This window comes from Hemicordylus capensis, chromosome 5 (assembly GCF_027244095.1).
Source record: "Hemicordylus capensis ecotype Gifberg chromosome 5, rHemCap1.1.pri, whole genome shotgun sequence".
Classification (NCBI taxonomy): Eukaryota; Metazoa; Chordata; class Lepidosauria; order Squamata; family Cordylidae; genus Hemicordylus; species Hemicordylus capensis.
Genome location: NC_069661.1, coordinates 21,818,823 through 21,881,061, shown reverse-complemented (window position 1 = coordinate 21,881,061; position 62,239 = coordinate 21,818,823). Strand labels below are relative to the sequence as shown.

At 44.9% G+C, this 62,239-nt stretch overlaps 2 protein-coding genes across 6 annotated transcripts; both read right to left on the bottom strand.

The window, feature by feature from the left end:
- Positions 1-13,088: 13,088 nt before the first annotated feature.
- Positions 13,089-37,446, bottom strand: DMP1 (dentin matrix acidic phosphoprotein 1). 5 transcript variants are annotated; one of them, XM_053252271.1, is made up of 6 exons: positions 35,811-37,446; positions 28,852-29,107; positions 25,117-25,187; positions 24,857-24,904; positions 20,321-20,686; positions 13,089-17,553 (listed from the first exon to the last, which is right to left on the bottom strand). In XM_053252271.1, the coding sequence occupies exons 3-6, from the start codon at positions 25,171-25,173 to the stop codon at positions 15,838-15,840; spliced, it is 2,187 nt and encodes a 728-aa protein (XP_053108246.1). In that variant the 5' UTR covers positions 25,174-25,187; positions 28,852-29,107; positions 35,811-37,446; the 3' UTR covers positions 13,089-15,837. The 5 variants fall into 5 exon arrangements, with proteins under 5 accessions (XP_053108246.1, XP_053108244.1, XP_053108248.1 ...); XM_053252269.1 differs by lacking the exon at positions 28,852-29,107 and adding an exon at positions 28,678-28,767; XM_053252273.1 differs by lacking the exon at positions 35,811-37,446 and adding an exon at positions 29,817-34,091.
- Positions 37,447-42,355: 4,909 nt separating this feature from the next.
- LOC128326112 (clumping factor A-like) lies at positions 42,356-61,899 on the bottom strand. The gene is made up of 5 exons (XM_053252277.1): positions 61,890-61,899; positions 60,515-60,562; positions 56,702-56,771; positions 48,947-49,831; positions 42,356-44,737 (listed from the first exon to the last, which is right to left on the bottom strand). The coding sequence occupies exons 4-5, from the start codon at positions 49,226-49,228 to the stop codon at positions 43,406-43,408; spliced, it is 1,614 nt and encodes a 537-aa protein (XP_053108252.1). The 5' UTR covers positions 49,229-49,831; positions 56,702-56,771; positions 60,515-60,562; positions 61,890-61,899; the 3' UTR covers positions 42,356-43,405.
- Positions 61,900-62,239: the final 340 nt, after the last annotated feature.

The window sequence follows — 62,239 nt, the reverse complement described above, 5'->3', positions numbered from 1 at the left end:
GTGAGAGGGAGAAGAATTTCTATCTATCCACTTTCTCCACACTATACATGATTTTATAAAGCTCTATCATGTCTCCCTGCAGTCATCTTTTTTCTAAACTAAATAGCCCCAGGTGTTTAAGAAAGGTGCTCTAGGCCCCTGATCATCTTGGTTGCCCTCTTTTGCACCTTTTCCAGTTCTACAATGTCTTTTTTTAGATGTGGTGACCAGAATTGTACGCAGTACTCCAAGTGTGGCCGCACCATAGCTTTGTATAAGGGCATTATAATATTAGCAGTTTTATTTTCAATCCCCTTGCTAATGATCCCTAGCATGGAATTGGACTTTTTCACAGCTGCCGCACAATTGAGTCAACACTTTCGACGAGCTGTCCACCATGACCCCAAGATCCCTCTCCTGGTCAGTCACTGACAGCTCAGATCCCATCAGTGTATACTTGGTTGGGGTTTTTCATCCCAATGTGCATCACTTTACGCTCACCAACACTGAACCACATTTGCCACTTTATCACCCACCCACCCCAGTTTGGAGAGATCGTTTTGGAGCTCCTCACAATCCGTTTTGGATTTCACTACCCGAAAGAGTTTGGTATCATCTGCAAATTTGGCCACCTTGCTGCTTACCCCCGCTTCTAGATCATTTATGAACAAGTTAAAGAATACTGGTCCCAGTACAGATCCCTGGGGGACCCCATTTCTTACTTCCCTCCATTGTGAAAACTCTCCATTTATCCCTCTGTTTCCCATCCTTCAACCAGTTGTTGTTGTTGTTGTTGTTGTTGTTGTTGTTAGATTTAAATTACCACCCAATCCACAGACTCAGGGCGGTGTACAAGGCAGGAACATCATCTGAGATTTTTATTTTTTATTTTTTAAGGAGAGAGAAAGATGTAAAGGGCGAACGCCTGGCAGAAAAGAAACGTCTTCAATAAGATCTTAAAGTCTGAAAGGGAGGAGGCAGACCAAATCTGGAGAGGAAGAGAATTCCAAAGTGAAGGGGCGGCAACAGAGAAAGCCCTACCATGGGCCCTAGTACTACGGACCTCTCTGCGACCAGGGACCGAAGGAAGGGCAACCTGAGAAGATCTCACAGGATGGGACAGAACTGGCTGGGAGAGGCGGTCCTGAAGGTAAGCAGGTGCTAAGCCCTGAAGGGTCTGAGTTAGCAATCCACTCGTGTACTTGTCTCCTTATCCCATGACTGCTACATTTTCTCAAGAGTCTTTGATGAGGAACTTTATCGAAAGCTTTTTGGAAGTCCACTCGGAAGTCAAGGGACTCTCAGGCAGTCAGGCACAGGGATGGTCCTCTGGCAAGTCCATGCAGAAAGTGAACCAAGGACTCTAGTTTCCAAGAGTGTTGAAGGCAGGCCAAGGCAGAGCTCCCTGCAGCAATCCCGCACAAGGAATGTACAAGGAGGCCAGTGATTTCAGCTCAGTAGTCCAATGTTCCATCTTAGCACTCAGTACGGTAGCCCAGTGATTCAGCTTAGAAGGGAAATGATTCTATTATACAGCGGGCACTTGGCCAGGTAGGCTTATGGGGCAGTCACAGGTTGCTGGGCCACCTGATTTACTCCACAGCAATGAAGCTTCCCAGGAACCTTCTATACACATATATCTGGGGGACAGGATCTTTTATAAGGTTCTGTGCTCTCTCTGCAGAGTCCCAGCGGTGGGAGAACGCTAAGTTTCAAGGTGGTCTAAGAGACCAGACTTGAGGAGGGTATAGATGTGGTAGGAACTACTTCACAGGAAGTGCAGGTCAAAAGGGCTCTATTATGCCAAATCTGCATAACTGACGTGAAATTTTATTTTGATTACATTCTGGGATTTGTTGACAGCTTAAAGGCTCTCCAACCTCACATGCTCTTTAATGTCCAAGATCTTTTTTGCTGCGTCAAGAACTCTGGCTTCACTAAGAATGCACAGGATTCAGTGAGGGTGTGTCACTCTTCTCCCCAGGAATGATAGGGGATGTTACAGAGGCACTTATCTAAAGCTTTGGATGTGAGTTATGGCATGCTTGGCTACTGCAGATTGAGACAAACAGTGGCTATATACACGCAAGGTGTAGCAGCAAGGAGCATACTTGGGGGAAAAACTTTTAAAAGACAGAGACAGCATTCCTGTGGTGTTCCAAAAATATAGTTTGCTCTAAAAAGCAAAATGAGAGAGTGATCTTGTGCAAAGAACACTTTGAATTTGAAATCCTTTTCCTTATTTTTCCCCCCGTTGGTGGTGTATTATTATACTGGGGGGGGGGGAATAGCTCTAGGCAATGGTATACATTTGTGCACAGAAATAGTTTGAAGGGTTGAAAGTTTAATATTATCACGGCTTGCTCTTGTGTCCTAAAAATACAGGAATGGCAAAAAATGGCAGAGAGAGATGTAACCATGTATAATAAAATTGCTTGAAAACTTTTTTAAACTGACCACAGCTCTGTGGCAAAAAACTAGGAACATATTTAGAACTTTGAAAGCCTTGAAGGGTAGACACATCAACAAGACTCTGTTGCACTTTCCACGGCAAACAGTCCAGGGTTGTTGTTGGGTTCCCCCCCTTCCCTCAAGCATTTTGTTATTGTGCTGTGAAAACAGGGAGCCATGTTGGGAGAAATTTCATTTGAATTAGAGGGGAAATTACATTTTGCAGAAATTTGAAATTCAGTATGAGATTTCTCAAAATTCAGATATCAAACATCAATGTTTTATTATATTTAGTTTTAAACAATCATTTTGCAAGGCTCTGTTATAATAACTAATTTTTACATCTTGTTAAAGCAATCATCCTAAGGACAGTTGTGCCAAACTAACATTTCATAGGAATGTTGGGATGCTAAAATTATTGTTGCCCCTGCCCCTTCCCCAATGCAAATGCCATCATATACTTTGTCAACAGCTGATGTCACCGCCCCCCCCCCCATCAAAACAGAGGAAGAATATGACATTTGCTGCAAGGTTAAATATATATGTTGTGCTTTAATTGGTGCCCAGTAAGGTACAGGCTTTCTCCTCATCTGTTAATGGATTCCCTCTGTCCCTGCCTCCAATTTAAGCATGGAAAATAGATACTTCAGGTGTGTTCAGACAGCCACCAGAACTTAAGCTGGAGAGAACTGGAGGTTCCCGGGAAGCACACACTATCAATGCAAGCCACATGTTCAGCTCATTCTGTGATGTGTCAACCCACCAGTGTTGGATGGACAAAGTTGGGTACCCTCTGCTGCCTGGCATTTGCCTAATATTTGTAACTAAGACATGAAGTTGGGCAGAGAATGTCAGGTGCTTCAATTGTCTTTGTCTTGTGAATGTAAAACCTGCATTGACCAAAGTGCCAATTTGCATTACACATTCCCCCTTCGCTTTCCATTCTGAACAATTATAATACCCTGACACAATAAGAGGCAGTGAAATTTCTGTGCTTCCCTTTTCCCTCATTTCACCGTAGCATGCAAAACTGGTCTAATGGCAGAATGATAGATCTTTTGGTCTCCTTTCTTTCCCCATACAAACAAAAAACATGAGCTAATTTGCATGTGCATTGCGTTTATTTTTTACACTTGATTACTGTACGCTTGACAATTGGCAGTTATATATGTGAACTGCCTCCACTGAAAACCAATGTGTTGGACGTGATATGGAAATTTTATCTGTGGGGTTATAAAACGATACAACGGCAATGAAATGTGCATAACACTTCACAAAAATTACAAAATGGCTGTAATGATAGTCAAGCTTGAGGGAAAGCTAGGCCTCATTTAGAATAACTGCTTGGAAGGTGCACATACCTCCAAATAAGGAAGAAAGCCCAGGAGAATCAAATCCCTGTGGCCCAGTCCAGAGTGAGGGGCAGGGTTTACTAGGTAACAGCCTACAGAAGAGTTGGGGAGGAATATGTGAGTTCAGTTCTTCCCTGGAGGCCTCGGAGTGAGATCTGATCAGCAACTATTGTAGGGGAAAGACGGACTAATAGCCTTGGGCTGGGAATCAACTGGGAGTTCCTTACCTGGAATTAAGTAGGAAGGATGGGGACCCGTTTAGCTAGATGCAGCAGGAAATTTATCTTTGTTTAAGTGCTTGGATCTGACTGCATGCTTCTTGTAGTTCCTGGGGAAGGATTTTACTTGAATAGAAGCAGTGATTGTTGATGCCTCTATAGTTTTCTTTATCATTCAATTATTAATAAATCCTTGTTATAGAGTGTCACTCCTTATTGAGTCCTGCCCTAGTCACATGCTCTTGAAGGCCTAAGACTGCTCAAGCCTTTCTTGTAGGGGATTTTTTTCCACTTTATTCTCCCAGAATATTCCCTTGGAAGGGTCAATCTGCTCCTATAAAGGGGGGGGGGGGGTGGCAGCCTAGCAGCCTACCCAGGACTCCTCACAGCTAGAGGAGGCGTTTTGTATCCCTCCTGCCTTGATAATTACAATGACCTCTTTAATGCACAAAAACTTACAAACTTACAGACATAAGCAAAGCAAACATTTTGGTGTAAAATATAATCATCAATGCTCTTTTTGGCATGAAAATTAGAACAACTGCTTTACCGTCTTGGTGTTTCTAGGTGGAGAAATAACCTTTTTTTAAATGTAAGTTCTTACCACTTTTCTGATCAGCATCTTGGCCACTGTACAATTTCACAGCACCATCCACTGGCCATTTGCTGCCAATCCATGATTATAATTGAGGTTTTGAGATTACTTATAAGATATTCTCAAAAACCTTGATTGTTATTATCGATTGGCAGCAAATGTCCAGTTGATGGTACTGCAAAATAGCACAACGGCAGTGAGGTCATCTAGATGCTGAGCAGAAAAGCCATACGGACTTCCATTTAAAAATGGAGTATTTCTGTTGGAGATGGAGTTCCAGTGCATCGACTTTTTGCACCAACTATCCTAATGACCACTAGGTGCATTGGGAGCAGACGTAGCTAGTGAGGGTCTCCTTACTTGTCCCTGCTTTCCTCTGCTCTATGACCCCTGCTTTGACTCCTCAGGTATTTCCTGTAGTGAGTCAGTTCTCTTCCTTTCCTCCTAGAGAGAAGGTGGAAACAGCTCTTGCTCTCTCTCCCTACCTATTCATTATGTAGCTGATAGATAGGATAGGTCTTTCCTATCCCAAATGTATTTCACTAATAAAGATATTTAATTTATACTCCGCAGTAATCTCCATGTGTGTTACTTAAATAACTGCAACAACTAAATTCTGCACTCTGTAACTGGAGTGGTAGCTGCTTTGGTGCTTTGCTAAATAATCACAAACCCCAACAATTTCTCCATCTGGAAATACTTTCTGTCTGAATCTAGGGATTGTCTTCCCAGAAATGTCCCCCAGCTTGGTATCTCTCAGTTCTCCTTGATTCCAGTAATTTCAGGACAGTGTTGAGATCAGATCTTTGCTATCTTCTTCTGCAGCCTGAAATAATTAGTGCATAGACTTATCAGCAGGAGCGCACCTAGCTGATTTGGTTGCCTGGACCTCCCCGCCATGAGCGCCCGCCCCCCGCATGAGGCCCCCCGAAGCCTACTTTGGGGGGGCCTCACCAAATCCCTGTTTTTCTTTCATCCCCCCCCCCTTTTATTACAGCCGTATGGCCGATGGGTGGCTGCTGGGGGTGAGCGGAGCAGTTCTTCTTCTTTCTCCCCCCTCCAGTGGCGGCGGCTGGAATGATGCTGGGCCCATCCGCTTGGGCCAGAGTCTTCTACCAACTGCAAAGCGTGCCTGCGCATTTGAAAGATCATCACGAGCCCATGATGTCATGGGCTTATCTGCTCATCAATACTCCCTGCCTGTGCTCTTGCGTCCTCCTGAAGTGGACCTCCTGCCTCAGGTCCAGTGAATCCCCAAAGTTCTTAGATTTCCAACCTGTAAAGAAATGGCAGTTACACAAGTGTCTCTTTTGTGTCTCTGTGTGTTTAGATTTTTGCAGACAGGGGCATATTGTATTGTGGTGGTATTTTGTTTTATTCTGTTTTCCCTTTTCTTTTGCAATGTAGGCTGCTTTGAGAACTTTTGTTGTTTGAAAAGCGATAAATAAATATTTTTCATAATATATGTTGATATCTAGAGATACACATATCAGGCAGTATATAAATACGATAAATAAATAAGTAAATAGAAATGTTTAATAATAGTAACCATTTCCAGATTTACATATCAGTGCTACAAATTCAGGTAAATATTTGAAGCAGTTCTAGAAGAAGCCAAAATATACTGGAGTTCTCAAGGGACTTTAGAACACCCCTAATGAAAACAGCTGGGGGGGGTCAGCGGGGAGAGAAAATGTGCCTTGAAAACAGGTTGAAAGGCATACTTTCCAGAAACGACAATGGAGCTCTTCTTCTGGCTTTATTGATCTATTTAAATTGCCAGGGCAGGCAGGCAAACCACCCTAACCTCAGTCGTCAGGAAGGATGCCTGAAGGTATAAATACTCCAGCACACAGCATCCAGATGTATTTCACCTTCTGTGATCCCCAAGACAGGTGGAAAACAAAGCTGGCTTTTAAAGTGCCTCCTTAAAAGCTTCTTTGACTTCTCAAAGAAGCATTGCAATAGTAATCTTCTGGCTGCGTTTCTGCTACACAAACTTGAGGTTTCTTTCCCCCACGACCCCAGATAAAGTGCTACCTTCGCTTCCCAAAAACCTTGGGAGTGCAAATTGCTTGTGTAACTCCAGTACCTGGCTCACAGGAGATCTTCAAATCGACCTGAAGTACGTGGCTTGTTTTCATACTTGATAAGCACTAGCGCCACTTACTGGCTGTTTTAAAAATTACATGGATTTTCTCAGCTACTAGAATAACTTGTGTGGCACACTGGAAAAAATGAAAGCAAGCTACATAACAGTGGTTGAGCTGTTGTTGCAATTATGATAAAACGGACAGAGTTTATTGCCAGAGTGTTTACTGCTAAGATTTACAGCATACGGTTTACTGCTTGGAGCCTTAAATTATTGAGATCACTAAATATATGTTTCTGTTTTTGGAAAACACAACATTGATGTTAATAGTAGCATGTCTACGTTGAAATCTTTCTTCTGATTTCAAACCTAAATTTGTTCATGTCCAATTTGGAGGTGTTGGTTATTTTCCCCTCTAATACCTATAGAATCTCATCCTAAATTTAGAGAAATATTTGGTGGAATAAATAGATCCAAGAATAATATAGTGAGACTGAGAGATTTTATACCATATGGGTAAACTTAAGACATCCGATCAAATAAAACAGCTAGTTGTTGAGCTAAATTGTTCATGGTTTCAACTGTTACAACTGAAATCATTTCTTTCTTCATGCCAGGTATTATTGCCCATGGCCAGTAGAGACCTGACCAAATTTGAGACGGTGGTGTTAGAAAGTGGTTATGAAGTAAAAGCATCCCCTGCTAACTGGGCAAAGAGGCACCTTTTAACGTGGTGATTCTCTTTATTTAGCAGGGGGAGAGTAACTGGCCCTATCCATCCCCAGCACAGTACCTCCAGTGACTGTTGCTGGTGTCTATCTGATGTTTCTTTTTAGATTGTGAACCCTTTGGGGGCAGGGATCCATCTTATTTATTTATTATTTCTCTGTGTAAACTGCCTTGAGCCATTTTTGGAAGGGCAGAATAGAAATCGAATAATAATAATAATTATTATTATTATTATTATTATTATTATTATTATTATTAGGATTAATTTTTAAGCTCTGTTCAATTTTGTTAGGACACGAGTTAAAACCTTTGACCAGATTAAAATCAGTTTGGGAGATGGACTTACCAAAGGTTTTCAATGAAGAAGAAAAATCTGGTCTAGTAGGTCTTTACATTCAATTTCAGCTCAAATTAAAGAAAATTATATTAAGATAATCCATAGATGACCTTGTTGAGACTCACTCATATTGCTAAGAATTGATTGATTGATTGATTGATTGATTGATTGATTAAGTGCCATCAAGTCGGTGTCGACTCTTAGTGACCAAATAGGTAGATTCTCTCCAGGATGATCTGTCTTCAGCTTGGCTTTAAGGTCTCTCAGTGGTGCATTCATTGCTGCCATAATAGAGTCCATCCACCTTGCTGCTGGTCGTCTTCTTCTCTTTCCTTCAATTTCCCCAGCATTATGGACTTCTCAAGGGAGCTGGGTCTTCGCATTATGTGTCCCAAGTATGATAGTTTGAGCCTGGTCATTTGTGCCTCGAGTGAAAATTCTGGATTGATTTGTTCTAAGATCCATTTGTTTCTTTTCCTGGCTGTCCATGGTATCCTCAAAGGTTTTCTCCAGCACCAAAGTTCAAAGGTGTCAATGCTTTACTAAGGTGATGTATTATTTATTAGGTGATGTATTACTAAGAATACATCACTTAATTGTTGGAATAATAATTGTAAGGAGAAGGGGACTTTTTACCATCTATGGTGGATGTGCCCAAGAATTAGGATTTTCTCGGAAATGTGTTTTTTTAGAGATGGCAAAAATTACCACCTAAGAGATCCGGGCAGATCAATTTTTGGCTTTGTTAGGTTTTTGGGTTTTTTATTCAGGAGAACAAGAGTTTTTGAAATCTAAAGACGTTATCTTATATATTAATACCAGCCAGACTGATTATAGCCAAAAACTGGAAAGAAGGAATGTTATCTTCAGAGGACTGATATAATAAACTAGCATACAGTACAGCAACAGCTGAAAAACTAACTTATTCTTTAAATATTCAAAAAGGTATACATCCGTATCCTTTTTCACAATTTGGCATGATCTATTATTATTCTTGAATTATAAAGATTATGGGAGTAAGGGATCAATTCAATTTATTCAGGTTTGGAAAAATGTATTTGTTTAAGAATGATTTTGATGTAGATTGTCATCTATCAAACATTTTGTTTTCATTTGTTTGGGATTTTTAAAAAATGTAATATTGTATGGTGTTTTTAAAATAAAGTTTTGAGAGAGAGAGAGAGAGAGAGAGGGAGGGAGGGAGGGAGACTTAACATTGATGTCAATAGTAGCAGGTTTACTTTGAAATCTTCTTCTGATCTCAAACCTAAATTTGTTCATGTCTGATTTGTAGAAGTTGGTTCTTTTCCCTTCTCCACATAAATATTAGGGATGTGCGAAACGTTTCGGATACAAAACGTTTTGTACCCAAATCAGCCTGTTTCAGGTGTTTTGTAGACAAAACAAAACACCCATTTTCCAGATCCAAAAGTTTTGTATACAAAACAAAACGTCCCTGTTTCGGCTACAAAACGTTTTGTTGTTTCGGACCTCCATTTTGTAGTGATCTCTGAGTCAGTCTCCATTTTGTGTTTGACATCTCTTTGAATTTCCCACCCTTCCAGCCTTCTGATTGGTGACCTAAATCATGGGCTGACCTGCTGACAATTCCCTCCTTGTTCCGCATTGGCTCTTTTGCTTCTTGCCACTCTTTACTGACCCCACATTGGCCAGGGGAAGGGTTGCTAGCCCATGGGGTGCTGGGTTCTGTTGTTTCTGCGGTGTTCTGAATATAGATTCTCTGGTAGCATATGAGAGTGGATTCTTGTTTTTCACTGAAAATCTCATATGCTACCAGAGAATCTACAATGAACACCTCAGAAACACAAAACCCAGTACCCCAAGGGCTTGTGAGTATGGAGGTGGTTGGCACCCTATGTGCACTACACAACCCCTCACTCTGGGAAACCCCAGTGCCCCCCAAGTGGAATTATGGGGCTGCTGAAACCTCCATTATTCCCTATGGGAGAAATCTTAAAAGACATGTAAACTTCAACAATTAACAAAAGATCAGCCCTTTGCCCAATGGAGAGGAGAACTGGTCTTGTGGCTGAGCATGACTTGTCTCCATAGCTAAGCAGGATCTGCCCTGGTTGCATATGAATGGGAGACTTGATGTGTGAGAACTGCAAGATATTCCCCTCAGGGGATGAAGCCGCTCTGGGAAGAGCAGAAGGTTTCAAGTTCCCTCCCTGGCTTCTCCAAGATAGGGCTGAGAGAGATTCCTGCCTGCAACCTTGGAGAAGCCGCTGCCAGTCTGTGAAGACAATACTGAGCAAGATAGACCAATGGTCTGACTCAGTATATGGCAGTTTCCTATGTTCCTAATTCTTTTGAGATAATTCTGGAAGTTTCCTTGCCCCCATTGGGCACTACCAACCACCACACTCCGATCTGGGTCATCCCTTTCCCCTTGATTTGAAGCGATATATTTGCTGGAATCCCCATCATTACCTATGGGAAAATTCTTAAAGATGTGTAAACTTAAAAAATTCACAAAAAATCAGCCCTTTGACTAATTCCTTTGAGATTTGGGTGGTGGCTTCCACCCAGTGGACACTACCACCACCACCCTGGGACCCTTTTTAAAAATCCAAATAGATTCGGATTCGGAAAATTCGGCTACAAAACAAAATAGGGCTGATTTGGATTCAGAAAATTTGGGTACAAAACAAAATGGGGGTGTTTTGATTCAGATACAAATCGAAACAAGAAAATTCCAAAATGCACACCCCTACTAAATATCTCATCAGTCACCCTCTGCTCTATATTATGCCTGCCATATATTTGTAGAGCATTGTGTTACCCTTTGTGTCGATATCTATTTAAGAGGCTGAACTGGGGGCAGCAAGGCCAGAGAAGGCGTAAAAGGATCTCAGCACTGATCATTTTTTAGACCAGATGTTCCTGACCTTCAGTCCCCAGATGCTGTTGGATTACAAATCCCTTCATCCCCAGCCACAATGACCAAAGGACCTACTCAATGGAAATAGTATATACAATTAAGTTCTGTTATATTAAGAACTCTGGCATCTTTGCTTTCTAGTGACTGACTGAACACCACATCATTCTCAATCTTTTCTGTTGAAATGTTGTGAGGCTTCAAATACACAGCAGTTAGGAAAAGAAGTCAGAATATGAAATAAATATTTTAAAGCACTGGTCATCCTGAAGACAGGGAAATACAAAATGTCTCAATGATTTTGTTTTCAACCGGTTAAAATTTAGGGACATGCAAAATTTGGAACAATAGCAAAGTGGGCCACTTCAATTCGACCCAAATTGTAACACTGGCTGATACAGGTTCATTTGGGCTGAATTGGGCCCTCTTTGCTTCAGGTCGCTTTGGGCTGCTTTGCCAGTCCTCCCACCAATGTCCATCCCTCCAACTCCTTCATGTACAGGTTGAAGACAGGCACAGCTATGTCCTCTTCTCTCCAGCCAGTGTTTCATCGAAATGCTGGCTGTGCGGGGGGGGGGGGGAGTGATGCGTGCGGGGAGCCCAGGCATCCAGCACTTCAATGAAACACTGACTGGGGATGGATGGGAAAGGGTCCGGGAGAGGGTCTGCCTTCTCGAGAGGCTCTGCCTTCTCAAGGGCCATCTTCAAGAGAGCAGGGAAAGGAGCTCCCCGTTATTGGAGTTCTAGTGCATCGATCTTTTGCACCAACTCTCCTAATGACCACTAGGGTCATTGGGAGGAGAAATAGTGAGTAAGGGTCTCCCTAACTGTTCTACCTGTCTCTACTCTATGACCCCTGATATGACTCTTCGGGTATTTCCTGTGCTGAGCCAGAATCCCTTCCTTTCCTCTTAGAGAGCAGATGGGAACCTCTCTCTCCCTACCTATTCATTACGTAGTTCTATAGATTATGATGAGGTCTTTCCTATCCAAAGTGTACTGCATAAATAAATACTTAGCATTTAGTTCTACCAGAATCGCCATGTGTCTTCTTGAAACAGCTGCAACAACTAAACTCTGCATTCTGCTCTATAACTGGAGTGGGTAGCTGCTTTAGTGCTCTGCTAATTAACTGGAAGGTTAAAAGTAGAACCCTCAACATCAGTCAGCAATTCCACAAACTGCTGACTGGAGAAGGGAAGCTCTGCAGGGGCTGACAGGCCCTGACCTGGGCATTGGCCCTGCCCTCTTGTGTCAGATGCTAGATGCAGAGGGCGTGGCTTGGGATGTGTATGGACTTATAGCATCCAGTTGTAGAGCCTGGGGAGCAGGGGAGCCATTGGAGGACTCTGTTCTCTGGCCGCAGCCAAGCTCTCTATGCCCCTGGTGTCAGCCTACAGCCATGATTCCAAAGGGGAACATATAGGATGGACACATCGTTCTCCCAGCAAATTGCAAGATAATTGTGCCACACAAGGGCTCGGTTTTGTTTGGGATCTCCCTCAGTAGCATGTCGTGCAGGTGGTGATTTGTAGTTCAGGGTCAGACCCTGTACCTCGGGCCTGGTGGTGTTTCCATCCAGAGAAAGATGTCACCAACCCTTTGCTTGAATGTTTAAGAGTTCTTAGGCATGCAAACTGAGTGGGTGCATATGGCCTCCATATTACCCCTCCCTGCATATAACACCCCTGCTTTTCATCACTCAAATTTGAAACCTGGTAGCAATGCGTTCCCTGCTTACTGGGCAAAGAGTAATGGCAGCATTGTCTACACTGACTGTCAGTCACTCTCCAGGGTTTCAGGCAGGAATCTACCTGGAGTCACCAGGGATTGAACCCAGAGCTTTCTGCATGCATAGCATGCAAAGCAGATGCCATTCCACTGAGCATTCCCCTTTTTTTGCTTAAAAGTGGTAGAAAATAACAACAACAACAACATCTGCCACACAATACACCAGATATAACTGTAGTCGAGAAGAAAGAAGAACAAGTTAAAATAATCGACATAGCAATACCAGGGGACAGCAGAATAGAAGAAAAAGAAATAGAAAAATAACAAAATACAAAGATCTACAAATTGAAATTGAAAGGCTGTGGCAGAAAAAGACCAAAATAATCCTAGTAGTAATTGGCGCCCTGGGTGCAATTCCAAAACAACTTGAAGAGCACCTCAACACCAAAGGGGCCACAGAAATCACCATCAGCCAATTACAAAAAGCAACTTTACTGGGAACAGCCTATATTCTGCGACGATATCTATAACAACAGCAACAACATTGATAATAAAATTCAGCCATCCCAGGTCCTTGGGAAGGACTCGATGTCTGGATAAAACAAACCAGTCAATAACACCTGTCTGACTGTGTAAACAAGAAATAATAATACCAAACATTTAAATGAATTCAGGCAACTAACTTTTGTTTATCATTTCAAAACCTTTATTAGGAAATACAAACAAGATTTATTCATTTTAAATTAAAACCACTTGTATAAAATGGGCTTTAAAAACCCCCACAATATTTTCCCAATACAGCTATACATGTATTACAAAATATTACATATATCCCATTTTAATTATACCTCCAAGGCTGCATAACCACCTTAAGTTCACATGCATTTATCATATGGCAACTGTTTCTTTGCATTCCATACATGCAGTAGCTACAGTTAATGGACTGGTTTGGCTTCTCACACATGTGCGTAAGAGAGCTGGCTACCGTGTATCAGGAACCCGTGCCTGCCCTCAGCTATACACAGATGCTTAAAAAAAAAAAAAGTAATGGGAGTCAGTCCCCTATTAGACCTCCCATTGCTTCAAGCACCAGCCCTGCACCTGCAGCACACTAATTATTGGATGGGTGGCCAGAAGTATTGTTGTGGGAGAAACTTTGCTACTTGCTCCCTCTTTGCTCCCTTTAAAAATGTGTGGTGTATGAAGCATAGATCTGGCCATGATTTATTAATTTTTTTTAAAAAAACCTTTAGTGGTGGGTAAGATGATAATGGTGGTAAGATGAGAAGCAGTTTAACATTCATGAGATTTAAAGAGCTAAAGGAGAAATTGTGCTAAACAGTAGAGAATCATTCATCCTGGAAAGCATTTTAAAAACATTTAAAGCAGCCTCTCTCTCAAAATACCAAAAAAATGCACAGATATGGAGGGCAGGAAGTGTGTTACTTGTCATCAGTAATGTCACAGGCACTGGCCAGTAGATGCCTGTGATTGTTGCACAAGCAGCTTACAGACAGAAAGCTTAAGGTGGAGCATTCCACAGTGATGGCTGGGAAAGCTCTGTTATCGCTACTAACCCAGTTTCTTGACTGGAGAATTATTAAGGAAACATAATTAAAGGTAGTCAGGGCTTGCAAATGTTCCCGTTAAGTACTATGTTTTTAAAGCCCTTCCTTCAAACGGGAGACATGCCAGCCTCAACAAGATGAACCCTGGACTTATTGGGAATGCTTTCTTTTTCTGGCACACTGCAGCTCAAGTGAGGAGAGGAAGTGCCTCTTGGTTCTTTGCCCAACATTCTCTTCCGAGTGTATAGTCAAATATGGGCCTGGCTCTCCCATTGGCTGGCTGGGAGCTTCTGGCCTGCCGAGGTCGGTTGAAAGCAGGGCATGGAGAGAACCAGAGGAAGACCTTCAGGCCTACCTTGCATTGCCAGCCAGTTTGATCCTTCTGGCTTGAAAACCTACTTGTCCCTGCTCTTTTTTGTTAACAGAATGTTGGCCGACATCCAGACTAATGCAGCACTTCTGCAACAAATCTGTGTACCGGCAAGACTATCACACAGATGTGCATAATACCAAAGGTCCGTTGGGGCTGGGGCTCAAGGACAGAGCATCTGCTTTGCATGCAGAAGGTCCCAGGTTCAATCCTTGGCTTCTCCAGGTAGAGCTGGGAGAGACTCTTGCCTGAAACCTTGGAGTTTCAGGCAAGAGTCAGTCAGTGTGGACAATCCTGACTGTCAGTCAGTGTGGACAATCCTGAGCTGGATGGGTCTGACTTGGTATAAGGCAGCATGCAGAGGTGTAACTATAATTGAGTGAATGGAACTCGGGGGGACCAGCTCCACCACCACCCCTATTTTCTTCATTATCTCCCTCACTGCCTCCACAGAGAGGGGTGAAACCGGACCTGCTCTCCCCTAGCTACACCCCAGGCAGCATCTTATGTTCCTGTGTTATTGTGCTCTTGCGTAAATGTTCCCTGCAATGTAAACAGACCAAAGAACTGGTTTCCCAACCGGAGGTGCTCCATGGGTTGTGCACTTTGTTGTGCTAGCACAGCACTATTCTGCAACGCAGACTCCCAAATGCAAATTCCCAAAGCAGAACTAGCTAGTGAAACATCCTTGCACATGTGCAACATCCTTGCACATGTGCAACATGTCTGCACAAGCACAGCATTAGCCTCGATGTCAACTCCCCCCCACCCAGTGCAGCACATACAAACTACCCCTGAGAAATTCCACTAGTCGTCCAAATTCTTTCCTTGTTGCCTGAGGAGAAACCCCCAAATTTGCCTCAATTTTCTATTGAGGTAAAATTTAGTGGAACCTAATAGTGTGTGGAAACCCTCTGGATAGATCCCGTTAATCATACGGAAACTGTTTTCAAAGTTCCTCAGGTGTATTTTGCCTGCGGAGGGCTCTCCAAATTGACCTTGATTGACACTATTAGTGAAATTCAGTGGCCACTCTAATTGCCAAGAGTCAATATTCACATTGCTAAAATGCTAAAATAAATTAAAAGAAGAGATCACTTCCTGACCCTTCAAATATGACACATAGTTGCTTAGCCCTATACAGGCATTAGGTTTGTTTGTTTAAATTTTTAAAGTGCCCTACACACTTACAAGCACCAAAGTGGGCCAGAAGTCCCACCCCAGCACTGACTGTTGTTCACCCCCTTGTTCTTGCCACTCACAATAAAAGTGGTGTTTTGTATGAAGAGGGAAGCGCTGTAACCAGTAGGGCAAGTGCTTCCATGATCTGCAACCTGGATTGCTCACCGCTATAGCGCTTCCCTCTTCACACCAACACCACTGTAACCATGAGCAGCGAGGGGCTGAGTGACAGTTCTGGGGCGGGACTTACAACCTACTTCAAGGCCTGTAAGGCCTGTAAGTGTATAGGGCATTTTTTAAAAAAACTAACATCCGTACAGTTAATACCCATTTAATACCCATCCTGGCAATCATTATCATCGTAATCACTAAGGGGTTTATTATGATAGATGTCAAGCATTAGCTTTTGGCTTTTCAGCTCCATGCTTCTTGACCAGCTATCCTCTATACTGTCAGACTTGCTTGCTGTGTCCTCTCGGGACTGACTGTCTGTTTCTGTAGAAGGGCTGCTTTCTTTGGATTCGCTGGTTTCTGATGATTGACTTGGCTGGCTTTGTTCCGAGCTGAGGTCATGTTCACTGGAATCACTCTCATTGCTGTCTTCACTACCCGCACTTTCTTGGGACACTTTGTGGCTCTCAGATGATGCACTCTGAGACATCTTGCTGTCGTCATGGCTGGATCTGTCTGTGTCCTCTTCTGATTCTTCACTCTCTTCTGTAGACTTGCTCTTCTCACTTGAACTGCTGTCTTGTCCCTTAGACTCTCTGGATGCACTTTGCTGCTCTTCAGATTTGTTAGCACTGTGTTCATCTGAGTTGTCATCTATCTCTTTAGACTTTTTCACAGTTTTTTTATGGAAAGTCCTGCTGTATTCAGTGGATTCACTCTTTATGCCTTCTACAGACTCTGTGTCATCATCCTCTCCAGAGTGGCTGTTTTCATCCTCTCTAGACTGGCTTGCCAAGAGTTCTCTAGACTGGCTATGCACGTCTTCCCTGGACTGGCTGTGAACGTCTTCCCTGGACTGGCTGTGCAAGTCTTCCCTGGACTGGCTGTGCAAGTCTTCCCTGGACTGGCTGTGCAAGTCTTCCCTGGACTGGCTGTGAACGTCTTCCCTGGACCGGCTGTGAACGTCTTCCCTGGACCGGCTGTGCACGTCTTCCCTGGACTGGCTGTGCACGTCTTCCCTGGACTGGCTGTGACTGTGTTTTCTGGATGAACTCTCTGCAGACTCTTTGGAATGGCTGTTTGCATGCTCCCTAGATCTACTGAGAACATTTTCTGTTGACTGACTGATGTCTTCTACAGATTGGCTGTCCTCTTTCGACTCAGCATCATCTTCTTGCAGGGATTTGCTTTCATCATGCTCAGGACTGTGATCTTCATCTGAGCCATCATCAACGTAGTGGTATACTTTCCTGGCAAAATGTTCCACTGACTTGCTGTGGTGTTTGACTTTCTTCCCCGCTATTTCTCTGCTGGCTTCCTGGCTGCTTTCTTTCAAGTGGCCATCCCCATGGATCATACTAGAGTCACTGTCATCGTTCTTTGAGATGTGGGGGTCATCACCTTGCATCCCTTCATCATCAAAATCATATCTGTCCTCTTGACTACTGCTATAGCTGTCTCCTCCATGTCTTTTGCCATGATCAATAATGTGGTTATCCTCTTTATCCATGTTGCTGCTCTCACTGCTGCTGCTACTGCTGCTGCTACTGTCCCTCTGGTGTCTGCCTATAGCATTGCCACCACCTTGTTCTCCATTGGTAACAGAGGGCAGCAGCGTGTCTCCTTTGTTTGGAGGTACAGTGTGTCCTGGATCTTTCCCATTAATACCACCCTCATGATTTCCATCACCGCTGACGTCTTCATCATTTGCCAGCTCATTCCCTCCTGTTCCCGTGAAGGTGTACAAGACTTGCTCAGGTATATAAAGCATGCCATCATTTTCAACATCCAGCTGGTCTTTGGATTGTTTGATATCACCATGAGCGTGCTTTTCGTTGTCTGTGCTGTCAGTGCCATGAATCTCATTTTGATCCTCCTATGGAAGAAGACAAATGAAAAACAAAACACTTAAAAGTTGCATAGGCCAAGCACGCTTCTGTTCATCCTACACTACAGATTGAATGGCATGAGTCTTGCTACATCTGTCAAACCTCTTATTTTGACAGTATTCCATTGGATTCCATTGTTTGGGGATACTCTTTAATTAAATACTAATGCCACCTTAAGTGTCGCAGTGGGGAAATGCTTGACTAACAAGCAGAAGGTTGCTGGTTCGAATCTCCTGCTGGTATGTTTCTCAGACTATGGGAAATACCTATATCAGGCAGCAGCAATATAGGAAGATGCTGAAAGGCATCATCATTTCATACTGTGTGGGAGATGGCAATGGTAAACCCCTCCTGTATTCTACTGAAAGAAAACCACAGGACTCTGTGGGCGCCAGGAGTCAAAATCGACTTGATGGCACACTTTACCTTCACCTTACCCATTAATTAAAATCTCTTTGTCACCTTTGCTCTATTCAGACATTGTGCTGTACCCATATTTGGATGTCTGTATGCATGTACCTGTTTTTGTGTGAATGATAGTATTTGTGTTAATTTTAAAACTGAGCCTGGATACAGATTCCGTCAAATGCATGGTACAGATAGGAAGTGTATACTGCTGTACCTGCATTCAGCACATCTGGTGAATAACTGTACCTGTGTACGCTGTGCACACAGACTGTACTAGTGCTGAGCTTAACATCTGAATAGGGCTCTTAAAGCATCCAGAACTTTTTATATATTTTTATCCCACTCCTCAGCATGCAAGCGACCCCCAAAGCAGTGCTAACAACCACAGAGAATACTTACAATTATAAAACATCTTTTAAAGAAGTCAATACACATTAAAAATTCTAAAAATCATCATCATCATCATCATCATCATCAAGCAACAGCAGAATGATAAGAGCTGCCCACAATCATGCCATCACATAGTAAGAAAGCAAGTTGTTGCTTAAACGCAGGGAATAGATAAGGTGTTTGTGAATAATGATTATTTGTTTGTTCATTTGTTTATTATATTTGGACACCACCCCAAACTTCAATCTCTGGGCAGTTTACAACAACATAAAACCAATTAAAACCTTAAAACAATTTAAAACAAGTCTAGTTTAAAAGCTTGGGTGAATAAATGCGTCTTCAGAGACTTTTAAAAAGTTGTCAGAGATGGGGAGGCTCTTATTTCAGTAGGGAGCACGTTCTAGAGTCTTGGGGCAGCAATAGAGTTTCTCTGTCGCCACCGGACAAGCTAGTGGCACTGCAGACAAACCTCTGGAAGATCTCAATGGGTGATGGGGCTCATAGTGAGGAAGACACCCTCTTAAATACCCAGGGCCTAAGCTGTTTAGCGCTTTCTAGGTTATAACCAGCACCTTGTATTTTGCCCAGAAACCTATTGGTAGCCAGTGTAGTTCTTTTAATATAGGAGTAATATGGTCTCACCAGGATGACCTGGAGGCCAACCTGGCTGCCGCATTCTGTACCAACTACAGTTTCCGGACTATGTACAAAGGCAGCCCTACATAGAGCGCATTGCAGTAATCAAGTCTGGAGGTGACCAGCAGATGTACCACTGTTCTGAAGTTATCTCAAGAAACAGACACAGCTGGTGTATCAACCAAAGAGGATAGAAAACACCTCTGGCCACTGCCTTTTAAAAAATAGTAAAATTATTCTAAGCTTATTCAAATCCAAATGCATTTTACAAACCTCAACAGCCTCTGCAAAGCTGTGATCTCCTGCAACACCTTTAGATAGCCCAGTTATACACTGCTGTGTAACTTGACCTATTAATTTCGAAAGCGACAACTCCTTCTTGGGGCGAGGAAGGAACAGTTTCATAGTTGGAGGAAAGGTGTCAATTCAGCAAGGCACAATAGGGCAAACTAGATGCATTGCAGGCGATCTGTGATTGGGCTGCCACATGGATTTTGTTCTGTACTCATCAGCAGCCCCATGCAGTTGCTTTGAAGCATGGGGAAGTGGTGTTCTCAGGGAGAATGTTTAACCCTTTCCTCCTGGCTTAAATCACTCCCCCTTTAAGCTACTATTAGTCACAAAGCAGAAAAAAGACGGGTGCATCTCTCTTTCTTCCCCTATGGAGGCAATAGTCATTTTGTGGGGGGTGGGGTAGAGAGGTGAGATTTAAATTAGAGAAAGGGAAAAGAAAGAAAGCGCTGAACAGCCTCTTCCAGAGTGACATTTCTCTAGTCTTCAAAGCAGTCACATGGGGCTAATGGATTAAAAAAATGAATGCCTGGGTGATGCTAAGCATGGATCCAGATGTGGTCCTTTCATGAGGCAAGGTGAAGTGGTCACCTCAGTTGGCAGGTACTTAGGGTGCCAGCAGGGCAGGGAGATGTACTGCTGGGAGATGTCAGCGTGCCTCTTTAGGACTGAAATGATCTTTGCAAGCTCTGAGAAGAGAGCCTCTCCTCACACTGCATGCAAAGCTTGCAAGAAGCATGAGAAGAGAAGAGGAAGAGGTTGGTAATTTTCCCTCTCCCTGCACCACTTTCAAAACTTGCACAGGTCAGTCTTAAATGGGAAATGACACCCCCACTCCCATCATTAAACTAGTTAAACTCCACCTCTTTTCATTTTTGATGAAAAATGCTAGTAGACACTGAATTAACTGAGGCCTTGTATGTTATTTTCAATGGACACTTTAATTGCTTGCAGTTGCAGATGGTGGAGAAAGTTCCATTGAGTTGACTACAGTTCCAAAGTTTGTACAGGAATGCTTTGAATACCTACCAGAGGCACTCTCTCAAGAGACTGGTCATCAGAACCATCCCCATGAGCTTCTTTTGCGCCATAATAGTCATGGAAATCCTTGTCATCGGCCCATTTTCCATGGACCACTTGGTGGATTCTGAAATAACCAGCATCATCATTGTCTCGAGTGATCCATTCATCTGCTGAGTGGCTCTCCAGGCTACTGCTGGAAAGCTTTCTGATAAAACGATTTTCTTCACTATTCTCGTGGCTGCTGCTGTCATGTTCGCTGACACCAGAGTCTTCTCTGCTTTCTGTGCTTATGCTGAGCCTGCTCCCCGTGTCTTCATTGCTAAGGTCAGTAGAATCAGCTACCTCATTCAAGCTTTCTTTATTTGCAGTAGCCTGTACAAAAGGCAGAATGATGAGAATATATTACATATCTTACTGAGAATATATTGCATATGAATATACTACACTAAGTGTCAGAAATTGTATCATGTGGAGGTATGGCTAGAATAATAGAAATATAGAATGTTAGAACTGGAAAGGATCTTGGAAGTCATCTAGTTCAACTCAAAGTGTTGAAGTGTGTGGTGGCATCTCAGTTCCAAAAGATTCTGGGGGGAAATGATTACTTTCTAGGCTGGCTTCCATTGTAGCAATATTTTTTCTTATCTGTAAGGTTTTCTTTTCCGGTACTGTCTTCTCATGTATTATGGCTTGATTTTCTCTTACTCCATCTCTTACTCTGTTTGCTCACAGACAAGAACACATTTTATCTTATCTGTGAGATTTTCTTACCCTTACTGTCTTCTGAAGGACTAGCATGTAATTTTTCAGTACTCTGTCAGAATTCCATCCAAGTACTAACCTAGTCCAACCCTGCTTAGTTTCCGAGATCAGATGGGATTGGGCGTGTTCAGGGTGGTATGGCCATAGGCATGTCAAAATTCAGCACTGAGGTAAGCTTTTTTCATGGATGCTGTTTTCTGATGGACTAGACTGTAACTTTTCAGTATGCTGTCAGATTTTAGAGACAAGGTAAGTTTTCAGTACCTGCTCAGTTTTCAAGACCACCAGCAGCTCCCTTGGTAGTACTGGCCATGTTCTAGTTGCATGGCTAAGGAGTTTGAATAAGTAATTAAAAATTATAGTCTAGTTCATCAGAAAACAGCACCCATGCGAAAGGTTTAGCTCAGTAGCTTGGTATTGAATTCTGACATAATAATGAAAAATTATGGTCTAGTCCATCAGAAAATTTCTTCTGAAAGGTTCATCATCAAAGGCTCTTGAGCAAACTTGGCAGTCATGGAATAAGGGGACAGGTTCATGTGTGGATTGGTAACTGGTTGAAGAACAGGAAACAGAGAGTAGAAATAAATTGACAGTTTTCTCAAAGGAGGGTAGTAAGAAGTAGGGTCCCACAGCGATCTGTATTGGGAGTGGACCAGTGCTTTTTCATTTATTCATAAATGATTTAGATGAATCAGCAAGCTGGCCAGATTTGCATGCCTTCATCTCTTGCCTGTGGGCTTCCCAGAGGAATCTGGTGGGCCACAGTGTGAAACAGGGTGCTGGACTAGATAGGCCTTGGGCCCAGAGGTGCACCTAAGTAATTTTGGAGCCTGGACCTAAAGGTCTTTGGAGCCCACCCCCCAACTTGCATCATCATCAGGCATGATGATCATCATGCTCGGCTAGGTGACCACACCACCCGGGACAGACTAAAGAGGATTTGGGGGGCCCTAGGGGCTGTGGAGGCCCTGGACTTCGGCCCAGAAGTCGGGATAAGAGTGCCTCTGCTTGGGCCTGATCTAGCAGAGCTGTTCTTATGTGCTTGTGTTATGTTCTTAAAACAGCACCCATGAGAAATGCTTACCTCCGTACTGAATTCTGACAGAGTACTGCAAGCTTGGGAGTAGCTTGGGAGTGCTCTTAGATCAAAAACTTTCTCTGGTTTCTCAGGCTGAGGCAGTAGCCAGGAGAACTTTTTATCAGCTTCAGCTGATACGTCAGCTACGCCCATTTCTGGACATAAGTGACCTTAAAACTGTAGTATATGTGCTGGTAAACCCCAGGCTTGACGGCTGTAATGCACTCTATGTGGGGATGCCTCTGTATGTGGCCTGGAAACTACAACTGGTACAGAATGCATCAGCCTGGTTGGTCTCTGGGTCAACCCAAATGGACCATATAACACCAATTCTAAAAGAATTGCACTGGCTGCCAAATGTTTCTGAGCAAAATACGAAGTCCCGGTCATTACTTATAAAGCCCGGAATGGCTTAGGTCCAGGGCATTTAAGAGACTGCCTTCTTTGTCATGAACCCTGCCGCCTATTAAGATCATCTGGGCAAGATTTGGTAATGGTTGTTGCCGGCTCCTCTGGTGCCAACTCAGGGCCAGACCTTCTCTGTGGCTGGCCCAGGGCTTTGGAATGCACTCCCTGTCAAAATAAGAGCTTCTCCAGCTCTGACTACTTTTTAAAAAATACCCTTAAGACACACCTTTCCCACCCCCAGGCTTTTAATTAAAATTAATTTTAAACTGTTTTATTGTTTTATTCTGTGAAATTGTTTTAATTTTTTTACTCTGTGAATTGTTTTTAATCTGTGAAACTGTTTTGTTTGTTATTATTTTATATTGTAATTTGGACTGTGAGATATATAGAGATGTATATATCAGGTGATATATAAATATTATTTGTTTGTTTGTTCGATTTCCAAAAATGGCTCAGAGTAGTTTACATCAAAACAAAAGAATTAAAATCAAAACTAAATCAATTAAACAGTTACAATCATTTAAACATTAAAATCATTAATATTAAAACCATTTAAAACCAACACTGAAAATTTAAAACTATAAATCTAATTAATTTAAATTAAATTAAATTAGATTAAATTTAATTAATATATTAATTTAAAATCACAAATCTAATTAAAATATGACAAACAAAACAAACAAATAATGGTCTAGTCCATCAGAAAACAGCACCCAAGAAAGCAGCAAGAGTACAGCCTAGCAGAAGTTCTGAACTAACTGCACCAGTGCAGCAGGGAAGCAGCAATTTTTGACACCCTCCCAGGAAGCCCTCTGTGTATGCACCACTGAGAGCTATGTAGCCCTTGGGGACATGCTTTTGGGTGGCACTGAAAACACACAGTTTAACACACAATGAGAGAAATTACTTAAGGTACTCCTAGGTAAAATTAAAGGACCAGTTAGGCCAATTAATTTTCATTAATGAATTAATTAATCATTAATTAAAGAATATTTTTCCTTATCTTGTTAGCCATTAATATTAACATTAGCACTTCCTCCCTTTTAATAGGCATTGGCTTCTGACTCAATAGTTAGGGCACGCCTATACAGGTTCTGACCCATCAAACTAAATGAAGCCCACCAGCCATATATTGAGGCCTTCTGGGTGCTTAACACACATCTGTTCTTGTACTCCAAGACAGACAGCAAAGACAGGACATTTATCAAGCCCCAGTAAACTACTGTACGTTGCCGATGAGCTGTGTTCAACCTAGTAGACTGCTGGTTATAGACCTGGACTATGGAAAGGTTCTTGGGTTGCCCTGCAAGGATACAGCAGGCATCATATATAAAAATATCCCATTGACACATAATCTGATAGGAGCATAGGAAGCTGCCATATACTGAGTCAGACCATTAATCCATCTAGCTCAGTATTGTCTTCACAGACTGGCAGCAGCTCCTCCAAGGTTGCAGGCAGGAATCTCAGCCCTATCTTTGAGAAGCCAAGGAGGGAACTGGGAACCTTCTGCTCTTCCCAGAGCAGCTCCATCCCCTGAGGGGAATATCTTACAGTGCTCACTCATCAAGTCTCCCATTCAAATGCAACCAGGGTGGACCCTGCGTAGCTAAGGGGACAAGTCATGCTTGCTACTAGGCATGTGCCCGAAACGTTTCAGAGGCCATTGTAAAGGCCTCCGAAACGTTTCGGCGCTGGGGTGGTTTTCGGTGTTTCGGCACCAGCGGGGGTAGTACTTTAAGGGCACGGGAGGGTGTACTCTCCCCCCACCGCGTTTCCCCCGCCGGCGCTCTGTAAATTTCAAGCCCCTCGGGGCGGCAGCGTTCCTACCTGCCGCCCCGTTCCCCCCGTCGGCCGGAAGTGGCCGGAAGTTGCGAGCGCACGTGCGCCCAACGTGCGTGCGTGCGCGCATGCACGACGGGCGCATGCATGCTCGCAACTTCCGGCCACTTCCGGCCAACGGGGGGAATGGGGCGGCAGGGAGGAACGCTGCCGCCCCGAGGGGCTTGAAATTTACAGAGCGCCGGTGGGGAAAACACGGCAGGGGGGTGAGTACACCCTACCCCACCCTTAAAGTACTACCCCCGCCGGTGCCGAAGACCATTCATGCACATCCCTACTTGCTATCACAAGACCAGCTCTCCTCTCCTGATAGTTTTCTTTGTCGTGTGACATTAGGAGAGACTAGATGATCTAGAAAAGCAGGGAATGGTCTTGCCCATCCTTGACATTCAAGGTATTTTGGTAAAGCAATTCTACATTTGATGAAAAAGAATTAAGGGTCTGCTCACCCAGTGCTCTTCAGAGGTCCTGTGATGTGCACTGTGGTGCCTGTATGCCTGAGTATATTAAAAAGAAAAGAAAAGAAATAATGAATGGATGGATGGATGGATTCTATACATAAACTCTTGAGAAATAAGTGAGCACAATGGGCACAATCCAGACAAAGCTAAGCACTTTTAAGTCTCATTGATTTCACCAGGAGAACTGAGCATGTGCAAATGCTTAACATGTAATGGTTCTACAAACGCTACTTCTTAAAAGTACTTACAGGTCGAGCACAGGTTAGAGCCCACAGGGAGATAAGCAAGAATGCACTCCTCTTCATCTTCGGTCTAGTATCTATAACAACATCAAAATAAATGTGTGAACAGAAAATGCACACTAGTGGTTAACAACTACATTGTCCAGCAGATGACAGATGAGGCAGAAGGCCTTTCTCCACTGAGCCCCTGGCATCATGTAGCATCCTAAACAATGGCCTGGTTCACACAATCATTTGAATATAGGTTTAAAGTTGATATCCAACATTAGTGTGATTGTGTGAACCCATCCAAGATTACCGATGTTGATTTGTGTCCTGAGATGAATCTGAGATTCCTGCCCTGGAGTGGCTTCACACAATCACAATAATGGTTGTGTGAGCCAGGCCTCTGTGTACATGACTGGCTAAATCTGAAAGGTCTAGGCTGGGCTGGCTAGTAGGGACAAAGGATTCTTTCTTTATATGGGGGTATAGGTGAGTGGAACTCCCAGTCGTAGGCTGTGGGCCAGATTTGGCTCATGATCTGTCACCTGATGATTTGCTAAAGCGTTTGAGGCTCTTTAAGGGGGAAAGTGACTAAAGGGGACATGGCAGAGATGTAAAAATCTGGGTTTTGTGAATGCATAACTTCCAAAGTGTGAAGGAAATGGACAGAGTGGTTTTTCTCTTGCTCTCTCATAACACTAGAACTTGGGCTTGTCCAATGGAATTCATTGGCAGTAGTTTCAGGACAGACAGGAAAGTATTTCTTTGCACAATGCATCTTCTTCTTCATCATCATCATCATCACTACTACTATTATTATAGATATTTCTCCAGTACACTACTGTTCAGGGTGGTTCACAACATCAACAAAACACATACATGTAAAATAAAACATCAATAAAGTTAAACAAGTTAAAATACCAGACTAAAACCACATTTAAAATTAAAAAATTTAAAACTTTAAAATTGAAAATTATTAATAGAAAGCTAGAAATTGAGAACTAAAAAAATGCATATTATACTTATGGAAGTTGTTGCCACTGGATGTGGTGATGGTCATTAGTTAGGTGGCTTTAAAAGAGGATTAGTCAAGTTCATGGAGAACAAGTCCAAGGGCTACTAGCCATGGTGGCTATTTGGAGCCTCCATGTTTAGAGGCAGTATACCTCTAAATACCAGTCGCTGGAAATGGAGCACAAGCACGGGAGGGCTACTGATTTCACACCCCACTTCTGGGCTTCCCAGAAACATCTGGTTAGCCACTGTAAGGAACAGAATGCTTAAACTTCATGAACCATAGTTTGATCCATCAGGGCTCAAAGTTACTTCAGATTAACATTGTATATTTATGCATTATTATGACAACTAGACATCCTAAAGCTGTATGATAATATGTTTTATTCTGTATATTTATATACGAATATATGTGAAGAACTTACAAACCACAAAAAAATGTCTGTAAATTTGATTTTCATCTGATTTTTCAGATAACTATTTACCAATGTGTTTTGGGTATGCTAGCTGTAGCTTAAAATGAAAACTTCATTCTGTAGAGGGAACATGCTTGGAATTGCTATCTATTGTTTGCAAAATTTATCCCCTTGTGGAAGAACTAGTGGTTGTGTACAGAAAATGCTGATATTTCAGAGCCTTGGATATGATATTTCAGAGTGATGGGCCGCCACCAGTACTTGCAATATAAAGTAAAGTTGTGCTATCGAGTCGGTGTCGACTCCTGGCGACCACAGAGCTCTGTGGTTGTCTTTCGTAGAATACAGGAGGGGTTTACCATTGCCTCCTCCTGCACAGTATGAGATAATGCCTTTCAGCATCTTCCTATATCACTGGGCTATATCCTATAGCCCATACCTGTTTATTTTTAGTGCCCCACTGTGCTTCCTGGTCAAACTAGTTTTGCAGGCCTTTACAACATTTCAACCTGTACCCTAAAAGCTGGAGGAAGCCCCAGATGCCTGACTGTCACCACTGCAATAGACGTCCGTACATGTTGGCAATTGTTACAGTTGCTTATTGAATGCCAGAAATTGCTTTGGGATTGGTTAATGCCAGAAATTGCTTTGGAGTTGGTTAACTTCACTAGTGAGTTGTGTCAGGGGAAGCAGAACAAAACAAACCATTAGCCCTCCCATCGTAGTCAATTTCCTCTCTTTCCATCACATTACTTCTGTACAGTTATCAAACTATTGATGCTGGACCAGGGCTATTGGTCTAGGCATCTAGTAGTAGATACCTCTGAGTACCAGAGTACTCAGTAGTACTCTGGGTACTTCTAGTACTCAGTAGATGCTAGTACTAGTAGATGCCTCTGAGTACCAGTTGCAGGGGAGCAACATCAGGAGAGAGGGCATGCCCTCAACTCCTGCTTGTAGGCTTCCAGTGGCATCTGGTGGGCCACTGTGTGAAACAGAATGCTGGACTAGATGGGCCTTGGGCCTGATCCAGCAGGGCTGTTCTTACATTCTTATGTTCTTAGTGGTAATGGAGAAGTCACTGTCATTGCTCCCAATTAATGACTGCCTATACATAGTGGACAGGTTCCAGACGAAGTTAGTCACAACTAATCACAACTGAAATAAATTAGACAAGTTAGTCATGGTGCTTAGTTATGGCTGGATTTGTCTGAATTCTGCCCAAAGTTCTCAAAACACATTGAGACTTGATTGTCTCAACAATAAGACCAGGATCCAAACAAGATAGTCATGACTCAGCATCATTGAAATAAACTAGACAGGTTAGTCATAACTCCCATTAATTTCCATGGGACTTAGAAATGATTAATTTAGCCTGAATGGTGCCCTAGGTTTACATGCAAGCTGTCCTCTTGGACCTGCCCTCTCAATACACACATAGTCTGTAACTATAGTTTCTTCCTTCAGTGCTTTGTCCAATCAAAGACTACTGAACAGTGTAGAGAACCAACCAATCAACATATCCCTCTCAGCTCCACAAATCCAGACCCTGCTATTACATTTATAGTAAATTCCAAACAGCTAAATGGAAATTGCAGTGCTTATAGAATAAGGTGCTACCTAATGAGGAGCGCCTGCTATATGAATGGCTTGTCCACATGTGTATGGTTATCATTTGTTGACTGTTGACTTGCATGTGTGAACCTGCCATCAGATATTAATTGCCACATTCACACCTGCTGATGACAACTGAAATACAATACACATATTTGGCTGAGAGTAACTTTTTTGGTTGAAAAGTGGTATCTAAATATTTAATTAGTCCATCAATCAATTAATTAATAATCAAATACTGTAATACATTCACAAGCAATGAGATATCAAGAGATGAAAATATGGGAATCAGCCATAAGTCTATCAGTCTGTTCAACTAGAGGAACACACATCAGTCAACAAGAAACAAAAAAAACCAGGACGAAGGTTGCAAGCAGAGCTGCAATTCATGTGGGGGAAATATCTTAATTTGTTTTCTTCTTTGTATAATTCAGTTATGTTTTCTTAACCCCCCCCCCCCAACATTGCCAGCGTGAAGGCTTTAAAATGAGCAAATCTCATTTTGCAGAAACCTCCTTTTAGGGCTCTAATATTTTACCTGTAAGGATTTCACGGATCAAAGAACAAAAGCTGGAATTTGACATTTTCCTTCTTCATCCTATGCCTCCTTCTTAATTTCTCTTGTTCTCTAAATTTCTCATTAACAAAATATCAACAGGTATCACTCATGTTAGCTATCATTCTTAACATCAGAACAATGAAAAGAATTTACCTTTTATCTCTCTGCCTGCTTTAATGCTGTTGCTCCAGGAATTTGTTTAAATTGCTCCAACACAACAGGAGAAAAAAACCCTATTTGAGTCTCAGTACCAGTTTTTGATAGCTGCTATGACCATGCATGAATTTAAACTCTGCTTCAGTTCTGAAGGGACCAATCAGCAGCCTCACGGAAGAGTATGATGTCATAAGGTACCATCAGGAATCCAGTCCTCCCACGCTTCCTTTCTGCCTCCAGATGGATATTTTCCCTAAAAATAAGCTGTGGTTCTCAAAATGACTAGACTAGTTTACATTTAATGAGAGATCTTGCTAAGGGTTCATTTGGATTTCTAAATTTATGCCATTTCACATGCATGCAGGTTTATGAGTATAAACAATGGCAGTGTCACCCACTTATATAGCCAGACTGTTGTTTCCTGCTAATATATGCATTTCCAGATGACACAAGCAAACAGTTTGTTCTGAATTGCTCCCAAGAACTGTGTCTTCAGCAACATTCTTTGTGGGCTACCATATCTTCTTGCCTTTATAGCCAGCATGTGGGAGCATGCCTGGCTTCCAGATTAAAATGGAACTGCTGAATTTGTCTTATGTGACTGTGATCAAACAAAACTGTGTGCAAAAATGGGGGGAAAGAGAACACATAGATAGGGGCTTGTTGGACAGTTTTTCCAGTGTGGCCACTTGCCCTGCTGAAGAGGCAAACCGCTGAAGAGGCAAACTGCTATTCAGTTTCAGCTTTAAAGGCCTGAAAGGCTAAAAATGGTTTTTATTTTATAATTTTATTTACACATATTCTAAATGAATTAAGTGAAGTCATGAACTTGAGGTGTTATATTTATTTGCTCCTGAGCTGAGTTTTATCTGTTGTTTTTTGTAATGTGTTGTCTTTTGTACATTTCTCAAAAATAAAAATTAAAAGTGTGTGTAGATAGAGATAGAGAAAGAGATAGATACCTGGGAGGTGGGTTGCCTCTTCAGCATGCAGTGGAAACTTGAAAGAAACCTGTGGCTCTTCAACATTTTCCTTTATTATTTTCATTTGGGACTGAGGGAACACCTCTTAAATGGACCTGGACAATGACTGTACAACCAGGCCTCTAACTAGTAAACTACACACTGTATTACTTGTGGCATTGTGAGATGTTGTTTGAATGACTTTCTGTCCCATTCGTCTCCCAAGCCCTGAAAGGTTTGGCCCTGCACTAATCAATGCGCTATGAAGAGGTGCTAGGAACATTTACTCAGCCTGCTGCACCCAGTTTGGGACTGAAATAAAACCTTGCCACATCCTGTTAGTGAGACATGAGGAACTGGAGGCAGAGAAAGCTTATCCAAGCAGAAGAAGATCCATGACAGCAACAGTAGCTTCCCCACACACCACTCAGCCACTTCCTCTTAACACCCACAAGGAATGTTAGGAATAGCTGCCAGGAAGGGCTTCTCCAAGCTGGTTTGGAAAACCAAGGTTTATGAAGTGCTAAGAAAAGAAGTGTTCTTCAGAAATAAGCCCTCAAAAAGACCTCCTGCATCAAGAGAGCACATGTGTTAGGAGTTCCACCTTAGCCCCCGGAAGTGGCTTCTCTTGAGGGGGCTAGGTCACTTGAGAGCTGACAGGTTGAAACCAGGAGATTCCGCCTTTCCCTTTAAATCCTCTGCAAATGCTCACACCCATTCTTCCTGTAGTATGGCCACCACCACTAACCCCCACGCCAACCCCAACCGTTTCACATCAGCTGCAATAAGCAGGACTTTGGGTGTGCCACACAGCAGGTGGGGACAGAAAGCAGGACCAGGGAGGAAGAAGTGGGAGAAACCACAGCTACCTGCTCTCCTGCTGTGAAGCATGAAAGTACGAGTGAAATCTCCCAGTTGTAGCCTGGCAACCCTAGAAGGCAATAAGGTCCCCCAAAGTCTGGCCCCCAAAACTTGCTCTTTGCCCTCTCCCTCTCTGAAGAAGGCAGGGAGCAGGGATCCATCTTCAATTTTTGTAACCTTGCTACACTGGATCAGCAAGATATGAATACAGCCCCCCCCAAAATTAATTAATTAAATTTAATTTCTGTATGTAAACCGCTTTGGGAACGTTGGTTGAAAAGCGGTATATAAATATTTGTCGTATTCGTATATTTATATACCACTTTTTTAAAAAGGTTCCCAACATGGTTTACATAGATATAATAAATAAACAAAATGGCTCCCTGTCCCCAAAGGGCTCACAATCTAAAAAAGAAACATGATAGACACCAGCAACAGTCACTGGAGGGGTATTGTGCTGGGGATGGATAGGGCCAGTTGCTCTCTCCTTGCTAAATAAAGCGAATCACCACTTTTTAAAGGTGCCTCTTTGCTCAGTTAGCAGGGGTCTGAATCCCAGGTGTTTGAAAATGGCAACAACAAAAAAGCTTCTATCCCCACCCCCCGTCCTTTATTAATTAAGTTGCTGAAACAAAACAAAGAGTTTAGTGGGAAATCCAGGGTGGATTTTTGTGTGGACTGTGAGCTGTGCGCAAGAATTCTTGGGTTCTCTTCTATCCCCCACCCTTTATTAATTAAGTTGCTGAAACAAAACAAACAAAGAGTTTAGTGGGAAATCCAGGGTGGATTTTTGTGTGGTCTGTGAGCTGTGCGCAAGAATTCTTGGGTTGCTTGGCCCCCCGAGACACTATCGCCCTATTTGGAGATTATAAGAAAGAACCTATACACAAGTACAAGCCTCCCAAAGTGCACTGGAAGTCCCTCACCCACCCACCTGGTGCATCACTCACAAAGATGGAGGTACTTATTGTGCTGGGTTGGAACTCAGGAGATGATTTTGATTTTGATTTTGATCTGCCAGTTCTGGATGGGGTCACACTTCCCCAGTTATATAGGTACGGGGATTTTAGTGGCATCCTTGACTGCTGCAGGCAATCCCAACAGATTCTGATCAGCCCAGCAGGAAACTCCTTTTGGCAGGGATTCTCAGACTGGGGTTGCCAAAGATTGTTGGACTATGATGGCCAAAGGCTAGGGGTGATGGGAGTAATGGTGTTGGATATGGAGTTCCAGTGCATTGACCTTTTGCACCAATGGCCACTAGGGGCATTGGGAGTAGAGACAGTGAGTAAGGGTCTCCCTATCTGTCCCTACTCTATGACCTTTGATCTGACTTTTCAGCACTTTGCTTGCTGTGTCACAATCCTTCCATTCCACTTAGAGAATAGATGGAAACATCTCTATCTCTCTCTCTCTCTCTCTCCTTACCTATTCATTATGTAGTCCTTTAGATTAGGATTAAGTCTTTCCTATCAAAGTGTACTTAACCAATAAATACTTAGTATTTCATTCTACAAGAATCTCCATGTGTATTCTCTAAATAGCTGCAACAACTAAACCATCCTCTGCTACCTACTCTGTAACTGGAGTGTGTGCTCTCTTCCTTAGTGCTCTGCTATTTACCGTCGAGATGGTGTCGACTCCTGGAGACCACAGTGCCATGTGATTTTCTTGGTAGAATACAGGAGGGGTTTACCATTGCCATCTTCCATGCAGTATGAGATGATGATGCCTTTCAGCACCTCTCTATATCACTGCTGCCCAATATAGGAGTTCCTCATATTCTGGGAAACACACCAGCGGGGATTCAAACCCTAACCCTAACCCTAACCAGCCCAGCCGCCAGGATAAGCAGGCGGCGGCAGGCCAGCCCGGCTGCCAGGATGAGGAGGGGACGTGTTGGGTTGAAAGCCGGCCAGAAACTGCGGCCAGGCCGGTGGGCGGGGGGAGAAGTGGGCCGGGCCGGCCAGCAGAGGTGCAGATGCTCTGCGCCCGGCCCAGCTACTATAAACTAAATTGGGTACAATTGTAGGACACATAGGGACACCTTAATGGCATAGTTTGTGATGATGTCATCCACCATGATTCAAGATAGCAGATGTGTAAACCTTTGAGCTGCAAATGGACTAACTTGTGAACCACCTAACCGAATTGAACCAAATTTGCTACAGCTATAGGGACACATAGGGATGCCCCAATGGCATAGTTTCTGATGATGTCATCTACTCTGTCCAAGATGGCAGACACATGAACGTCTGAAGTGCAAATGGGCTAACCTGTGGATGGTCCAACCATTTTTGAACCAAATTTGGTACAGTTGTAGGGACTGACACACAGGGACACATCAATGGTGTAATTTGTGATGATGTAATCTACCCCAATTCAAGCTGGCAGATGCATAAATGTTTGAGGTGCAAGTGGGCCAAATTATGGACCATCTAACTGATTTGAACCAAATTTGGTACAGTTATAGTGACACATAGGGATAACTTAATGGTATAATTTGGTGGTAAATCTCACCGCCTGGAGATTTCTATATTAGGCGGTATAGAAATGCAATAGATAGATAGATAGATGTCATCCACTCCACTCCAAGAATGTTTGAGGCTCAAGAGGTCTAACTTGAGGACCTCCTAACTAATCTAGTCCAGTTGTAGGGATAGTGAAAGGAACGAAGGCAGATTAGTTTTTACTAGAACAACTTGCCTATTATTTATGCATGCATTTTTGAAATAGGCAGGCAGAGCTGCCCTTGTGACTTCAGGATGCATTTGCCCTCCACTAGTCTCTGCTTTACTTGTGGCTTCTCTAGATTTATTTACTTTCACATGTATAGCCTGTGCTTCCTCCAAGAAGCCCAGAGTGGTGCACATGGTTACATTTATTTTTCCAACAGCCCTATGAGGAAGGTTATGCTAAGAGTCACCCAGTGAGTTTCATGGCTGAATGGGGATTTGAACTTGGATTTCCCCCGTCACTCTTCATACTACACTTGATCTTAGCCAAAGGCCGAGAAGCAATTGATTTCCCCAGTCTAGTCCAGCATACTAACCACTGTATCACTCTGTCTCAGAGTTCTTTCTTCTTGTTGTTGTTTATTAGTAGTATTCATTTTTTAAATAATCAGGCAGGTAGAGCTGTCCTGGTGACTTCAGAATGCATTCACTCTCCACAGAAGCAGCCTTTTGTAGCTGGTCTGTGCTTTACTAGTGGCTTGTACAGTTCTTCTCCTGTGTCTCTGTATGTGTGTGCGCTTGTGTTTGATCCTGCCATGTTAGATACAAATCTATATACTATAGAAGCCCTGTTAAGCACTATAAAGCAAATGATGTGGTTAGAGTGCTGGACTAGGACCGGGGAGACCCGAGTTCAAATCCCCATTCAGCCATGATACTTGCTGGGTGACTCTGGGCCAGTCACTTCTCTCTCAGCCTAACCTACTTTACAGAGTTGTTGTGAGGAGAAACTTAAGTATGTAGTACACCGCTCTGGGCTCCTTGGAGGAAGAGTGGGATATAAAATGTAAATAAATACATAAATACATAAATACATATTTCTCTGTATCTCTGCTGATGACCAATTGGTATTTCTGTGCTTGTGTGTGTGTATTGTATTTTGATCCCACTCGTTAGCTGCAAATCTACACTTTGCCAACTATTGCTAAGGCAGCCACCTAGTTCTGGCTTCACCTCCACAACTGCCCACAATTGACTCCACCTCTCACTACCTGTGTCTCCACCCATCACCTGCCCTGCCTAGCGCCTAGTGGGCTGTTCACACAAGCAGCCCTTTCCGGGCTTGAACAGCCCTACCTGAATAGGGCTGCTCATGTGGAGCAACAAGATTCGATTCCAGTGCTCCCCCATTGGGTAGCCGAGGTTTTTTTACCTGGGCTAAACGTTCGGTAAGAGGGCACATGCATGCACTCTTACCCCACTCCCCGGTCATGTGGCAACACTGACTACCTGCACCCCCATTAGGGCTGCCAGCAGCCCGTCCTACCATAGAGTCTGGGGGAAAGAGCATCCAGGCCTCTAGAATGCCTTCAATGCACCACGCAATCAACATGGTGAATTGTAGGCTTTCTGGAGGCAGGGAATCCTCTCACCCCCGGCCTCTCTCTCGCTGTGCTGCTCACTGTAGCTACGACCATGTGGCTGTGTGGCATGGTGAGAGGAAAACCAGTGACTGGTCACGTGGGGGAAAGTAAGAATGCTCCTGCCTCTCCCCCCCCCCAACCGACCCCAGGATTAATGGTTGTGTGAACGACCTTAATGTGTAGTTTGTCCCTCAGAAGATGTATCTGTGAAGAAATGTACGTGCAAAGTGCTGGAGAGAGAGAAAGAGAGAGGGCAAGAGAGAGGGCAAGAGCTGCCATAGCAACCACAAATGGCATGTTGGGAGGAGGGTTTGGCTAGGAGTCAGTTGGTGGCCGTTGAGAGTGAGTGAGGAGTTGATGAGGTACTGAGTAAGACTGCGGAGCAGACAACTCTAGCTCATACCTAAGAGATATACATTTAGAAAGAAGGTCAAGGTACATGGTGTTGAGTCTAGAGACTTATTTGGCAACGTTGTACTGAAGTTCATGTGCCCTGCTTTGCAGAGATCCTTATTTCCATTCTTTTGTAAATAATACATTTGTTCTTATTTGTTTTTACACTTTAAGCTTTGTTTCTTTTTTGATGCACTGAACATATAAGCCTATCCTGCCCTCACGAGGCTATGTGGCCAAGCGGCTATTTATTGAGAGCAGGGTAATATTTATTTATTTATGTATTTATTTATTTGTTTGTTTGTTTATATTATTATTTTTTATATCCCGCTCTTCCTCCAAGGAGCCCAGAGCGGTGTACTACATTCTTGTTTCTCCTCACAACAACCCTGTGAAGTAGGTTAGGCTGAGAGAGAAGTGACTGGCCCAGAGTCACCCAGCAAATATATGTTGTTGTTTATTTGCGATCTTAGATCAAACATCAATATACACAGAATATACACAGTAAAAAGAGAAAACAATAATGGAACACTGGCTCATATACATACAATCATATATGGTTGCAGCAGAAGAAAATAATAACTTATTAAGTTCCATGAACCTGGTGACACAACTGATATAAAAATCATTAAACAAATCACCTCGCTGGACTTGGGGCATCAGAGTGGGTTCCTTCCTGACAGTGTCTCTAAAATTTTCCACTGTGTCATTTATGAGCAAGGTGACCTGTCATCCTCTGCATCCCCACCAACTTTTCACAGATGGAAATGACACTTCTGGGGATGTGCAGAGGGTAGAGCCTGCTCACCCAGAGCATGGGTTCCACATAATCCAGACACATGCAAAATGCAGAAAATTGTGATGCAGATGTAGCAGATAACTCCAGACAACTAAAGCCTCAGATGAGGCAAGCCACACCTATAGAGCAAGTCACACAGAGAGATGTGTGTGTACAGTATTGTAGCCTCCAAGAAGAATTTGGGGAGACTTTTGTGTACTCAAAACACCCCTGTTTTCACACCCAGGACTGTTTTCACACCCAGGATCCCCACCCTTAGACATCAGTTAGTACCTCTTGCTAAAGGCGTCTCTAGGTCTGCTGTTGATTTATTCTGCAACTAGTATGTTTAAGCCCGTTATAATAACGGGCGCTAGCTTTTACCCTCCCTTTATTTATTTTTCCTTTTTTTGGTTTAATCTTTCTGTCTGTTTCTTTATCTCTCTGTCTCTTACTCTCTTTACTGTTTTCCTGTATCCCCCCCCCTTTTTTGTGTTTTGCTATTTCTTCTCCCTTGCGGCGTTCTAACATATTCATGAATTTTTATTTTTATTTTTGGTTTAAGTAATTTTGTGTATTTCTCCCCCCTCTGCCCTCATAGTATTTATTTATACACCACTGTGAGTGGAAAAGGAACTGTGAGTGGAAAGGAACTCTCTCTGCTTGTGAGGGCTCCCCTGTCGGCTGGTGTGCTGTCTCCCCTCAGGGAGTTGTGACTGCAGCCTGATATCATGGTTCTCGTTAGTAAATTTTGACAATGTGGTGACAGTCATCATCAACGTGCTGTGCTCTGTTAAGCTTGCTAAATAAAAGATCAAAGTTTGCTCCACTGTGAGTGGAGAAGCACTTTCTCTGGTTCTGAGGGCTTCCCTGCCGGTTGGTGTGCTGACTCCCTTCAGGGAGTTTAGACTCCTGGCAGTATTTGGTTGTAAATCACTAATAGAAAGCCACTCCTGGATGTTATGAGCTAATTTTGGCAATGAAGAGCCAGAAATAAGCGTCCTGTTTTGCTCTCGGAATAATCTCCTCTAACGGTGAAGTGGAGACTGTTAGTGAACTCGGCTGCTGCGTGCGGCCATTATTTCTGCAGGCTGTTTTCCCGCCCTTAGTTGGAAGGGGTGGGGGGGAATTTCGCAATATGTGATTGGTTGGCCGGGGAAAGGGTGACGAAATGGCGGCTGCACTCCACTCCATGAGCTGGGCTTACTGTGTACTTTTGTTTGTGCTTGTGCAACTGTGTGTTATGGCAGCCCGCCCTCCCAAGTCCTCCTTTCCACCACCCCCTGACACGGACGGCCATTTTCTTTTAAATATTATCAAGAATGACTAAAAGGGCTAAAATGCCCCATTAAAATGCCCCCGCGGCTGCCGCCGCCAACCAGCCACCCCCCCTCCAAGCAAAAACCCACACTCCCACGTTTTAGGGCCAAAACGGCCCATGAGCATTCCCCCGGGGCTCCCGCTGCCGAACTACCGCCAGCCCTCCCAGCTGCCCAGACCTCTCCTCCCCGGGAGCACGTCCTAAAATCGCTTGCATGACCAATGTAGAGAAGGAGAGAGGAGCGCTCGTGCAGAGCTCCTCACTCCTTAAAGCCTCTTCCTGCACTGCCGCTTTGGCCGAAAAGGACGCCTATTGCGTCCTTTTCGGCCAAAGCGGCAGTGCAGGAAGAGGCTTTAAGGAGGGAGCTGCTCTGCACGCGAGCTCCTCTCTCCTTCTCTACGTTGGTCATGCAAGCGATTTTAGGACGTGCTCCCGGGGAGGAGAGTTGTGTTGGTAAGCAGGTTTTGGCAGCTGGGAGGGCAGGCGGGCGGTTGGCGGCGATAGCCACGTGGGCATTCGGGGGCATTTTCAAGGGCCGTTTTGGTCCTTAAACGTGGGGGTGGGGGTTTAAAGCTTGGAGAGGGGGGGCGGACGGTTGGCGGCGACAGCCGCGGGGGCATTTTAATGGGGCATTTTAGGCCTTTTAGTCGTCCTTCGCAATATTTAAAAGAAGATGGCCGGCCGTGTCTGGGCGGCCGTGTCTTTTTGGGCCGTTCTGAGCATGCGCTCCGCGCATGCTCAGAACAGCCCAAAAAGACACGGGCAGCACGGCCGCACGCCCAAGCATTTTATGGTATAGGATAGCCAGTCCTAGACTGGGCTTCTGAAGTTAGAATCTGTCTCTATGGACAGGAGGTTATGCCTCTGTGATGCTACCTCCTCTCTTATTTCTTTCAAATCCCTCCTGATTTAAAAGGAATTCAAAATTATTTCACCTTTTCTGGGAGCAGAACCCTCTAGTCCAGGGCTGGGCAAACTTCGCCCTCCAGATGCTATTGAACCACAACCCCCATCACCCACAACCCCCGTCACCCACAGCCACAATAAATTGCCCAGTTCTGCTCATCCCTACAGAAACTTAATCATAAGCTCATGCAACTGAAGTAATCATATGCTTTCTCCCTGCTTAATAATATTTCCATTCCCCCCTCTTCCCCCATTGTCTCCCTTTTGTCTATGTCTAGATGGAACATAGGAACATAGGAAGCTGCCTTATACTGAGTCAGACCATAGGTCCATCATCTAGCTCAGTATTGTCTACACAGACTGGCAGCAGCTTCTCCAAGGTTGAAGGCAGGAAACTCTTTCAGCCCTATCTTGGAGATGATGCCAGCAAGGGAACTTGGAACCTTCTGCTCTTCCCAGGGTGACTCTGGGGCGTAGCAAGGTTGGAGTGGGCCCAGGGACAAGATTTTAAAATGCGCCCCCCTCCCCGAAGCTCAGCTCATGAAGTAAAGAAATCTTAAATGAGGCTGAATAGTGGTAACAAAAAGCATAGTAAAGTAAGTGTGTGTGTGTGTGTGTGTGTGTGTGTGTGTGTGTGTGTGTGTGTCTCCATATATTTAATTCTCATAGACATGCCTCAGCCTCTGTGGGGATGCGTCCCGGCAACCCAACTGATTGGCTGGGCAGCGGAGGGATGCACCTGATTGGCTGAGGCGCGTCTCAGTGGTGGAGGACAGAGGCGCCGGCGGACCCGGCCCGGCCATGGAGGCCAGTGGCGGCGGCGGGTCTGGCCATGGAGGCCAGTGGCGGCGGCGTGTCTGGCCATGGAGGCCAGTGGCGGCGGCGGGCCTGGCCGCGGAGGCCAGTGGTGCTGGGCCCGGCCAGCCGCAGAGACCAGCGGTGGCGGGGGGCCCTGGCCCATCTGCGGAGGCCGGCGGTGGCGGCGGCGACAGGCCCACCCCGAACGCGGAGGCTGGCGGCGGCGGGCCCGGCCCAAACGCGGAGGCCAGCGGCAGGCCCGACTGTCACGCCCTCGAGCTCCGACAGCGAGGAGGAAGGGAAAGCTGTCAACCGATTCAACAGTGTCTGAGGGGCAGAGCCCGGCTGTCAGCATTCATGAAATGGCTGTGGTAGATCCAACTAATGATTTAGAGCAGGCACGGCAACCTGAGTCAGCAGAAGGCGTGGGGGACCAATGCGAAGAAGAGCTATGTAATGAAACACCAATGACTCCACAACAGCGCAGGATCACGAGACATAAAACGCAATTAGAGGCTGTTAGGAGGAGCAAACACCTCTTGCTGAGGGCTGACAAGCCGTGAATTCCTACCAGCTGGGAGCTCTCGGCTTGCTCTATAAATCACATCTCCAGCCTCCTACTCATTGCTGAGAATCAACGTTCGTCAACATTCCTTGCCGACAGCGTTCAGCCAAGCCATATCCGATTTCAGCAGCTCCGCTTGCTTCGTGAACTTCCCTAGCAGCTGGCCAGACCTTGACACCAGCCGCGAAGGCTGGCAGCAGCAGCAGGCCCAGCCTGACCCAGCTGTGGAGGCCAGAGGCAGCGGTGGGCCCGGCCGCGGAGGACAGAGGCTTTGGCGGGCCCGCCTGACTGTGGAGGCAAGGGGCCGGAGAGAAAGACCGGGGGGGGGGGAGGTGACGGTGGGGAGGAAAGGCAGCTGGGCCCAGAAGCAGAGACTGGGGCAGAAGGGGTGTGTGTGTGTGTGTGTGTGTGTGTGTGTGTGTGTGTGTGTGTAGATGTAACTGCCAGCCCCAAAGAACGCACAGATGTCCTCTCATTCTCTGTAAAGTGCTGGGATCATATGACACAGGGGCTCCCCTACCTCCCAGCAATCCGTAGGTCTGAGGGAGAGGTGCACATTTTGCTTGTGAGGTGCTCTGCGGCCTGCCGGCATTTCTTCTGAAGGCGGGACTGCTCCATTCCTGCTGAGGAGTGTGTCATCAGCTATGGCTAATAATATTTATAGAGGCAAGTCACATGACTGACTCCCCCAGCCGCGCGCCCGCCCGGGCTTACTTCAGTTGTATACATCCTCCGAAATTGATGTGAGTGTTAAGACCTGGAGCTACCCAAACAGCATGTCTTTCTCTAGTACCATTAAATGACTTGCATTGTCCATAATTTACAAAACCATTTAAGATTTCTTTACTTCATGAGCTGAGCTTCAGTGAAGGGGGGGGGCATTTTAAAATCTTGTCTCTGGGCCCACTCCAACCTTGCTACGCCCCTGGGGCCAGTTGCTTCTCCCCAGGGGCGTAGCTATCATTGTGCAAAAGGGTTCAAAGAACATGGGCCCCCAGCTCCTGAGGGCCCTCCAGATCCCTCCCTCCCTATTTTCTTCATTATCTCCCTCCCTCTAGGGGGCCTCCAGAGAGAGGGATGAACACGGGCCCCCTCTCCCCTAGCTACGCCCCTGCTCCCCCCCAACCCCTGCTAAATATAATAGAATCACCACTTTAAGATGCTATGAGGCACTCCTTAGGAACACAGGAAGCTGCCTTATACCGAGTCAAACCATTTGGTCCATTTGGCTCTGTAATGTCTACACTGATTGGCAGTGGCTCTCCAAGGTCACAGGTAGGAGTCTCTCCCACTCCCAGCCCTACCTGGAGAGGCCAGGGAGTGAACCTGGTTCCTTCTGCATGGAAACAGATGCTCTGTTAATGAGCTACAACTCCACCTCCTAAGGGGAATATCTTGCAGCAGGCAGTGCTTACATGTAGTCACCCATCCAACTGCAAGCCAGGCAGATGCTGCCTAGCAAAGGGGGCAATTCATGCTCATGCCCACAAGACCAACTCCTCCTCCTCCTCCTCAATCGGCACAGAGCAGCCCAGAAGCAGCATGGGTGGGCTGTGAGGTGGCTCACAAGCAGCGTGCACACTTCTCTCTTGGATCAGTGGTTCCCTGCACAGAATGGGAGCCAATATAAATAATATATAACTGTAATTTCCCCCGTTAAGTGGCCTAGGAAGGGGCTTAAACTGGAAGAGCTTTAATGAATATGTGTGCACACTAACACATAAAAGGCATCCCCTGAAAAGACAACAATAGGGACTGTTTTACGAGGACAAGGTCCAAAACATAGGGGCTGTGCCCAGTTAACAGAGACCATTGGAGGGCCTGCGTCTGTGTCGCTGAAGCAGCTGAGACCGGGTCCTTCCCTTTCATGACCAAGAGAAAGGGGTCTCTGTACCTTTAGCAGAGGCAGCAAGGCGGCAGCAGAGACATTGGAAGCGGGGGCTCCTCCAAGCCCCCCATCGGCCTCCTGAATGATAGCCCAAACCGGGCTGCAGCCAGCCCAGGCTGTCATTCAGGAGCCCCATCGGGCTGCCCCCCGATGGGGGGGGGGCTTGGAGGAGCCGCTGTCCCCCGCCACCTCAGATGTCCCTGCCGCCCCATCACCTCCACTAAAGGTATGGAGGGCCCCATTTCTCTTGCCTCCACCCCCCGCCCCACTGGCACCTTTAGGATAGGGTTAGAACCTTTACTTATAAAGGGGAATCCTCAAGGATTCGCCTTTAAAAGTATCCCTGAACTGGCCCGTGAACCAGTTCAGCCTGGTTCGATGGCTGAACCAAACCGGACCCTGTTCGGCTGAACCTGAAACCAGACCAGGCCAGGTCAGTTTGCATCCAGATTGCACATCCCTCCTAGAGAACTGCATTGGTTGTGCATTACTTGTGACCGAGTGCCCTTTATATCAAACATACTCACAAGCAATTGTGTTTAGAATCCCAACCACTGGATTCAGGATTGCTTCCACCTAGTGATAAATGTCTGTTGCTCAACACTATCCCTTTTGGTGATTTAATTTTGAAGCAAATAGTAAAAACTATATACTTTTAAACTATTTTTCAACATAGTTTTATCATATCTTTTATCAGTGAAGTTTTGGGTTTTTGGAATTGCTGCTTTTAATTGCTATAACGCCTTCAGTAAGTCATCTCATTTGTGTGCGTGTTTTAATTATAGTTCTAATGTGATTGTTAGCTACTGTGTGCTCGTCTTTCACTGTCCACTCAAGTTTTCTACTCAGGAAAGGCAGGATAAAAACATTTTAAAAATAACTAAATTAAATAAAACTGGGCAGACCATTTCCAAGAAAAATACACTGGACAACATGAAAAATAATTTATTTTACAGTTTACACACAGGTCATATATAATCTTTGACGAACGTCATTTTGGATCCATAGGACTGAATTAGTAAGCAAAGAAAACCAAACTAGTGTGTATTTACCAGGAATTCTGTCATTCACAAATGCAAGTCATCACTTAGTGTTGCAATCAAGTAATGAATACACACTCTGAATCAGTCCTAAATTATCTGATGAATGGACATTTATACAAGAACATGGATTTTAATTATTGGGCGGGTTCGCACATAGTGTAGAACCTGTTTGCAGTCTTGATCACACAGCTGTCTGCAAACATGTGAACTCACCCTATGGCAGGAACCACATCTTCCCTTGGGGCAGGAAACCTAGATGGGTAACCTAAGAATTGAAGTTGACTTGTCACCCCTAGCAGTGCTCCACCTTAGATCTGTGCAACATCTGAACCCACACTCTTCATTAATCCCCGGTTCATTTCAGGCAAGACAGTCCCCTTTGCAATAGGGACCAATGGTTGCGAAGCAGATCATAGGAAAAGCTTGCTAGTTGAAAGTAGGCACAAGGTAGGCTGGGATAGCAGCCAGGGCCTCACTAGGAGGTATAGACAGGGGGCATATCTCTGGCTCAACTCAGCTACTTACAACAAACCAAGATATGTGACCGTCTGTGGTGTCAACTTCAGATTCCCACCATAACATGGGCTGTGGAAACCACAGGTTCCCCACTATGTGTGAACCCGCTCATCGTGTCTGAAGATGTCATTTATTGAAACAATATGATAACCTTTTAAAACACATGAACACCATGTTTTGTTGCCTCAAGGCTGTTAATTTGAATAGCAGTTTTTCTCCAAATATATCCCCAGTTTGACTTGCATCCTGTTCCTATTCACCCCTATTTGGAAGTCCCATGGACTTCAAAGGCTGTTATTTCCAAATAAGCATGATTTGGACTGCTGTCCTTGGTTCTGTAACTTTGTTCATTCTGTCATTGCCATACCGATAGTTGCCATTTGCTAGAAGGTGTATCAATTTGGTTCCTTCTCACTTTAGATTAATAATCACTGGTTGAATAATTGCTCTCACTACCTTCACTCACGGATTCACTATCAGTGTCTGCAACTTCAGACTGGACCTCACTGTCACTCTCCTGGCTATATACAGATTCATAGTCATTCGTAGCTTCCATTGTCTCTGCAGTGCTGTTACTGTCAGAATCACCCCCAGCACTTGCAGATGCATTCTCACTGTTGCTGTTGGACTGATTTGCTGATTCACTCTCACTTTCATAGCTTGTTGGTTCATCACCTCCTTCACTGTCAGTGTCTGGGTGGCTGTCGTTTTCACTGGTACCTGCTTGACTGTTGCTTTCACTGGTGTCTGATGGAGCATGGCTGTCATGATCACTGTTGCTGCTCTCACTTTCACTAGTATCACTCTCACGGCTGCTATCAGATTCACTGCCACTCTCACTGCTGCTAGCAGATCCAGCATCACTCTCACTGTTGCTATCTGATTCACTGTCACTTTCACTACTGCTATTGGATTCGCTGTTGGAGCTATTGGATTCGCTGTCACTCTCACTGCTACTCTTGGATTCGCTGTCGCTCTCACCGCTGCTCTCGGATTCGCTGTTGCTCTCGCTGCTGCTCTCGGATTTGCTGTCGCTCTCGCCGCTGCTCTCGGATTCACTGTCGCTCTCACTGCTGCTCTCGGATTCGCTGTCGCTCTCGCCGCTGCTCTCGGATTCGCTGTTGCTCTCGCTGCTGCTACTAGATTCATTGTCACTCTCGCTGCTGCTACTAGATTCGCTGTCACTCACACTGCTGCTGCCCTTCTCACTGCTGCTGCTTTCACTCTCACTGCTGCTGCTCTCACTACTGCTGCTCTCAGACTGGCTGTCACTGCTAACTGATTGACTGTCACCCTCCCTGCTCTGTGGTTGGCTGCCACTATCCTCACCATTGCTCTCAGACTGCTCTTTCTCAGTATTACTTTCTTCTTCATCCCCCTGAGAAGTGCCTTCAGAGTTCTCCCCACTTCTTGGCTCACTAGAGGGATCTCCTTGACTACTGTTCTCACCCTCCTCACCCTGCTCAGAGCCTGCAGACTCACGGCTTGGGTTGGGGTCATCCCCTTGCATGTGCTCATCACTAAAACTATAGCTATTGCTACTCCGACTGTTGTCACTGATGGCACTGGCATTCTCACAGTGTCCTCTAGGCTCACTTCTGGGCCTACTTGCATTCTGAGAGTTGTTCACATTATCAAGTCCACCTGTGGCATTCTCATTTTCAGGGAACACATTCTTGCCTTCACCATTCATGTTGCTGTCATCTGTAGTGCCATTGCTCACAGTTGTTCCATTCAAGTTTCCATTTGTGCCCTGGAGACCAAGAGCATAAATACAAGCAAATCAAGGAGTTGGGGGGGGGGATCCCACAATGGGTTTTTCAAAAAACAAAGCCTAATGGTCAATATCTATTAATGCAACTTACAACAGCCAATGAATGACTGTTGCTGCATTTAGATGTAAATTGATTTGGTGCCACTGTAGAGTATGGCACAGAGTCTAGCTATAGATTAGACCAGCAAACCCATGGCTTAGAAAATGTCACTCTAAAATGTCACAGAACTGTGAGGTTTGGTAGACTGAGATTTGCAATCTCCATGAATCTGCCTGATTGTTAAGACTTTCTGAGACCCTTCTCCTCAGAGTAAGATGGATGGTGACCAGAGAAAGGACATTTCAGTTATGGCATCCTGTCTTAAATGTTGTCATTACTGTTAAATAATCTCCACAAGGAGTTGGGGAGTGCAGAACCAGTTCGAATCAAACCGAGTTTGATTCAAACCAGCCCAGTTTGACTGGTTCAAACTCGAACCAGACCGCCCTCCCCCAACGGCAGCTGGTCTGAGTTTGAACCAGACCAGGCCCAGTCCGATCCAGCTGATTCTACTTGGTTTGACCCAGTTCAGGGCTATGCTTGTAAGGAGAAATCCAATGAGGAGTCCCCTTTACAAGGAAAGGGGTGAGGGAATATTGTGTATATAAGTGTATTGTGTATATAAGTGTATATTAAGTGCGGCGGGGGGGGCAAGATGGCACCTTACCCACTTCTATGGTGGCGGCAGCTCCTCTAAGCCCTGCCCGTGCTACCACCACCATAGCAGCATGGGCCGGCGGTGGCCCAGTTCTGGCCTCCATGAGTGCCCAGAGCCATTTGAGTGACCTCTGTGCATGCAGAGATCACCAAATGGTTTACCCTGTTTAACCAAACAGACCAGACTGCCAGCTGATTTGATCAAACTGGCTTGCAGACCAGAGATTCGATTCGAATTCAGTTTGTATTCAAACTGAACTGCCTTAACCGGCTCCATGCACACCCTTACCAAGGAGGTTCACCTAGCACCAAGTTGTCTTTTTGGTGTTGGGCAAAGATCTTTTTTTATTTGCCCAAGCATTTTAGATCTCTTTTATTTTTAGCAGTAGTCTGAATGCTGCTGATAATGTTACCAGGCTCCTGTATTAAAGGGAAAGCTCCCCTCCTCCACTCCCTGCTCAGTTTGGTGCCTGCTCTGTTGGTGTCTGTTTTGGCACTCTGGATCCCATGCCCAAAATATCTCATCATGCAAATATTCCAAAATCTGAAATCTGGAACACTTCTGGTCCCAAGCAGTCCAGATAAGGAATACTCAACCTGTAGATATCATAAGCCACACTAAATATAAGAACATAACACAAGAACATTAGAAGAGCCCTGCTGGATCAGGCCCAAGGCCTATTTAGTCTAGCATCCTGTTTCCCACACTGGCTCACCAGATGCCTCTGGGAACCCCACAAGAAGAAGATGAAGGCATGCCCTTTCTCCTGCTTTTACTCCCCTGGCAAATGGCATTCAGAGGCAGACCTACAGCTGGCATCTAGCCATCAAGACTAGTAGCCTTTGGCTTATGCTCCACTCTAGGAGTTCTTTGGAACTGAAGGGTGGGGGACTGCATTTATTTATGAATATACATACATAAATCCCAAGTGGAGAAATAAAAGTGCTGAACCCCTTCCCTGCCTACTCCTTTGCTCCTGCAACCCCTCCCTCAAACTGATTTTTCTCCTCATAAGGCTTATTTCTGGTCTCAGAACCAGGAGGAAAGAGGAGTTACAGGGGGAAAGTGGCAAGTGGAGGAAGTCTTCAGCATCCACTGCTTCTCTAACTCACCTTGTCCCAGTGCTTTACAGAAGTGGTCTTGACCTTTTGTCCCCAGATGTTGTGGTGGTGGATGGGAGTCTGAGGATTCAGCATCTGGGGATACAGCTGGGGACCTAAGGTTGGGAACCTCTGCTTTTGGTGTGAGATGTTTTCTAACGCATGGGTCTTCCACCATAAGAGGTGGTCAGATCCCCTCTGTTCATAAGCTCACTATGCTGGTACTTCAATCTGCATAGTAGGAAAGGAGCATGTCCATTTCTCCACCATGCACACAGCATGCACATACATCATGCCATGTCTGAGAATAGGCTTTTAGACATGATGGCCCTGATTTATATGGTTCATCTCCCTCCAGAAAGTAGGAGAAAGATTGCACCAATCAGGTCACAAGGCATACCCCGCCCCCCCAAGATGTGGCATGGTGTGCATGAAAGAGGGGAGGAGCTTGTGCTCCATACATTTTAATGAGACTCAGTTCCACAGCATTTGCTGAGGACTAGGATGGTATTCAAATGACAGTGTTTATGCTGAATAGGGGTTTTTTAAAGTCCTACTTTTGAAGCACTGCTTTGAAATAAGCTCCACTGAAATAAGTGGAAATTACTTCCAATAATGGCTGACATGTTGTGAGGTAATGCCAGCATTTTTGACCTGCTGGGGCTTTTGCACATGTGAAAACTGGCCCGGGAGGTATTGTGCAACTCCTTAAAACAACATAAGCACTTGCCCAGTTCTAGTTCCACAATAGAAGCAGAGCTGTACAAGTGCCCATGTGCGGTTTTAAGTGGTTACACAAGTATGTTTTGCGCAACACTGCTGGGGCTAGCTTTCACAGGTGCAGCAGCTCCAGTGGGTCAGAAATGTGGGTTTGCCTTGCCCAACATGTCGGCCATTGTGTTTAGGCTCAGCTTATTAATTACTGGGTTTCCACAGTCATGGTGGATAACATGGCTGTGATTTCCACATGTACAATTTGTACATGTGGAAATCACATCCTCTATAATAAAAGCCCTGGGTGTGCGCCCGTGTCTCTGCGCCTGTGTCTTCCTCGGCCATTCTGGGCATGCGCGGAGCACATGCCCAGAACGTCCGAGGAAGATACGGCCGCAGGCACCAGGCGGCCATGTTGGCTGGATGGCCGGCCCGGACATGGGAAGGCCGGAAGCGGCGGCCGCGGGAACGGAGGGGCTGCAGGGAGGGCAGATGCGGCAGCGGCGGGCAGCACTCTTTGCGGCGGCGGCGGAACTCTCCACCCGGCCGCCCACAGCGATGGCGGCACTCTTGGCCCGGCCACCCAGCCGCCCGCGGCGCCGGTGGCACTCTCGTGCCCGCCCGCCCATGGCGGCGGCGGCACTCTTCGCGGCGGAACTCACCAACTGGCCACCCACAGTGACGGCGGCACTCTCAGCCCGGCCACCCAGCCGCCTGTGGCGCTCGCGGCACTCTCGGGCCCGGCCGCCCGCCCGTCAGCGGCGGCGGCACTCTTCTTGCACCCGTGAAGGCAACGGGCGTAATGACAATGTAGGAGGGAACCGGGCAGCAGGACTTTCCTGATCACCGGACTGGAGCAGGACGCTGAGAGGGAGGGGAGGGTGAGAGAGAGGGGTGGGAGGGGGAGGAAGGGCAAGAGAGTGGAGTGGGAGGGAGGGGAAGAGAGGCAAGAGTGCGGGGCAGAAGGGAGGGAGGGAGAATGGGGCAGGAGAGAGAAGGGAACAGCCAGCCCCAAAGAGTGAGCCGCAATAGCGGTCTACTAGCGCCCGTTAATTTAACGGGTTTAAATTCACTAGTGTACATATATATTTGTACAAAATAGTCATCACAGATCATACAGTTGTCCAAAATAGTCATCACAAAATTTTGCCTTCCTGGCAGATGATCTGCCTGCTGGGACTGGGAGGGTCATGTGATCCCATGCGCCCAGACATTCCGCTGCTTCCCCAGGCAGGGCGGGGGTGCAGGGGTCAGGATGCATCATCTCCTACTATGAATGCATGGTGCATTGTGGAAATACCCCCAGCAATGGGCAGGCACCTGTCCGTGTTGCGGCTGAAAGCAGCCAGTGCTGCACACAATCCGGAAAATGGGGCTAAGAGAGTGCTCGCTCCCTTAACTTCATTTAGGAGGTGAGCTCCCTAGGTGGGTTTTGCAGCTGGAGCACAGTGGGGATTGGGCATGATCCCGTTGGTTTTCACATGCAGCCAAGACCGGCTTGGCTTTCTTAGCCCAGTCTTGGCTGCGTGTGAGAACAGCCTCTTTATGTCACATAAAGATGATACAATTTCTGGGCACTACAGTCATGTGAGAATCACAAAGCTGCATCACCCTCCAAATCTGGTTTTGTGGAGCATGAATTAGAGGGGCATCTTTCTTCTCGAAGGAAAACTCACCATTTCAGGAATCGTGCTAGCATGATCTTCGGAACTGTCTTGCTCGCTGGGGCTGAGAGTAGCATTTATGCTGCCTCCATCACCATCACCTCCCCTACTGGGATTGATTATTCCTGTGCCTTCATCATGCGTAACATCATCATGACTTCTGTTCTGGCCGTCAGACCTTCCATTTTCCCAGCCTTCACCAGAGCCCTCTTCAAATGGATCTCTGCCATTACCACTGCCTCCTTCATTAATGTCTGCCCAATTTATACTTGCTCCATGGACTATCCGTTCCATAGATATATTCCTTGTGGCACCTTCAGGCTCATTCCTTTCAAGTTCATCTCCACCTGTGTCCCTTTGGCTTTCAGCTTGGTTGCTCTGGTCTTCTGTGGTGTTATCATGCACTTCTTCAACCTGATTTCTAGTGCAGGCTCTCTCTCCATCACTATACTGCTCATCGTTTTGACCAATCGTGGAGATGTCTGTTTCACTTGTAGAATTAACATTACTTTCTTCAACCCCATTAGTGGCATCAGCAAAATCCCCACCTTCCAAGTTACCACTAGGGCTCTCCCCTCTGGTGTTATTTCTGTCTGTAGCTGTGTCTCCTCTTTCATTTATTCCGTTGTTGTTGTTGTCCACATTATTGTTGATATTGTTAAGGTTGGCATTGGTTCTTCTGTCCTCATTATCACTAGCATCAACAAAATCAACATCTCTGTTGATTATATCAGTATTGGTGCTGAATTCATTTCTCTCATCTTCATGGCCAATACTACCTTCTCCTCCACTGATGCAAATGGAATTTCCATTGGTGTTTCCTTGCTGTTCGCCTTCATATAAGTTGTTATTTGTCACACCATCATGTTCACTGTTACAACCTGCATTTGATACATCCTTTAAAGAGACACATAATCAGGAGAACTTCTAAACAGAAATGAAAGAAGAAAAAACCTCAGCACGTGTGTACCATGCAACACTTGACTAAAGGTTGCTCCCATGTTATGGATTCTATATGGAAACCACTTTAGCTTGCACAGGCTAAAATACAGCACAATGTTCTGTGTGCATTTTAACAAAACACGCACACAGTGGCACAATAGTGCTCTTGTACAAATGCATTAACTTGCACAAATGGAGTTCTGTGATGGACAGCCATTGGAAATCATGCCCGTCCATCACAGAACTGTATCTGTGAAATCATTTGCACAAGAACATTCTTGTGCAGTTATGCACACAATTAGTTAAAACACACGCTGAACATTGCACAAAGATGTCAGCCACCATGGCAGCAGTCATCTTGTGGTCTATGCCATCCTGTCAGGACTCACGCAGAGCATTCTGAACTTCACATCTGAGAGATGCCAGGCTTTGGACAGATCAAAGCTTTGGACAAAGGGATGTTGGTATTGCAGGGAATATCAGTCACACCAGCAAGAAATCCTGCTAGCAATAGGCCAGACCACCAGCTAATACTGTCCTAAGCCCTTTGAGGTCAGCCTTGCTTAATGATCTGAGCAACTGGTCTGACACACTTTGCCTCAATGCCAACTTGACAAGATCCTGGCCTGACAAGTACATGATAACTGCTTTTATCTTGAAGATGTAGAGTTCCCCAAATTGTCATGAGCTGATCATGGGAAAGTACCACCATCTGCCAAAATGTGTATCTGGAGTGGCATGAATAGCAGTCCTGTTCTGCATGTGGCAGTCATTTCAAATGACTAGCATCCTGATTTCCCCAGCTGCCAACCCAATACCTGTGGGAAGCTGAAAAGCAAGGCATGAAGAGTCCACCTGCTGCAGCCCCATAGGAGCTGGTATTTAGAGGTATACTGTCTTGGAACATGGAGGTTCCACATAGCCATCATAACCAATAGCTAATGATTGAGCTGTCCTCAATAAATGTGCCTAATACCCTACCCCTGCTAACTGAGCAAAGAGGCACCTTTTAAAGTGATGGTTTTTGTTTGTTCATTTGTTTCTCGAATTTCTAGACCGCCCTATACTTCTGTCTCAAAGTAAGATTGCCATCTGGCAGGGCCCCAGCCAAAGCTGATAGAAAGCACCTCTGGCAGTCTCCTCAACCTGGGACACTAGGGAAAGGTTTGGATCCAGAAACACTCCCAGACTGCATACCTGTTCCTTCTGAGAAAGTGTGACCCCATCCAGAACCGGCAGATCAGACTTGTCTCCCAAATTCCAAAATAGCACAATAAGTACTTTCGTACTTTAGGACTCACAATAACTCTGCTGGATATGAGTTTGAAGATGCAATATGGGCAGAACATAATTGCTTCTTTGCCACATGTATTGCCTGAACATAGGACTTCAAATGCACTCTATGTTGTAATCTGTCGGATTTGAGTCAAGTCTTTCACCATTTGAGTTCCAGTCGCCTACCTCACCGCTTCAGCCCCCATAGTTCTTCCAATACCAAGGGGCCAGTTTTGAAGTGGGTCAGACAGGACACTTAGGAGCGATCCTGTCTTGTCTATTGCACTGGTGAGTTTGCTGTTCCAGTGCTCCGCCAGAGCATCAATAGCATCACCTAAATATTTTCATTCTAAATCTTTCCAAGGCTTCTTGGAATCCTATTGGATCCAATAGCCTTCTAATAGGCCCCTCACTCCTGAGGAGGAGGGATGTGGTTGTGAGTCCAACCTTAACAAGATGATGGTGCATACATGACAATGGGGAGATCACAGGAATCCCCACCCAAGGAATACCATCCTGATCAGAGTAAGAGATCAGATCAAGTGTGTGAACAGCAACACATGTCAGTCTCAAGACCGCTTGGGATAGGCCCATAGTTGTCATGGTCAACTATGAACTCTTAAGCTGCTGTGGACAAATTGGTCCCAAAGTCAACATTTAAGTCCCCCACCACCAAAAACCTGGGAGACTCCAACACCAAGCTTGAGACCAAATCTGTCAGCTCAGTTGAACTCTGCTGGGCAGTGTGGCGATCGGTACACCAACAGAAGTCCCAGTCTATCCCTGGTCCCCAAACTTAAGTACATACATTCGATATACACATTTAGCAGGAGGGGAAACAACTGTCCCTATCCAAACCCAGCACGGCATCCCTGCAGTGGTTGTTAGTGTTTCTTATATTTCCTTTTAGATTGTGATCCCTCAGGGGACAAGGAAACATTATATTTATTTATCACATTTTTATACTGCCCAAAACACAAGTTCTCTGGGCAGTTTACAAAACAATAAAAACTAATAAAAAGATTAACACATTAAAATGTAAAATGTTAAAACTATTAAAACACAATTAAAACACAGTTAAAACATATCTGATTGAAAGCCTGGGTGAACAAATGCGTCTTGACTGCCTTTTTAAAAGTTGTAAGAGATGGGGAGGCTCTTATTTCAGCAGGAAGTGTGTTCCAAAGCCTTGGGCCAGCAATGGAGAAGGCCCGTCCCCAAGTAGCCACCAGACGAGCAGGTGGCAACTGCAGACAAACCTCTCCAGATGATCTCAATGGGTGGTATGGTTCATAGCAAAGAAGGCATTCTCTTAAATACCCAGGGCCCAAGCTGTTTAGGACTTTATAGGTTATAACCAGCACCTTGTATTTTGCCCGGAAATTTATCAGCAGCCAGTGTAAATCTTTTAAGATGGGAGTGATATGGTCTCTCCAAGATTACCCAGAAACAAATCTGGCTGCCACATTCTGGACTAACTGCAGTTTCCGGACTATGTACAAAGGCAGCCCCACATAGAGCGCATTGTAGTAGTCAAGTCTGGAGGTGACCAGCAGATGTACTACTGTTCTGAGGTCATTTATCTCAAGCTGGTGTATCAGCCAAAGCTGATAAAAGGCAGCTCTGGCCACTGCCTCAACCTGGGACACCAGGGAGAGTTTTGTGTCCAAAAGCACACCCAGACTGCATACCTGATCCTTCTGGGGAAGTGTGACCCCATCCAGAACAGGCAGATAAAAATCATCTCCCGAGTTCCAATCCCGCACAATAAGTACCTCCATCTTATCTGGATTCAGCCTCAGTTTGTTACCTCTCATCCAGCCCATCACTGCCTCTAGGCAGGCATTTAGGGAGGTTATGCCATCTCCTGGTGATACTGACATGGAGAAATAGATTTGGGTGTCATCAGAATACTCATAACATCATGCACCAAATCTCCTGATGATCTCTCCCTCATGTAGATATTAAACAACGTCGGAGACAATACGGAGCCGCCGAGAGGTCCAGAAGGACCAATAGAGTCACACTTCCTCTATCAACTCCCAGTTGGAGATCATCCATCAGACCGACCAAGGCAGTCTGCACCCCATATCCTGCCCGAAAGCTGGTCTGAAATGGGTCTAGATAATCAGTTTCATCCAAGACTGCCTGGAGTTGGGAGGCCACCACCCTCTCAATTACCTTGCCCGGCCATGGAAGGTTTGAGACAGACCTGCAGTTGCTCGACTCTGAGGAATCCAAGGCAGGCTTCTTCAGAAGTTCCTCCTTAAGGCAAGGAGGCACCCTACCCTCCCTCAGAGAAGTATTTATAATCTCTACTAGGCCTTCTACAACAACTTCCCTGCCAGATAGTATTAGCCATGTCAGGCAAGGGTCGAGAGAACAGGTGGTAGGCTGCATCGCTCCAAGCAGCTTGTCCACATCCTCACAAGTCACAAACTGAAACTGATCCAGCCTAACCACATAAGAGGAGTCACTGGACACTTCCAATTCAGACACTGCAGTAATTGTGGGGTCTAAATCCAAGTCTGCCCAAATATGAGAGATTTTATCCACAAAAAATTCATTAAACACATCACAGCGGGTAATAGATAGTTCCAAATTCTGATTCAAGGGAGGAGGGGCACTCACTAGCCCTCTCACAACCCTGAATAACTCCGCTAGACGTGAACGTGCGGATGCAATATGGGCTGAAAAGAATCACTTCTTTGCCGCCCGTATAGCCAGAGCATAGATCTTCAAATGTGCTTTATGTTGTAATCTGTCAGATTCGAGTAGAGTATAGACTAATGGTTTTTTGTTTTTTCTTTAAGCTTTAAATTTGTGTTTTTTAAATTAATATTATAATAAGGTAAACTTTATAGTTTTTATTTCACGAAAAGAGGTGCGCGGGAAGTCCAATTGTGTTTATTATGGATGTTATGATTATTGTTAAAAATTAATAAAAATTAAATTTCCAAAAAAAAAAAAAAGATTCGAGTAGAGTCTTCCTCCACTTGGGCTCCAGTCATCTACCTTGCCGCTTTAGCCCCTGTCATTCTTCCATATACCAAAAGGCCAATTTTGAAGTGGGTCGGAGAGGACGCTTAGGTGCGATCATGTCTACTGCCCTGGTGAGCTTGTTGTTCCTGTTTTCCACCAGGGCATCAACAGGATCACCGGCAGAGCCAACACTAAATCCCTCCAAGGCTTATTGGAACCCTATTAGATCCAATAACCTTCTTGGGCAGACCATTTTAATGGGCCCCTCACCCCTGCGAAGGTGTGGGTATGACTGTGAGTCCAACCTTAACCAGATGGTGGTCCATCCATGAGACTTGCTGGGTGACTCTGAGCCAGTCACTTCTCTCTCAGCCTAACCTACTTCACAGGGTTGTTGTGAGGAGAAACTTAAGCATGTAGTACACCGCTCTGGGCTCCTTGGAGGAAGAGCGGGATATAAAATGTAAAATAATAATAATAATAATAATAATAATAATAATAATAATAATAGGGAAATAACAGAAGTCCCCACCCATGGAAAACCACCCTGATCAATGTGAAAGACCAGATCAAGCGTGTGACCTGCAATGTGCGTCGGTCCCGAGACCCTTTAGGATAGGCCCATAGTCGTCATGGCGACGATGAACTCCTGAGCCACCCAGACAAATTGGCCCCAAAGTGGACACTGAAGTCCCCCCACACCACAAGCCTGGGAGAATCCAACGCCAAACCCAAGACCAAGTCTGTGAGCTCAGTTAGGGATTCCATTAGGCAGTGGGGCGATCGGTACACCAGGAGAAGTCCCAGTCTATCCCTGGTCCCCAAACTTAGGTACACACATTCAATATGGTCAGACACTTCCACCAGGATCCTGGTTAAGGAGAGGTTATTCTTATAGATCACAGCCACTCCACCTCCCTGCCCACATCCCCGCACCTGCTCCTCAACAGAGTACCCTAGAGGGAGAAGCTGGGACCAAACTGGGCTGCCAGCCTCCCCCAACCAAGTCTCTGTAATACATACCAGGTCTGCCCCTTCATACAGAATCAGATCATGGATGGTTTCTGACTTATTCTGGACAGATCTGGCATTACAGAGGAGCAAGGTGAGAGTCTGTGGGAGGTTAACACTGCTCCCCAAGGTCAAAGAGCTGGCAGGGCAGCCGGGAAGGGAAACAGCTAATAGATTTCTGACTTCCTTTCCCCTGTAATGACGTGCTGACCTGCCAAGTTTACTTCCTCTATTCCCCACCACCACCGGAATAGCGGTGGTCAGCGGACACACACCCTGTCTCCCCATTCCCAGACAAACCAAGACACATCTGAAACACCTAGGATGCAAAAACAACAGAAGCCAAAAAAATATCACCAGGCCCTAGCCCTCATTGCCCCCTGAAGTGGCTCCCCCAAAAGGCCGACCCCCTTTGGTGGCACCCCTTCGGTGGTGGGCCCACAGCCACAGGCCAGCAGTTCTTTTATAAGCCCAGAAAGATGGCTAGTCTGGGCAGCTGACCTTCAAGAACTGCTTACTCACCCCCTCCGGCCCCGAACCCACACAGACTCACCTGCAGGGCAACAGCCACAGCCCCACACATTAGGGGGCACACAGGCTGGCAAGCTGACAACAGCAGTCAGCAACCACCACAGGCTCTCACCACTGGGCAGCCGCTGTCTCTGGGAAGCAGATGTTAAAGCCTCCTCCTCCCTACAAGGCTTCTGGCAACAATTTTATTTATTTTTATGTGTGAGCACTTTTGTTGAAAAGTGGTATATAAATATTTGTAGAGAAATGAAGTGTAGTGATATCAATTTAATTATTGCTTTAGGAGAAAAGAAAACAGCAGTATGCTTTGGCCACAGCTTTCTATGTCCTTTGGACCAAGTTGTTAATCTCTGATTTGATTACTCCTTGTTTTTAGCAACCAAAATCCATATTTGCCTGCCTTATTCTATTACCTGTTTGTATAGATACTGGGTTTTCTTTGTTCATGTTGGAGATAGGCATCGACTCTTAACCCCAATAACTCCTATTGACCATTAGGGACATAAAGGTGCTTTCCAGACTAGACCCTACAATGGGGTCAGGACGCATCTCGGAAGTGTGCTTCCACACTTCCTGTGTCGTGATACAGCAGTTCCTACGTGGACAGCAGGGTGCCGTTCACATTTCTAATGCCTTGTTGTGAATTTAATCACTGTGATATAGAGCAAGGATGTCAAATATCCAGTGTGAAAATGTTGCTGGGTTTTTTCGGGATGTTCGTTGCTGCGAGACTACTCCCCCTGCTGTTTACGTTCCGAATGCGACTTGACCGAACGGAGGCATTTTGCTGCTGATGAGCAGCTAGTCTGGAAAGTGCCAAGGAGTAGAGATAGAGAGTGTCGGACTGCCCCTTGTTCTCCCTTCTGTCTCTAACTCTGCTCTAAATCTTATGGGATTGGGAGACTGACACACTTAGGACACGCCCTTCTTCTAGTGTTCTCTCTGCTACTTCTTCCTTCTACCATGAGACAGCTAGTACAGGGTGCAAGCTTTCTATCTAAGTTTGTAATTTAAAATAAATCTTACTTGTTTTAGACCTTGAACAATTGACTCCAGATCGCCTCCGTGAGCTCTGTTCTCATCAAACCAGTTTTCTCTGCTAAATAAGGGGTTGATTCAAATTCTCCCCTACAGTTCGTGCATTGCATATTACAACATTTCTAACACAGTTTGAGCTAACTGAATTTTATTCTGCTGAAATCTATCCCCATCACTGGAATAATAGGAGTTCACATGTTTGGCTGGTGAACAAGCTGCTGTTCGGGTTTGGGTTTTTTTGGTAGCCTTTGGTGACAAATACAATGGCAGGTAGATGGGCTGTTTTCAGGCTGAAGGCCATGTGCTGGAACCTGTGACAAGAGCTAAAATAGAAGTTTAATTTGGCAGAGACAGGAAAACCACTGTTCTTTAAATATTAGTTTTTCAGGATGTACCAAATTAGGCATGGGTGGAATGTCAGATTTCAAAGGAGTGCAGGATCAAAACGACACAGCTGGGCGTAAAGATAGCATCACCTGACCTTTCTGTTTATTCCACCGGGGACAAATGCCAGAGGAGTAGCTGTATTAGTCTGTGCCACACTGCTCCTTAGCCTTTTCTTCTGCATCTCGGAAGCTAACTTTTTTTTTTTGTCTGTTATGATTTAATGCATTATGTGTTTTTATTGTATGTTTTAATCCTCTGTCGTGAGCCACCCAGAGAACAATTTATTATGGGGCAGCTGACAATAAAATTGTTTATTATCAGCATAACTGGCTGATTATGGCTTCAGATATGTGCAAGAGCTAACCTCATCAGATGCATCCAATGAAATAGAAGGCTGTTGCCTCTGAAAGCTAATCCAGCAATAAAGCAATTTGAGCAATGAGATGGAAAGATAACAGTATAGTTATTGGTACCATACAGCTTGAGCCTAATCTGTTATTCATATTAATGGCTGATATCCAGACTAACTTATTAGGCTTGTTCTCATGACCACCAGCAGAGTAGGAGAAGAGCCCAGCCTGGAGAGCAGGGGCAGAGCCAACACTGGGTGAATGGGTTCAAAGAACCCGGGCCGCCGCTAATCAGGGGCCGCACCTTGCAGCCCTGACACACACCCCGCGTCTGACATCAGACATGGGGAGCGTTATTTCACTCCCAAACAGGGCCCTGTGGCCCATTTTAGGAACAAAATTGGCCTGTGCTGCACTGGCAACACAGGCTGGAGCAACTCTCCCTGCCTTTAAAAGCAGGGAAAGCTGCTCCTGGCCTTGCTGCCAACACAGCGGGCCTGATCTCCCTCTGAAACAGAGCCATGCGGCCCTGTTTGGGAGGGGGATTGGCCCACACTGCATTGGCGGCACAGCCAGAACGACTCTCCCAGCCTTTAAAGGGGATGCATGGCCCCATTTGGGAGGGAGACCACACACCCACTTCTGCTGTCAGATGCAGGGGCAGGGCCAGGGACCGCGGCGGCAGCGGTGGCCGAACATGGGCCACCGCTGGCCTCACTCTGTGGCTGCTGGAGAGGGTGGGGATCTGGGTGCGCTCCCAATTTTTGGTTGTATGCTTGCAAACATTAAGGTAAGAGACAGGGAGAATGATCATATGTAAGGCAGCAGCTGGTTCAGATGAGCACACCATCCTGAGATTTGATCTCTGACTTTTTACCATCCTACCCAGCTCTTGCCTGACACAAAATCATTCTCCAAGCCTCCTACTGTAATTTTTGCAAGCACGTGACTGAAAATCAGGAGTTCTCCTACTCTGCCAGTGGTCATGAGGACAAGCCTACTGAATACTACTGCTCAGGGAACAGTCAAAAGGATTGTGTTGTGCTCTATCTAATAATCTGTTATTTAGAAGTTTGTCCCAGTGGGGATCCTGTAGAGAGTGTGGAGTCAGAAAGAAAAGGGAGGGAAAGGACAAGGTGGGAAGGGAGTTGTTTCTTAAAGTTCTGAGTTAAACATATGTAAGATCACTTTGTGTTTACGAGGGAAGCAGACTACTTAATTTCAATAGGACTATTCAGGAGTAATTTATCTAACTAAGTAGGGGGTAGAATCACCTTTTGTTAATTAGAAACAGATCTTCCTGTTATCTTCTGTCATACATACTCCAGTCCTATATACGCCGACTGGCTATTTGCTTTCTATTTAGCCTTAAGGCCCTTTGGCCAAGTCCAGACGTAATGCGGAACTGTGGTTCCACACACCCCTCCCCCTCTGCTCTCCCGTCCGTGTTCGGATGACTCAACTCTGGTTCCATGGGGCCCAAACTGCGCTGTCAGCGTTCGGATGTAATGCACCACAAAACCAGAGTTAAAGGCAGTGAAAACTCCAGTCTGACTGAAGGTTCAGAGTGGAGTTTGGAGAGGGAAACTGCAGGTCACTTTTCACCCTTAACTCCGAACTCAGATGTGCAACTTCGGAAACCGGTTTCCTATTTCATCTGAATTTGGCCTTTATGTATCCGTGCAACACAGTTCTATTCACATGTATTCAGTAAATCCCACTGGCTTACTCCCAGGAAAGTATGCCTAGGATTGCAACTTTATCTGTTCTATAATACTTGCCTATGGCTGCCAGATACTCCATTAGAGATATAAAGAGTCTATAAAGGGGATCTCAGTTATCCCCTGCTAACTGGCCAAAGAGACACCTTTTTAAACTGGTGATTCTCGTTTAGCAGGGGGAGAGCAACTGGCCCTATCCATCCCCAGCACAGCATCCCTCCAGTGGCTGTTGCTGGTGTCTATCTTATGTTTCTTTTTTAGATTGTGAGCCCTTTATTTATTTATTTGATTTCTATACCGCCCTTCCAAAAATGGCTCAGGGCAGTTTACACAGAGAAATAATATAAATAAATAAGATGGATCCCTGTCCCCAAAGGGCTCACAATCTAAAAAGAAAAATAAGATAAGACACACCAGCAACAGTCACTGGAGATACTGTGCTGGGGGTGGACAGGGCCAGTTATTCTCCCCCTGCTAAAAAAAAAGAGAGAGAGAGAATCACCACGTTAAAAGGTGCCTCTTTGCCAAGTTAGCAGGGGGCAGGGAGCCATTCTAACGATCTATCTATGCAAACTGCTTTGGCAACTTTTGTTGAAAAGTAGTATATAAGTATTCATCGTATTCGTATTTGGATACTTTCCGTTGAGTATCAACACAAAATGAACACTCTCTGTGAATTTTATTTGTGCACAGAAGATAGAAAGGCTCATTCCCCACTCTGCCAAAACTTTTTGGAGCAGGATCCACGGGTGGCGGTGACCCCTAGACTGCAATGCCAATCATATTGTCCAGGCAGCAAAATGTCTTGGGCCCCTCCTGCTTCCCCCTCTCTTAACAGAGTATCATTTGTGCCTCTGCACTTTCTTTTCACCTGCTGAATTGTCAGCAGGTCAAATTTAAGAAGAATTCTAGCAACTATAAAACAAGTATTCAGGGCCATTACGCACTAATCAATAAAGTTACGAAGAGCATAGACGCCTAAATGTATGTCAGAGAAAATCTGGCATCTTGCAAAATCAAGTCAGATGCAAAGACATGTTGGGCAGGATCCAGACCAAGTTAGTCATCATGAGAAAGCACCACTGCAATAAATGAGACAGGTTAGCAATAATGACTGACATCCAGACTAAATTACTAATTTACTCATTTAGTCCCATTGAAATTAATGGCACCAGTTGAAATTAATGGCACTTGTTAGTCTGGCATCCAGACTAAGTTACTCATGAGTAGTTCCACTGAAATGAATGGTTAATCTCAAATTAGTAACTTAATCCATTAATTTCAATGAGGCTTAGTCATGACTAAATTAGTCTGGGCCCTGCCCTTTGCATAGATTCACTCACCTGACTTTCCCCAACGCTGTTGTCAGTGCTTTGCTCGGAGTCCGAGAGCTGTCAAATCAGAAAAAGCAACTGAAAGCAATTCAATCTCACTGAAAGCAATAGTCAGCAGTGAAGATACAGAAATATTTGGTCTAATTTTTAAAACAGTACATCATTATGTAATGAAAGAGGAACATTTTTTACAAGTCCAGAAAAGGACTTGAGCTAGAGACAACATTAACAGGCCATGTCAAGGCTACTGACTCTAGGTGTTTTTGAAAGGAAATAATTTAAATTTGTAGCTTGTGTGAATTATTTCAGAACTTTGGGGTGTTTGTACTAAGCACATGACACTTTAGCACTCATTTCTTTGGGCATTCATGTCTTCCTCTTCACCATGGGATAATTATCAGCCAATCAACAATAAATATTAAATTAATAACAAAGCAAATGAACAGCATACCACTGGATATGAAATTACTACAAGGCTAATTTCTCCTGCACATGAGCAGGAAGATCTTTGGGCTGATGTGGCACCATAACATACGAACTATTCAACACTCGTACAGTCTGTATATAATGTACAGAGGCACAGTTATTCACACATTCTGCAGAACACAGGTACAGTACAGCACAGCAGTACACTTCCTATCTGCATCCTGCATTTCAGGGGGCCTGTACGCAGGTTCACTTGTATGAATTCAGATACAGACATTCACACAAACACACACACGTATGCAGACATCTGGATGTAGGAAAAACACGTGCTAATCAGATGTTATTTTAAAAGATGTTGTACACAAGTACAAAGGTCCCAAAGTGCTCTGGCACATCACTCATCTGCCTGTGTTCTTCACAGTTATGGCGGCGTTCATCTGAAGAGGCAAACACCATAACTGTGAAGAGCATGAGCAGGCAGGGTGAGTGACGTGCTGAGGCAAAACTTCTAAGTTACTTCTAGAAGCACTTCTAGAGCACTTTGGGATGCCTGCACTTGCAATAACTTCTGAATGGAACTCTAATGTCCGACTACTGCTATAATCACACCTAACTACACCTCACAGGCAGTTGTCTGTCAAAGTCCACTACGGCCTGGAGGTGTTTCTAGGCCACCTTGTGCTTTTCTGCACATGTGCAGAATCCTCTGGCATGTTGCTGAGTTAATGATGCCATCACCCAGGCAACCCAGTGGAGGCTTCTGTGCATGCCTTCCAAGCACATTCATGAGCAGTTCAGTATCTCTAGGCAGGATGCACTGTCAATGGTTCTGACAAAGGAGCTATGAATTTCACATGTGAATATATTTGTTTCCTTCCAGACACACATCTGACAGCTGATCTGTACCCACGAATCAATCTGACATTTACTTACAAAAAAATTATTAAGAAACACTTACTGGGGCTGCCCAGGTTATTGCAACAATGCAAAGAAACACAATTGTTCTCTTCATCTTCTTCTGCAGGCACAGTCTGACCTTCTAAATCGACTGCATATAAACAGATTATTGAATGAACTATACATCTGACCACACAAATGTTACACACACAAAGACAGTGCAATCTGCAGGGGTGACTGAATGGGAAGTAGAATACTAAGAAATGCATGTTCCGCCCTTTTTTCAACTTCATACAAATTTGCTTCTGAAGATATGAACACATTAAGCTGCCTTATACCAAGTCAGACCATTGGTCCACTTAGCCCAGTATTATCTACTCTGATTGTCAGCAGCTCTCCAAGGTCTAAGGC

What these genes read in the sequence shown, in the direction of transcription:
- DMP1 (XM_053252269.1), bottom strand. Translation starts at nt 28,723, where the DNA reads ATGTCAAATTCCAGCTTTTGTTCTTTGATCCGTGAAATCCTTACAG. An exon ending in GATCCGTGAAATCCTTACAG is followed by an intron (nt 25,188 to 28,677) that starts GTAAAATATTAG and finishes ATGTTGTTATAG; the next exon opens with ATACTAGACCGAAGATGAAG. An exon ending in CTCTAACCTGTGCTCGACCT is followed by an intron (nt 24,905 to 25,116) that starts GTAAGTACTTTT and finishes TAATATACTCAG; the next exon opens with GCATACAGGCACCACAGTGC.
- LOC128326112 (XM_053252277.1), bottom strand. Translation starts at nt 49,228, where the DNA reads ATGGAACGGATAGTCCATGGAGCAAGTATAAATTGGGCAGACATTAAT. An exon ending in CTAGCACGATTCCTGAAATG is followed by an intron (nt 44,738 to 48,946) that starts GTGAGTTTTCCT and finishes CTTGGTCTCCAG; the next exon opens with GGCACAAATGGAAACTTGAA.